The sequence below is a fragment of the Gastrolobium bilobum genome, unplaced genomic scaffold (assembly GCF_033153095.1).
Source record: "Gastrolobium bilobum isolate Gb01-03AN ecotype WA unplaced genomic scaffold, APGP_CSIRO_Gbil_v1 utg6164, whole genome shotgun sequence".
NCBI classification, from domain to species: Eukaryota; Viridiplantae; Streptophyta; class Magnoliopsida; order Fabales; family Fabaceae; genus Gastrolobium; species Gastrolobium bilobum.
The window spans coordinates 153,935-226,023 of NW_026896481.1; the positions used below are offsets into that span (position 1 = coordinate 153,935).

Genomic DNA, 72,089 nt, shown 5'->3' on the forward strand with positions numbered 1-72,089 from the left:
ACTAAAAGATCATCATTTTGAAATATCCCAAAGAAAACCTACAATCAAATCAAAAACTGAGAACTCTGATTAGAATTCAAGAAAGAAGAAAGGCCAAGCACATACATTGCTTCCATTTAGTTATCTAGTATTTAATTATTCTATATCAAACAATGTATCAATTGCAATTGAAAACATTGAGAACATGTGAGATATTCAATCAATTTTGTCTACAATATTATATAAATTTGAAACAAATAAAACTGCAAAACCATAAACAAAACAGATCTGATCAGGCTTTGCAAAATCAAAACCATAAGAAACAAAGTGAATATTAAAAAAAAACAAAATTGAAAATAGTTACTTTGGTTTGGGTGATTATAAATCAGTTTTTTATCACCCAAAATTTAGAACATTATAAATTCTCTCAACTGTCAACAGTGAAAATGCGGTCATCATCTTTTCTGGTTGACCCAGTATCACTAATTTTCTTGTAGGAAGATAATTTTCTAATTAGATATGAAGAAAGTAATTCTTGAGACTTATAACAATTTTGTCTATAATGCAAGAGATAATTGAAGAAAGTTTGAAAAAGGAAGAAAAGTAAATACAAAAAAGAAGAAGAAAAATAAGGCAATCTACAATACAAGAAATAAATATGTAGTTGATCACATAAAAGTGCATGTTTGCTCAGACTAAACAATTATCAATGAATCTGCCAGTGCTTATAGTTATAGCCTTTCATTCTGTAACAGCGAAGTCAAATTGACATTTGAAATTACTTGCCTTCTTAATATCTGATATAAGCCATACCCAAACAAGAAAACCTACAACCCCCCTTCATACTTTTACCTCTTCTAATGTTTCACTTTCTTAGAATGAATGAATGAATATGTAAAAGAAGGGTAAATCAACCTAAACATCACTAGCTGGTTTATAACACACACAAAAAAAATTAATAATAATAATAATAATAAACATTTGGAATAACACTATAAAACTTATAATAATGGAAACATTGAGAAAAAAATGCCATTACTTTCAAGTTAAACTTCCAAATGAACAAGAAACACAGTAGAAGAGGTCCTTGCTATTTCCACAAAACATAAAAGGATGCATTTTTATTTTTGCTTACTTTTGACAATGGTTAATTCACTCATTAAGAAACACCAATCCAAACAACCCACATAACTCTTTTACCTGTGAAATTTCCAGAGACAAATGCGCGAGAAGCATCCCTGAATTCATGCCCAAAAAAAAAAAAAAAAAGGTGTCAATATAAGTTGAAACAGAAACATTTCATGTGATCCCAAACACAAACAAAACATGTTGGATGAGGAAAGGATTCAAGAAACATGCCTTCCAGCAAAATGATTGTAGCCCCCTCCTGAACCATAATGAGATTTCCCCTTCGTTACATCAAACACAGATCTATCACAAAAAATAAAAGACATCTATATTAGAGTTAAGAATCTAAAGCCATTGCCTGCAAATGAAGGAACACAATTTTGCAATTAACTTTCCCGTTCTCAAAGATGCATAAAATTTGACATACAACAGAGAGAGGAAGAGAGAGGAATACCCAAGAATTCCTAGAAAAATTGGCAACCGTTCATCAGTTCCATTGAACAATGCAAGTTCTTCAGCACTGAACAATCTCTAGAAACAAACAAAATGCAGAGTCAAAATCGTTGACTTAATGATCAATATATGACTTAGTTCAATAGGTCAGATACTTCCATTAAAAGAGAGAGAAACATAGGATCTTTTATCACCTAATTGAACCAGCGCTAATAAAAATCTCAAAAACCCTAAAAAAAATAAAATAAAAAATTACTTTTATTGATATATTTGTTTATTTATTTATTTTGCGGGTTAGCACTGACCTGTGCAGTGTCGAATTTGATGGAAAATCTGAGAAGAAGAGCAACGAGAAGGACCAAAACGGTGATCCCGGAAAGAGGGGAGGTTGCTAATGTTTTCAACGACATCACTTTGTTTCTCAGTTCAGAGACACATTGATATGTTTACATTGACTGTCATCCCTCGGAGAGGTCAAGGTAAGGTTCTACTTGATTTAATTTAACCAACGGAGTATCTCTTATCACGTATAGAATAAGATATTATATCAGTCTATTTTATCTATTCTATGCAGACACAGTAATTTAAAATTCGGAACTGTTATTGATTGGGTCGAGGTATTGGGCATTTGGGCTACTGAATTATTTGTTCAATTGATATACGTACTGTTGATATATTAAAAAAATATTACTTATAATAATATGAAGAAAGTCAATGGTATTAAATGTTATAAGTGAATGGAAAATATTATTTCTATGTGTAACAGAAAATGACACTAATATATTTTTTATTTTAAGGAGGTGTTTGGTATAAGAGATATTTTTTTATACCAGGGAAAAATGTTTCTAAGAATATGGTAGGAAACTATTTTTCAGAGAAAAGTATTAAAAAGGTGTTTGGTAGACCAAAATATTGTCGGGAAAGTAGGGTTAATTTTACTGATACTATGTTTAGTTGATGGTAAAATATTGATAGGAATGTTAATTAAATTTACCAAATTACCCATCCTTTTTGAATTTTGTACGTCTATTGTTAAACGTTGTTTTAGTACTTGGTCCATCTCAGTATGTTGGAAAAGTTATTTATGAAAATTCTGGTTAGCTCTGTCCCTGTAACCGGTGTTGTGGCTGCCAGAGATCTCATCCGCACCGCAAAAACACATTAGCCAGCCGTTTCCGGTTGCCTTCCACACCGTGTGAAAAGAAGGGCATCTCGTTTGCTGACGAGACCCAGCAACTCCAAACCACTGTGCAGCTAACCATGGCAAATTTGACATCCTTCTCTTCATTTTCCCCTCCTCCGTCTGTGTCACACATTCCATCCTTTTCAGCTTCATCGTCTTCTGTAGCTTTCGACGACTCTTCTGAGGACTCCTGCAGTATATGTCTAGAGCCCTTCGGCATACATGACCCATCACTGTATGATGTGATCAACCACTATTTTTATTCTCTTTTCTGGTTTGTGAATTTGGGTTTTTGAAAAAGTTACGAACTTGAACGAGTGGTCGCATTCCCATTAGCTTGTTGGTTCAGTCATGTTGAATTTTGATAACCTTCAAGAGGGCGTTTAGTCCCAAAAAATTTCACTCACAGTCCGCAATCAACGAAAAAATAAATCCATATGTAAAGAAGGATTTTTTTTATCCGCGTTTTAGTTAAAAACTCAAATCCTCGGGATATTTTTTACCTAGGAATTACTTCCATATCTTCATACCAAACATGGTGAAAATTTAATACCAACCCCACTTGCCCATCATTCCAATCAAAAAACCCATACCAAACACCCTCTAACAGTTTGCATAATTTATGATTTTTTAATTAAATCCTCGTAAAGGTAACTAGTGCATAAAAATAAAAGAATAACATTAGCTAAATGTATAAAAATAAAGGGAATAATATTTCTACAATAACTGCACCAAATATTTCTACAATAATTGCGCCTAATGTTATCTACAACGGCGGCCAAAACGTCATTGTTCCATGCTTAAACAATTAAAATCATTTAAGTTGCTCTCTGATTGGAGTTTTCATTCTTTTTTCGCTATTAATCACCATCCCTAAATTGTTCCACAATCCAGACACCGATGAAGGCAGTGGAAACTGTAGAAATACTCTCTAATTGGGGTTTTACCAGACACCGACAAAGGCAGCGACGAACTACCCACCCCTCTCTTGGTGACAGAACTCCTTGGGTGAAAGTCCAATCTTCAACATAATCCTATTTTTGCTGGTGAGCATCTCCACTTTTTATTCAATCATTTGAGAATCGTGTCATTTGTATGTTGCGCTTGTAGTAATTTATTTGTTTGTGCTGCATCTGAGGATCATGAGCCTTAGCTTGGTTGGTATGTCGTATATGTGATAAAACTATGTGCTCAGTTAGGTACGGAGTGGTGAAGAAACAATTGTTAAGGAAATTGATTATTCCAATTTATATATATGGCCTTTATTTCTTTATGCTCTTTGTCTATTGTTAAATTTGAAAATAGGGTTACTTATTTTCGCGTAATGACAAAATCTGAGTGATCATGATTTAGAAATCTTTGTTGGTATGGTTGTGATGACATACTGCATTTGGTGTTTTCTAAATTTGGACTCATATAAATTCAATTCATCTTCCAAGATTTTGGTATATATTTTCCAGATTAAAATGCCTAAGAAAACTTGGTTATAATGTGAAGTATTTGCTTTAACAGAATGCGGTGAGCTTACTTTATTTTAAGTAACACCTCAGGTTCATAAATTTCATTCTGGTGGGTGTTTTGGAAATATTTCAATCGGTTCATTGCTTCGCAACTAATCTGATTGGTGGTGGATCCAGGATTAAGGCTTTAAACCCCTCCCAAAGGTGGTATTGGAGAGATTCGAACACATGTTCTCACCCCCACTTGCTTAGCTCCCATGCGCCAACTGAGCTACCACCATTTGGTATTCTTGTGGGTGTTTTGACTGAACTAAATTAGTGCTTGCATTGTGAAAGATGATAGCCAAGAAAAGCAACCATTAAAGCCTGGAAATACTACCTTTATTTATAAATTAACAATGTCTGGCTTAATTCCCCTGAATTCCAATTTTCTAGATTGAACTTTTTATCTGAAAATTTTGAAATCTTGTATTTATTTTTTTAATTTTGTCTTTTTTTGTCCTTCTCTTATATTATGAATATTTTGAGTGACAGTTTGGTGTCTATATAAAACAGTTTAATGTTGCTTAAGTTATGATATCTTTATCATGGACCACTCACAAATAACAACTATTGAAGACATTGACATAGGTGAAAGTTTGGTATCTTTTGATGATGATGTTGATTTTGAGAAAGACATTGATGAATTTGGAGAAGATGATTAGTGCGAAATCATGGAAGACAAAGATTGTGATTGTGGGGAAGATAATGTACATGAAATTGTGGGAGAAGATGATAGTGAATTTAGTTAAACCCCTATTTTAGGTAGAGTCTTTAAGACAACAGAAAAAGCTTATGATTTTTATAATGATTATGCAGAAGGTAAGGGATTTGGGATACGTAAGCACTACAATAACAAGAATACGAAAATAGAACAACTATATAGGTGGAGATATGTGTGCTCAAAGCAAGGTGTCCAGAGACTAAATGATAAAAGAGTTGATGTTCATAATGTCAAAAGGCGAAGGGATACAAGGACTAATTACTTAGCAATGTTCCAAATAAAGTTAGTAGATGAATCATGGATCATGGAGAATTTCAATGATACACACAATCATCCATTGATTAACACTCCTACCAAGGTGAAGAAGTTTCCTTCTCATAATGATTTACAACGCTCAGAGTTTACTAAATCTATTGTTTCTAAGCTTTATTAAGAGGGTTTAACGTCTTCAAAAATTTCAAAGGTGGTGAATGCTATGGACAAAGAAGTTAATATTACCCCTGTTCAAATTAGCACTACTATATCAGGTCAAAGAAAGAATAATGTAGGGCGAGAATGTCAAGGCATCATCAAACACACTTAAAGGAAGTCCGCTCTTGATGGAGATTTTTATTTTGATATGCATTTGACAAAAGATGGCACATTAAGAAGCGTCTATTGGGCGGATGGTAGGTCAAGAGTTGCTTATGTTCAATTTGGCGAAGTCCTTGTGTTTGATGTGACTTACAAAACAAATAAGTTCAAGATTTCTTTTGTCCCTTTTGTGGGGGTTAATCACCATGGGCAATCAACTTTATTTGTTGTCATTTTGTTAGAAGATGAAACAGAGGCAACATTTAAATGGTTATTTGAACAATTTCGAACATGTATGTTTAACAAGTCTCCAGTTGCTATTATTATTGATCAAGACAAAGCTATAGGAAAAGCAATTGCTAAGATATTTCCATAAGCACGACTGATAACGTATATTTTATTACACTTATTTATTATTATTGGTTAGTATTTTTAGGATTTATTTGAGTTAAATAAAGGTCTTTTGGGTCAAATTAGAATTCTAGATTTTAATTGGGTTAAATTGATTTTCGTCAAAATTTTCCAGATTTACACTACTTTCGTATTTTGGCCATATCTCACTTTACAGATGTTCGATTGACTCCGTTCTTATTGAGTTTTTGCAGCTAACAGAAAGGGCTACAATCGCTATTTCAGATACTGAATCCCAATTCAGACGGGAAGATGGTCAAAACCTGATCCCAAGATGGACGTGTTTTGCTGGAAATTTATGTTGACGTTTGGACTTGTAAATTAAATTAGAACCCAACGTGTTTAGGGCCCAAGGCCATGTTTTAATATTTTATTTTATTAAGTTTTTATTTTATGTATGGGCCGAAGTGGTGAAACCCTAACCCGTTCTGATTGTGGGTTATTTAAGGAAAACTTTAGGAAACCCTTCGGCAGTCAGATTTTGAATCAGACAATTATTTTAAGCTTTTCTTTGGAATTCAAAATTCTGCACTTTTCCTCTTAATCTTCTTCTTCTCCTTTTATTTTATTTTGAATGATGTTTAACCCCGCGATGCTAGGCTAAACACCTTTAATCATTCTAAGGATTAAGGGTTCGTTAGTTTATTTTAGAGGATCTGTTTTAACTTTTTAATCAATTTCATTTTTTTTTTCAATTTAGGTTGAATATCATGCGATTGTAGGTATTCAAACTGAATAATGCGATTGTATTCTATAAGGAAAATTGATCATTAGATCTAATGGTCAGATAAATTAACCCAATGAACATTAGTTGAACAGGTTTAAACTACTGCGATTGCATAGTTTAAATATTGTATTCAACCAAATGCTAGGCGATAGTCTAGAGAGGGTTTCCAATTGAATTTGAGGATTCCGAATTCAATTAGGGTTAATCACAAATCGATAATTTTGTTTTTATCCAATGGCGAAATAAATTAATGAAACCAAAGTCCTTAGATTGATTGCTTTTAATTCTGATTTGTAAATCCCAATTTCAATTCTGATCTTATTTAATTTTCAAATCAACAAATTCCCCTCTTTCCTTTTATATTCTATTTTTTCAGAGCGTTTTTGATTTCTAGCAGGTTCTTTGGGAGACGATCCGAGTTTTCCTATCACTACAAACCTAAAGCTCGGTAATTTGCGTGGGTTTGACGGTGCACGTCAACGACACCATTTTTGCGCGTGGCACATAAAAAAACATATCATGGAGCATAGTCAAGCACTGTGCACACAATTAAAGATAGTTTTCATGTTGACTTTCGTGAGTGGTATAAAAGTCGAAGCATCAATGAATTTGAAAGCAAGTGGGAAGCATTGAGGACTAAATATGATATTAAAGCAGGTAGTTGGTTGGCAAACATGTATGATTCACGTCACCATTGGGCAAAGGTATGCTTGAAAGATACTTTTCTTCCGGAATGACCAAGAGTGGACGAAGTGAGAGCATTAATGCATTTTTTTATGGATACGTCAACTCTAATACAATGTTATATGACTTTGTTACCCAATATGACAAAGTAATCAAGTCTAGGAGGGATGCAGAAGAAGATGAGGATTTCAAAACTAGAAATTCAAAAGCAAATTTGGAGACTAATCATCCAATTGAAGCAATAGCTGGAGAACGCTACACAAAAAAATTATTTAAGATCTTTAAAAGGGAGTGGAAGGCTGCCCTATTTAATTACTTTCATGAAAAGATCTCATCAAACAAAAATGTTATCAAGTACCGGATAGGGTCTTGCGAAGTTGATAAACAATGATGGGCAATCATCGACTGCCATTTGGTTATTGTTATGTATCCATTAGCTTGCATACAAACTATAATTTGTAATTGATTGTATTCTACACCTTTGAATTAGGTGTTTTCTGTAGCAAGCTATTCTGTGGACATTTCAAGTATAAGTCAAGTTTGGTAAAGTTTCTTAGGTATCAAGTAAGCCTTGGATTTGTGCTTCAAGAGGTAACCTCTTGGTTTAGGAGTTTTCTCCTATATGTTTGTTCCACCATGGTCCATTTGGATGATGGTTCTGATGTGTATATACTTAGTATAGTTGCATTCATATAGGATATAAACATGTAATTATATGATTCAGTTTGTGATCAGGCATGTATATGCAATGTGATGTGAGGAACTCTATGTGAGTGTAAGTTTGATTTGACATATGTTAAGATGATGTGATATGATTCAAATAGATAAGATTATGTTATTTGATTCAAGTAGATAGCAGATATGTTTGTGTTCTGAGAGTTAGTGTCAGGTGAGTTGTATTTTTTCAAATGTATCTAAGAGTTAGTTCCAGGTGAGTGGTTTAATCTTAGATGTGTTTTATGTATTAGGAGTCAGGTGAGTGGTTTCCTCCAGATATGTCTAAGAGTCAAGGAACCAGGTGAGTGGTCCTATCTTAGATATGCCTTGTAGGGTTAATTCTAGGTGAGTGGTCTTATCCCAAGGTTCCTGACTAGTGTGATATGTTTGTGGTCTAGGAGTTAAGTGCCAGGTGAGTTGTCTTCTCTTAGATATTCCTTGTAGGGTTAAGTTCCAGGTGAGTGATCTTACCCCAAGGATATCTGAATTATTCAGGATTATGTGATGTGTTCAGAGTTAGGTGATGTATACAAGATTATGTGAAGTGTTCAAGATTACATGATTGATGTGTCCAGGATTATCTGGTTGGTTAATGTATTTGTATCTAAGGATTAAAGTGTCAGGTGAGTGGTATTCTCTTATATGTACCTTGTAGAGCTTAGTGCCAGATGAGAGGTATTCTCTAAAGGTATTTGATTATTTATGGACTATCCTTGATGGTTTAACTCTTGGTAGTTATTTGTATTGTTTGAGCTATATAATGTATGCTATGCTTTGTTATCTGACATTTCATTCAGGAAGTGAACTCAGGGTAGAGACTACTCCGTAAACCTTGAGTTTATTGAGATATTTAAATCTCACTCCGTTTGGGGACTTATATTTCAGGTGCTCCAGCAATAGCAGGAGAGACCTCACTGGGCAATAGACCTGTACATGGTGGTTAGATGACCAGCTAGAGTAGATGATTAGCATGACTTGGGATGACTATATATGTATTTTGAGGCATGACATATGATCATGCATATGTATAGTCTGATTTTTGTATCTGGGAGATATATCTGTAACTGATGTGTATATTCTGTAGTTAATGCGTGTTAGCCTTTTATAGTTATAAGCTTTTGAGATTTGGTATGTATAAGCATGTATGTCTCTTGTGTTTAAGCATAAGATATTGGCACTAAGTCATGATCTGTATGAATCCATGGATAAATTCTAGGTCCTTTTGTATTAGACTGTATTTGAATATGTTGGACTAGACTTTTTTGGATTTCAGGATTTTACCAAATTGTGGGATTATATGCCTGGATTGTCTAGTTTTCAGTTGTTATGTTGTCTGTATAACTCTATGCGAAATGGTACATATTATCATGTTCTGATAGTAATTGACCATAAATTATGGTTTACAGATATGTAAGTAAGACTGTTGTGCAGATAAGGGATTGTACAATTAGGAATATTGTGAAAAAGGATTATGTAATCCCATACATTAGGAAAATAAAAAAAGGAAAAAGTTAATTCACATAGTTACATAGGTACATAGGTTAACAATGATTACTTTGCATAAGTCTTCTGCTTGAACATTTATTTATGCTGCATTTTTGTACCATACGTACATTAACAAATCGGTCAGGAACGAGGTGTTACAAGGGGACCTAGCCAAATACTTTGAAAATAATTTGTGTCCACGGGGTTCACCTATCATGAAAACTAGGGTTACACTAAATTCTCTCTTCCATTGTGTGTATCGCGAAGGCTTTCTCTCTCTTTTCCTTTCATTCGCTTTAAATACGCTCTATTCAAAATCATATCTTCCAACCAACATATATTATCTTTTCAAGGATATCTACACCGCTCTTCGTGCTTAATTTCATTCTTTTCTCTTTAGTTCTTACATCAACTCCATTATTTGTATTTTTTTTCACAACACAAAAAGCTAAAGACAAAAATCACCAAAAATAATCCATATCTAGAATTTCTTTTTCTGAAATATCTTATACGATTTATTTATTTTTATTTTTCCTTTCCTTCATAATCTCCCCGTTGAAGTTCTAAAAATACAGAACTGAATATATAACCCATATAAAGATGTAGTTTTTGGATGTCTTGGAGAATCTGTGTTTTGCCTGTGGATTTGTGTTAAGAGGTTTTGAGGAATTTTGTTAAAGTTCTATTACTGATAATTTCCGTTTCAAGTGTTGTTGTCGTGATTGTGCAATTGTAGACGCGTATCATCATGTTGAAACGTGCGTAGAATTGAAGCGCGTCGTAATGCACATTACCACATTGCGTATCTTTTCGTATAAGATAAGGCATTCCCATGTGTGCATTTTTGCTTGTCACTAAGTGAAATAGGGGTGTGGATTGGATCGATTTTGGAAGTAAAAATCATCTGATCCAATCCATTCGGTTTAATTTTTTTTCAAATTCGATCTGATCCGATCCAATCCAATTTTATTTGGTTTGGATTGGGTCAGTTTTCGATTTTTGAAAAATCTAAGATTTGTATGATGATTATTTGGCAAATAACATATATTTTATATGTATTCCCTTTGTAAAGTTTGTATGATGATTATTGTGCAATCTAGAAGTATTGTACAACAAAAAGTTAAATTATCATCTTTTACTTTCAACAAAAAATTTATAATATGGTTGCCTGAGATACGAACTAACCCAAATTTTCATCTTATAGAGAAGCTGTTGTACAACAATAACTTATGTAATAAAAATATATTATGTATCTTACCAAAAAAAAGTATAACATAGATCAAGCACAACCCACTTTCTCTAACATGATGGGTTAATGGGTCTTGGATTTAGAATTTTGCTATATGGTTTTTGGGCTAAGATTGGGGAAAGGCCCAAGTAGGTAGATGATAAAGTTGAGGAATAATTGGATCGGTTTGAATTAGATCGGTTTTCACCAACCCATCCAAAAACCGATCCAATCCAATTAAAGTTTGCAGTTTTTTTCAGTTTTCAATTTTTCGATTTTCGATTAATTCGGGTTTCAATTTTTCAGTTCGGTCACCGCGGTTTGGATCGATTGATGAACACTGTGTATGAAATCCATGCACATCTTAACACATACCAACAAATTACACGTCTTTCGCATTATATTGATAGCCTATTTCAGTGTCACAAACTTTTTTGTTTTCTGTTTTCAGTTTTCACACTGCAAAGCTTTTAACAAGATCTATGTTATGAAAAAAACAATCGTTTTGTTTACCAAGGCATATATTGTTTATGATTTTGCTTTCAAAAGGACATGTGTATGTTATACTTGAATTGCTGCATAAAATTAACATGGAAGAGACAAAAGCTTATTTAGAGGGTTTGGGTCATCTCGCTGGGTTTCGAATCTTGGATGCTAGGCTATGGGTCGGGCTTTAAGTTCATAACAAGTCCAAATTAATTACTATCCATATATAGAAGTGATACACAAAATGATTATAATTAAATGAAAAAAAAAGCTTTAGATATCTTCGCTTTTGATGGTAAATCATCTTATCACAATTTTATCTTTGCATGAAAAAAAAATAGCTATCTGATCCTATAAAAAAATAACTCTTGATGTTTTCTGTTGAAACTTACAAGTTATTGACGATTAAGTGAATTTACAAAATTAATGTACTGGTATTCAACCTAATTTTTTTATTTAGTTCACATTCCTTTGGAAGAAGAACAACACAACAATTTTCCAATTTTCCAACGAAATTACTTTGTCTATATGATAAAGTGAAAGCAAATTTCCAAAATGACACACCAAAGTATACTTGACTCTGTTTAATTAAACTAGAATAAATAAACTGTCCAACCTAACTGCATAATTATTTGAGTAAAATTAGCGCGTGTTGGGATAATTGAAACTAGATGTTCAAATCTCAATTACATTATCTCAGAAAAAATATCTTTATTCAAAAATTTAGGGATATTTATATCATTTAAAAATATATGAAAGTAGGTAATATTTTTTTTAATTATACTTTGATAATAGGTATAAAAAAAACCTCGTTAATATAGGAATGTTGTCTAAAAGATTCTCATAAAAAAAGTCTTTTAAAAAAAGATGAAGGAAGAGAAATAAAAAAATAATGGTTGTTTAAACTTAATTTTAGTTTTTATTTAAATTAAACTGACTGCTCGACCTTTTTTATTAAATTAAAATTGCAATAATTGGTGTTAACATTTTTGTGTATTAGAGGAATCAAATATAAGGAAAATTTAATCAAATTAAATCATTGACCACAGGATCCTAAAAAAAATAAGATGACTATTCTGTAGACGATGCTTGTCAAGAGAGAGACGAAGCCATACAAAAACTCAAGAAATATATAAACAAGCCGATGTCCTCCACCTCAAACCAGTTGGAAAACTCATTGGTTGAAATCAACAATGAATCACATGTCTTCTATTATGATGGTTTGTTAGTTGATGCTCCAGAGTTTACAAACATGAAATGTTGTTGAATCCAATGACTTGGGTTATATGAATAGGCCTTTGGTTCAAGACTTAATTGGCACTGCATCCTTTGCTTTGCCCTCTTCTGAAAGGCCTACAATTGATCCTGTAGATGCATTGGTTCTTAACCTTGCCAAATGAAAAGTCTTGTCACAAAGGGGTGTAATGGGGGCTAGTCCCTTGATTTTTGACCTCCTTTCTGCAGCTGTTTATACCATGCCAAATCCACAACCTTCGCAGGCTCTAAAAGTTCCAAATTCACAACCTTTGCAGGCCATGAATATTGCACCACTTACCATCAAAGATAATGTTACCGTTGGCCCTTGGATGCTGCTGAACTCTTTCCCAAACACGTGGAACTCTTATGAGCCTCTTCTAGCATTTTCACCTTCTATGCACAACTATGCTGCTATCACTACTCCCTCATGGAACCATGCAGTGCCGAGTTCTTCAAGTGCTACTGCCAAAAATTATGCCTCATCAAGCAGTGGACAAAGGCATCAATATTTTTAATGACATTTCCTGCAAATGCTATGGTTTTATTGAACAGTCAATCTGACAAGTAGTACTAATTACCAAATAGAGAAAGCATAAAGATGAAGATTGCACTGAAAATAGAAGCAATGATACATAGTCAGAAAAAGAGCTGAAATATACAAGGCCAGGACAAGAAACACCTTTAAAAGACAATTAAGTACTCGAGAGGGTAACTCACTCACAGCGTAAATAGCTGGAAGCCTGTTCCAAGAGGTGCTGCAAACAAAGACTTGTATCTTGGGTACCTGAACACATCACCATGGATATACTTCCATCCACTCTCCTCCATATCATCAACTACCTCCTCATCAGGAGTAAACTTGTCTTGTTTGAAATGGTGGATACAATAAGTTCCATGAATTAAAAGGTTTAAATTCATGAGAGTAGACACCAGTAAATGAGAATGATTCTTACTTAACAAAATCATTCTTGTCTTCACTGTCAAATTTTCCAAGGAAACCCCAAATGGGCAAGTCATCATAGTACATTGTGAAAAAATAGTACTTCAAGACAGCAACTCTGAATTGAGCAACCTCTTTCTCTTGTCAGCCACTTTCTGCAGATACTCTTCTTAACTTCAAAAAAAAAAAAAGTGTCAAATTGACTGTTCAATAAAAACCACAGCATTTGAAGGAAATTTCATTAAAATATTGATACCTTTGTCGACTGCTTGATGGGGCATAATTTTTGGCAATAGCATTTGAATAACTCGGCACTGCATGGTTCCATGAGGGAGTAGTGATAACAGCATAGTTGTGCATAGAAGGTGAAAACGCTAGAAGAGGCTCAAAGAGTTCCACGTGTTTGGAAAAGATTTCAGCTGCATCCAAGGGCCAGTGGTAACATTATCTTTGATGGTAAGTGGTGCAATATTCATGGCTTGCAAAGGTTATGAATTTGGAACATTCCTATAGTAACGAGGACAAGGTAAAAAGATGTGAGAAGGTGGGAACTTTCCACGAAAATGAGTGTATGTGATTTTATGAGAATCTTTTAGACATTCCTATAGTAACGAGGTTTTTCACTTTTTCTTATACCTATAAAAGTATAATTAAAAAAAAATTATTACCTACTTTCATATATTTTTTAAATGATATAAATATCCCTAAATTTTGAATAAAGAATTTTTTTATGACATAATGTAATTAAGAGATTTGAACATCTAATTTCAATCATCCCAACATGCGTTAATTTTAATCAAATAACAATACAAAAAAGGGCATGAATTAGGGACGACAATACTAAAAACGACATGAATAAGGGACGGAATTTAAATACGAAAAATATTCCATCTCTAATTGAGATGGATTTAGAAATGAAAAAGACAATTTGTACGAAATTAGCAATGAAATAATGAGATTTTGCAAGAGTCACTCACAGGAGGAAAAGGAAAGGAAGGGGAAGGTTTTATTATACCATTTCCTTGTTTGTGAATTTAAAAAATGGAAGAAAAGAATTAGGGATTTTTGTAAAATCTTCCAAAACCCTTCTCATCTTTAAAATTAGAGTTCCTCTAATTTGGGGAGTTTGAGGGAGAAAACATTAAAAATTACTTATCTACCCTTAACATTAAAATGTGAAAAATGTGACACTACTAGTCCCAGATACCGATAGAATTTAGTGATGGAATTTTTGACAAAAATTATACTCTGGCCAAAAAAGAGAAGGAATTTTTTTTCATCGAAACTAAAGACGAAATTAGAGAATGTACAAGATTTGGTCATAATCACTAACATAAATTTTCTACGAAAAAAAAATCCGTCAAAATTCTTGACAAAATCTTAATTCCTTGTAAAGTTTCGGCGGAAATATTTTTGTCAAAAATCTCAACAAAAAACATTTTCATCAAAAAATTTGACCGAACCCATTTCTATCGAAATTTTTTGACTAAAAATATTGACAAGAAAATTTTTTCAAAAATTTTGACGCAAAATTTTTTTTAACAAAACTTTTGGCAGAATCTAAATTCCGTCAAAATTTTAGACAAAAATAGTTCCATCAAATTTTTTAACACAACACATTTTCATAAAAATTTTCGATGATTTCTTTTATCAAAATTCTTGACTGAATATAAATTTAGTCAAAATTCTTGACGGATCCGTCAAAGGTTTTTACGAAAATATTTATGACAAAATTTTTGACAAAAAATATTTTTGTTGAAATTTTTGAAGAAATACATTTCCAACAAAAATATTTGACGGAAAATATTTCTGTCAAATTTTTTGACGAAAAACATTTCCATCAAAATTTTTGACCAAAAAAATTCCGTCAAAGTTTCGACGAAAATATTTAAGTCTAATTTTTTGATAAATAAAATATTTTCGTCGAAATTTTCGAAGGAATACATTTCCATCGAAAACTTTCTGCGAAAAATATTTTCGTCAAAAATTTCGAGAGAATTCTTTTTTCTGTTGAATCTTCTGTCAAAATATTTAAGAAACCATTTTTGTCAAAACTTTTTACGGAATCTAAATTTCGTCCAAAATTGCAATGGAATTTTTTGCATTGAAAATTTTCAACAAAATTTCTTTTCATTGAAAATTTAAAAAAGAATGACATCAATGCATGTGAAATTTTTTTGACGGAATTTGTTTTTCATTCAAAATTTTCCCATGGAAGTTTTTTTTTGTCGGAAATTTCAGAGAAAAACACACATGTCAATATGTCATCAATCTGCGTGAAACCTCACCCCGTATCATCAATTTGCGTGAAAATTTTCGATGGAATTAATTAAGTAACTATTATGTTTATGGTTTATTTTCAACGAAAAAGCAAGATTTTCAACAAAAAATTTTCCGTCAAAAATTGCGATGGATAAAAAATTCTTTTGCCTTTTGACAAAAAGTATTGCGACGAAAACATGATTTTTTTAGAGTGTGAAAAGTACATATATAATTTTTTTTTAGAAAATTTAAATTTAGTTTTATTTGTAAAATATAATAATTATATTAATTTTTTTAAAACAATTGATAAAATGGTAAAAATATCTCATTAACTCTCCATTGTTCTCTCTTACCATGTTTTTAACTCTCAAACGAGGGAACATAATACCCTTCCATTTCCTTCTCTTCCTTCACCTTCCTTCCCCTTCAAACTCTCAAACAACACCTTAAAGAGAAGTTTGAGAGCATGACCTCTTGGCTTTTTGACCACTATAACCTTTTTTTAATAATTAATTACCAAATTGACCCTATTTATAAACTATTTCAAAAATTTAACCTCTCCAGAAAACATAACACCAATCTACCCATGTTTGACCGTTGACCATGAAGCCTACCCTAGTACACCCTTACCTACCCGGGTATATTTTGAAATTTTTTACTTACCCGGGTACATCCCTCCCTACCCGGGTATATTTCTTGAATCTGAAAAAATGTTTGAATTATTTACCCGGGTAGAGAGAGGGGTGTACCCGGGTAAATAATCATACCTTTTTTTGCAGTTTCTACTTTCTACATGTACCGTGCCTTAGTTTGGTTTCTGAGAAATTCCAAGAAGGCTAGTAGAATGTTTTCGCTTATTTCATCTTGTTTGTGTGTATGTAGCTGTTCTCCGCGTGTACTCTTTACTTTCTCAATGATTTTGTGAGCTTGGCGAAAAAAGGTAAATTGGGATGGGACTGAAAATTTTGTGTGAAAATTATGTTCTTCCGAATTCCCGAATCAACTATGATTAAATATTTTATGGTTATACGTTTGCTTTTGATGCTTGTACTTTATCGGGAACCATACAGGGTGATCTCATACGAAATTCATATTCATATTAGATTCTGTTTCTGAGGTTGATTTATTTCCAAGATATGATTGACATGTTAAGGTCTTATTCATTGGTCACTGCTTCCTTGTATTTGATTCATATTCTGTTGTATACTCGTTCCTACTTTGGAACTTTGTGCTTTGATTGCTTCTGTTTTGTCTTCAAGAATCTTAGTTTTTTTGTTTCTTTAAAAAATGGGAAGCTTATTTGTAATTGGTTTTCCTTGGCACTACCTATTGGATTATTTACCCGGGTACACCCCTCTCTACCCGGGTAAATAATTCAAACATTTTTTCCAGATTCAAGAAATATACCCGGGTAGGGAGGGGTGTACCCGGGTAGGTAAAAAATTTCAAAATATACCCGGATAGGTAGGGGTGTACCCGGGTAGGCTTCATGGTCAACGGTCAAACATGGGCAGATTGGTGTTATGGTTTCTGAAGAGATTAAATTTTTAAAATAGTTTATAAATAGAGTCAATTTGGTAATTAATTATTAAAAAAAGGCTATAGTGATAAAAAAAAAGCCTGACCTCTTTCAAAATCTCTAACCCTACACAAAAGGCTCTCATTTCTTTATATAGAAATAAGGCTCATCACCTCCTTATAGAATCTTCCATAATTATGAGATAGGTAACATTTATTAAGGTGAGTATTCATATATTGAGCCATGCACTAATAAATGTGGTGCATATATACTCAGCCACTATGTAGCACCGATACGACACGCGACACGTGACACGACACGACACGACACTCCGACACGTCAATCCTAAAAAATTATGGATTTCAACACGTTAGGACACGTTTTAATATTAAATAATATTTTTAATTTATATAGTGTATATTTCATTTAATATTTAATAATTTAACAAAAAAATGAAACTAAATTAATAATACCCATCAACACATTATAAAGATGGAAGCTTTAATAAAAAAATAAGAACTGGGATGAGAGAGATACAATATCAGATAGAGAGATCAAATCATATTAGAGAGAGATCAGAGACAAAGAGATATAACAAGAGCGTGATAGGAATTGACAACAATGATGCTGAGATGATCTCTTATCTACTTAAGGGGAAAAAAGGCAAAAAAATAAAATTGATATGATCAGGTGGAAGATTTATTAATATATTTTAATTTTTAAAAAACTATTTTTTTAAAAAAAAATATAAAAAAATTACGAAAATGCCATTTGATCGTGTTGGACACGGTCAAATTCGCGTGTCGGAATGGTCAACGTGTAGAAAAAAGTTGACCGCGTGTCCGACACCGTGTCAGAAAAAGTTGACCGCATGTCCGACCCCGTGTCGGAGCATGTCGGAGCGTGTCGCCGTGTCGGAGCGTGTCGGACACGACTCTCCCTGATTTTTTTACAAGTGTCCCCGACTTACTTGCTCAGCCACCAAATATTAATGGAGGAATACACCCCAACACAAATATAAAAAAAAAAAACAAAAACAAATGAATATACTAAATATATGGAAAGAGGAAAAAAATGTAGAGTTGACCACGCAAAGTGAATAGGACCAAAATAATGCTTCTTCTTCTCGACTCAGTCAGTCATTGCCAATTTCCAACCTACCTTCTACGACTTTGGTACATTCGTGTGTAAGTATGCTACTCCATTATATGGCATAATTGTTTATGTAATTAACCAATAGCACCATTCATTGAAATGAAAAGGTCAACTGCGTGTTTTTATTTTCTATGAATTCATCTACTATTTGATTAATCCCATCAAGTTGGGCAATAACACAAGTACAAATTATTAGTTGAAGTTAGAACAACCCCGGTTCGGAAAAAATTTAATATGCTTCAGATTCACTACTTATTCAGTTGTTCTTTTGACATAAATGAATTTTTTTTTTCATTTCTATCTTTATCTTTTTGATTTTTTCCTCTTCAATTCCTTTTTTTCTCTATTTTGGAGAGGGACTACCATGGTACAGGCCCACAAAAAATCTTCTCGTGATTCACCTTCGTGCTTTCTAATCCTATGTTTCAAATTTTATTATATACATATGCGTTCCTATATATGGCTTTTAAGTTTGGACAAATCTAGTAAATTTAAAGATTAATTTATATTTTTATTTAGAATTTAAACTGAATTTATTGTATTTAGGTGAATCAATTTAAACTTGTATTTTATGTATTATGATATGATGAGATTTGGTTTTTATATTTTGACCAATTTATATTTTAAAATAATCATAAAAAAAAGGAGTCATTGAATCCAAACTAATTTATATTAAATTGGATTAGATCAGATTACATTTTAACAAAACCGATTAGAAATATTAGGAAGATTATCACCAATTAAGTTTATAATTTTTTACCATCAAATTTTAACTGTTGATTTCTGTCAATATGATGATTATAATTTATTGGATGATACTTATTAATTAATTATTAATTTTTAATAAATTATAACCACTTGATTGACAGAAATCAAGAGTTAAAATGTAGTGATAAGAAGTGATAAACTTTTTTTTTTTTTGGTAAGAGAAGTGATAAATTTAATTAGTGGTAAGTATAAGCTGTTTCTTAGAATATATCAATTAACTTTTATTTTCTTAAAAGAAATTGAATTCAATCCGGTTAAAAAAACCTTACCACACCATGCACCTTGGGTGATGGAGTTCATAACCATGAGTGAAGCATATTCTTATTCTCTCCATGCCACAACTAAACATGACCTAATTTCCTTTAAATACTCTATTTTGTTACAACGATTCCCTTTCCACCATTTTCTGATTATATAATCACTGATTAAATGACAATATTCTTTTATTTATTTTCCTACTATTAAGTCACACCAACTCTTTTTTCAAGTAACTCCAACTCACTTTTCATTGTATATTTCAACCAAATGCTTGACACTTTTTGCGAAGGTCACAATAATAAATTCATCCACTTAGTCACGGGCAGTTTTTAAAATCCCGCCCAACGTGATATCGATTTCGTCGGGTCACTGAACCCTAGAGGTATTTGTGGTCTGGATTGGATCGATTTTAGAAGTAAAATTTATCCTATCTAATTCTTTCAGCTTGATCATATAATCATTCATTCGGTTTGAATTTTTTTTTAAATCTAATTCGATCCAATCCAAATTTTTTTGGTTTGGGTTGGATCGATTTTCGATTTTCTGAAAATTCTAAAATTTGTTTCATGATTATTGTGCAAATAACATCATTTGTATATATTGACTTTGTAAAAAAAATTGCAATACAAAAGCATTAGTAAACGATAATATATTTTTTTTTTGTGGGGCAATGAGATATGAAGCGCTGCGTAGATAAAATTTTGTTGATGAGATGTGACTAGGCTTTTTCTTGGGTTTAGTTGATGGGTTTTGGGTTTAGAAATTTTTGGGCTATGATTGGGGAAAGGTCCAAGTAGGTAGAGGAGAATTAATATATTGGATCAGTTTTCATCAATCAATCTGAAAACCGATCCAATCCAATTAAAATTTGCAATTTTTTCTCGATTTTCGGTTTATTCAGTTATCGATTTTTCGATTCGGTCACTGCAGTTGGAATCGGTCGATGAACACCAGTGACCCCCTCTTTCTGAGGGTTGAGGTTAGCAGTTAGACCTTGCGTGCACGTTGACACTTCTGACCCCCGAAATCTCCCGGTTGAACCCGTGACTCCCGGGTAGGTTACCGCATTTAAAAAAAAAATTTACACAGGAAACGACATCGTTTGGTGTGTAAAAAAAAACAAAACAAAAACTCTCTGCTGCCTAGATTTAGAACTAGATCTGAAATCTGAATCGTTCTTTTTCTTTTATGATCTTCTCTTTCAGACCCATACCTATTTTCCCTAATCTAGTGATCTCCTCCGCCGTGGTGGTGGTTCCTCCTATCCTCTTCAATCTTCTCTCTCCTTCTCCTTCGCTGTGATGTTCTTCTCTCTTCACCGTTAATTCGTCGTGACACCGCCTCTCCTCTGTTGTTCTCTCTTGGATAAGGGATCTTCTTTTACATGTTGTAGGTACATGAGAAAAACAAAGAGGGCCTGAGTTTGATGATATAATTTTTCATTAACTCCATTAGAATATGTGTTTTATATTTTGATAGTTTGATTCTTTGATTACCTTGTGTAATATTGACTGACTTGTGGATGTAATTGGTTGAATTATATTAAGTATATTTTTAATCTTTGATGATTGGTGGTTTGACTTTTTTTGAATTTTTTATATAGGATATATAAGGGGGTGAATCAAAGTAGTGATAAAGTTGTTCTTGCATAAGGGTAAGACTGCGTACAAGGATTGCCTCCCACCCCGCACTCGCTAGTCAGGTTTAACAGGGAGTGATTTTTGTGATTTCTTTTATATAGGATATATATTTATATTTTTTAATGAATAAAACTAGATCAGCGAAGTGACCCCTAACCTCAGCCGAGTCGATGATCGGACCGAGTTTTTAAACACCGGTCAGAAGGACTCTAATACTATATGAAAATCTAATTCAACTCAAAAGATTAAGCCTTTAAAAAAAATCACATTAATAATTTTATATTATATCTCCATAAAATAAGTAGACTTGCAAACAAAGCCTCAATTAATCCTACCTTAGTTTATTTGTGTTGAAAAGTTCATAGTTTACTTAGTCCATGAAGAGATTGTGGTCCAATTCTTTGGTCAATTTTAGAGCTAGACCCTTCCCTAGTAGTTTATGCGATTGTTGGTTTGGAGATAAAGACAACCCATCAAATGGTAGTACCAGATCATGTAACAGTTTAGCCACACTGATTGTCCCACAATTAAAATCAATTCCACCTTCACCTCTATTGCTCATAACTTTTATGATTTGAGTGGAGATCTCCAAGAAGTTGAAAGCATATCAAAATTTATAGCACAAAGTGTTAATACCCCCTAAAATGAACCATAAAACCAAATCTTCCCTTTAAATGGACAACATTTAAAGCAAGGCCTCAATTTGTAACTTCTGTACAAGTTAACCATAAGCAAAAATAGTTCTTATTTTATTCTCTTATGTCATGTTCATATACACCCATAACAAGAAAAATGGGCAATCAGGCATAACAGCCTCTATACAAATAGCACTAGAACACACACATACACGCACATATATAAAGGCTGAATATCCAATCGTCCTCCACTATAATCAGTGTCTTATCTTTGTACCCTCTTTATAAAGTCCACAGTTTTCATTATCTATTTGTCTTGTAACTGCTGATCTTGTATTCTCTGTAATTTCTACCCTTTTATGCCGGTATAGCTTTGAAAATATCATTGAAACTATTCTGGTTTGCAAAAATATCCAGAAGAGATAGTGCCTGAAAGCAAAAAGACAAGAGTTTAATTCACCAGAAAAAAAAACTGAACCATATCTTAATACAAAGAAGGGTCAATGTTCCACAAGTTTACGAAGAAGTTACCTCGGCCACACTCAGCTCAAGACGGAACTTAGGGCCATCATAGTGGTGAAGAATTGGTCTGAAGGAATCCTCCTCCAGTGGCTCACAAACTTTCCTAGTAATTACTTGTACCTGTAACCATCATGTATGAAAATTTCATAATCTTTCACAAAATACCAAAATCAAGTAATATAGTTATCAACAAAGTTATCAAATGCGGATTGCGGCATAATGTCGCGGCCAACCCTAAAATAATGCTATAACCCTATAGCGGGTTGCAATTGGATACATAGCAGAATAAATCAATAGAACCTAGATATATCACACACTTATATATATGCTAAAAAATAAAAACATTCATTCGTAATAATGAATTGAAAACAGGAATGGTATAATGGACCCTCACCCCTACAAGTCAAGAAGGCTTGTGTATCGGAGTTTGCCCTTTTATGTAAAAAGATATAATTGGATTGGATATGATACCTGAGCAGGGAAACGAGATTCACCAGGGCACTTCTTGTCCTCCCAAGCCGCTGGATCAATATTGGTTCCTCCAAAACTTGCAGCCTAAACAAACCCCATCAAACATTATCACTCTTGCTAAAGGTAGAAATTATGGCCTAATCCATAACTTGATGGCAGTGTCATTAAATCAAAATGAAGCAATAAAGTGAGAAGAAGATATATATACACACACACATATATACCTCAAAGATACCATGGAGTTGGTGGGTGGAATAGTTGTACAGAAAAAGGGGCAACCCTGGAGTTATTGTTCGAACTGAATCTCTGTATCTTGGAGGCAGACCTACAAAACACACAAACATTTACCAACAAAACCAATTTAGAAAGCAAGTTACACAGACAAATTCATAGGAAGAAAGGACAAAGACTAATGAAACATTTGTTTAAAGGAAAATAAATAAATAAAAGTCTTCCTCTAACAATTAAAACTGAAGATTATTATTAATTGATAATTAACACAAAGATAAAATTGAAATCAATATTGTGGCGAAATTCCCTTATCTAGGAAGCAGAATAAAAGTTACAGACAGACAGAATCAGAAATAATATCATAGTAATAATAATGATTCAATAAAGAGAGAAAAAAAGGATAGAGGGAACACACCAAAAAGCTGTCTTTGGAGATTCTCTGCCATGGTATCATTGTTGCAAACGAAGATATAGCCTCCAATGATTTCATCCCTTGGTAGAGACTCAGATGGTGGCAGAGTTTTGAATCTCTTGTCTGCAGCAGTCTTGGTGACATCATTATTGTCACCATGCTTTTTGTTGTTGTTGATGTTGGTGTTCTTCTTAGCACTTTTGGTTGGGTAGTGAAACTCATCTTGACCCTTGAAACCTGACTTGTAGCCCTTGAGATTGATGTTGTTGAGGTTGTTGTTATTGTTAAGGTTAACATAAGAGGAAGAAGTGTTGGTATAAATTCCCTTGTTGAAGCCTCCAAGAGTGTTGTCGTTGATGTTGTTGAGAGGCATAGAGAAAAGGGGTCCATTGGAATTGGTCATCTTCCACCCATCCTTGAAATCAGAAGGCTTTGAATTGAGATCAGTGAAGGAATTAATGTCAACAACACCACTACCCTTAACATCAAAGTTCCTTCTCTGATCATGACTCTTTGAGGTGTAGTTGTTGCTCCAGATTGAATCATTTAGTGAAAGATTCGCCAAATTGGATGTATGAAGCCTAAGCTGGTCACTGAATTGCCAAAAAGATTGTTGATTGTTGTTGTTATCCATGGCCACCCCACTAAAGATTCTTCCTTTCAGATGATATCACAAACCAAAGTTGCTAGCAAATTCTGAAAAACTACAGTAATTCCAATTGATATGAATGAAAAAAATAAATAAGACTGAAGAGAAGTGAGAGAGTGGAAAGAATAGAACACAATGAGAGAAATTAAAAAAGAAAGAGAGGAACTGTTAAATAAAGATGGTTGAGAACTTGAGATTGAAGGGTATGAAATTTCTTAGAAAGTTAATGGGGACACGTCATTGCGTGTGTAAATTGTCAAAGGGTGAAATGAAAATTTGACTTTTCATTTTATGCTTTTATTGTTTAGTTAGGTGGAGTGACCAATGACTTTGAAAACCGCGTTAATAAAATATGATAGAGAGTGGATTGGAACCAGAGGGGCAATTGGGTAATTTTATTGTTTTAGATTTTGAATTATTTTCTATCTAGAAGGTGTAGTTGAGTTTGAGTTCGTGTCCTACATGTGGAAATATTCTTCTCAGTGATATCATGGTTATAATATATACGGGAAAAAATGTGTATCATTTTAAAGGATGTAAAGTTATGTCATTTTAAGAGAGAGAAAAAGTTATAGATAAAGGAGGAGTGAGAGTTGAAAAAAATAAATAAAGATGTGGGTCTCACTTCTTTGTAACAGTGAAAGGATATAAGTTGTGTCAATTAAAAGGATAAACATTTTTCCCATTATATAAAGTCTAAAAGGATGATAAAGTTTTATTTATTTTTAAAATTTGTTAAGAAATAATAATATGAAATTAATGCTGAAACAGTAATCAATTAGTTAAGCAGAAAGAAAGAACAAAATAAAAATTGCGAGAAAACACTTATCTTTTTTCTTAAGAGGAAGGTTATACTTACAATTTTTTTAATACAACCTCTTACAACCATTTCTTAACACCGTTAATTTCAGTCAATCAACGGTTATCATTTATTGTGAATTAATAATTAATTAATGAGTTTAATTTGCGAAAATCATAACCGTTGATTGGCGAAAATCAACGGTATTAAGATATGGTTGTAAGAGGTTTAAAAAAAAGGTTGTAAGTATAACCTATCTCTTTTCTTAATTTTATTTAACAAAAAATAACCTAAATAATAATAGGGTTCTCCAAGGCTTAAATAGAAAAAATAAAATAACAAAAAAAAAATAACTATAATCATGCGCAATCAAAGAAATCAACGCACACTCATGGGAATACTGTAGCAAAATGCACCAACCTTCCTACAAAAGAAAAAACACCAAAAAAAACGCTCTGCTAGGGTTTTCCTTTTCATGGAGGAAAATATAGCTACTGAAGGCCAAACTTCAAAAGAAGAAGAAGATCTACTACGTAGGAGTAATAAGAGAAATAAAGATGGAGATAGGGTGTTTACTGAATCACAATCTAGGGTTCCTAGACATGAATCTTGGATGGTTGACGATGGTAATAAAAAGATGACTTGGCGAGAGATGCTCATGCAACACAATGGTGAAACAGATGACTGTGAAGGAATGGATTGGAATTTGGAAGAAAATGTTGATCAAAGTGCACCTGCGGAGGAAGAGGATGTGAATTATGGTGGGATTAAAATGTGGACAGAGGAAGATGGTAAAACTCATTTTGGTTGTACTAGAAAAGCAAGAACAAGAATGCTAAAAGTTTGGGAAAAAGCTCTCATTGTAAAACTACTTGGAAGGAATACAGGAGTGGCTTTCATGAAAAAGAAGATTGAAATACTATGGGCTAGAGCTGGAAAGATTAACGTTACAGATGTAGGTAATGGATTCTATGTGGTGCAATTTAGCAACAAAGATGATCTTCTTTTTGCTCTAAATGGTGGTCCTTGGATTATTTTAGGCCATTATTTATCACTCCGACGTTGGGAGCCAGCTTTTAGACCAAATTCTGCAAGTGTGATGAAGATTGCAGCTTGGGTGCGATTACCGGGTATCCCACTGGAGTATTATGATGAAGCCTTTTTCCGCCGTATTGGTAACTGGCTAGGTAAAATGTTGAAGATCGATAGGACAACTAATGAGCATGTAAGAGGACAGTTTGCTCGAATTTGCGTGGAACTGGATCTTGCTCAACCTTTGAAGGGTGAATATGTGTTGGACGGAGCAACTAAACAGATAGAATATGAAGGTTTAGGCCTTATTTGTTTCCATTGTGGGCGCTATGGACATAGTAAAGATTGTTGTCCTGAGATACCAGTTGAAGGAAAGGATAATCAGCAAAATCAAGACGGGAAAAAAGATGAGGCTGAGTTTCAGAAAAAATGGATTAGGTCCTTGGATGGTGGTGCAACGTCAACGTCGATCAAGAATTCAAACTCCAATGGCGGACAACAGGAAGCAGGAACCGGTTCGAAGGGAATCAAGGCGTAATCAAGGGAGTAATCAACTGAGTAATCAAGGGAGTAATCAAAGGAATAATCAAGGGAGTAATCAAGGGAGTAATCAACCGCAATCAAATCAGCCGGTTATGATTGATAATCAATCAAATTCCCGTTACGCTGCTTTAATGGGCTCTAATGAAGATGATATTACTCATGATATCCCAGCGACTAATCCGGATGCTGTTATAAATGACGTCAATATGGTGGGCCCTCCTGTTAATATTGATATTAGTACATCTCAAGGGTCCAAACTCAGAAACCCTAGAAGTTATCCTAATGTTGAATTACAGGAACACCCCAACCGATTTACGTTAAGTGGGATTACGACATGTCATGAAAAAGAGAATCAAATAAATAGGAAGATAGTTGACAGAGGTACCTCAAACAATAATACAGCAAACTTGAGGAGGCAAATTGCGATTTATAATAGTAAGGACATTGGAGGTAAAAGCGGTGGAGATTCCATGGTGGCTAAGAGTACTGTTGCTGATTATAACAAAGATTGTTATCAAATGGAGGTGGATAAGGATGGTCAAAATATCAACGGCTTAGATCATGACTTATCCCAACCAAAAGCGCCTGATCCAAGTAGAGATAAAGGAAAGCATATCCCAATAAACCATAAGCTCAATATTGAGGTGGAGATGATTTCAGAATCTGGAACTCAGTGCAATGACAATGGGATGGCAGTGGACCCACAATCCTGCCAAATTACCATTGATTAATGTCTTTAGTTACATGGAATTGCTGCGGGGCGGCTAAAAAGTGCTTCAAATCAACGTTTCAAATGATGGTTCGAAGGCATAAGATTGAGGTGGCAACTATTCTTGAACCTCGAGTAAGTGGTTCAAAAGCAAAACAGATAATAAAAAAGCTGGGTTTTAATAATTCAATAGTGGAGGATGCTCATGGATTTACGGGAGGTCTTTGGTTACTATGGAATAATGATAGGTGTCAGGTTCAAGCATTAAAACAGACCCATCAATTTATTCATGTTCGTGTTACATTGGCAGATCATCAAACTTTTCTTTATACTATTATCTATGCAAGTCCTAGAGAAGAAATTCGAAAAAGACTTTGGGATGATTTACTTCAGTTATCAGAAGATATCTCGGTTCCTTGGTTAATTGCAGGTGATTTTAATGAAATTGTTTTTCCAAGTGAGAAACGTGGTGGTGCTCCGGTTGATACTAGCAGATGTAATAAATTTGCTTCTCTTCTAACTGATATAAAGATGATTGATCTTGAAGGAATAGGTTCTAAATTTACATGGAGAGGACCAAGATTTCTTCATTTAGATAGAGTCTTTAAACATTTAGATCGAGCTTGTAGCAATGCTGAATGGAGGTTGATGTTTCATGAAGGCCAGGTTCGAGTGCTTCCTCGTATTAACAGTGACCATAATCCTATCCTTATTACCTTAGAGCCAAGCAAAGTTGATGGGGTGGAACGCCCTTTCCGTTTTCATTCTTTTTGGTTGGATCATCAATTTTTTAACAATTTCATCAAGGAAAACTGGCGTCAGGATCAAAGAACAATTGATAGTCTTCGTGATTTCACTCCTCTTATTAAGCAGTGGAATAAAGATGTGTTTGGTAATATCCATCATAAGAAGAACAGGTTGATTGGTAGGCTTGAAGGTATCCAGAGGGCAATTTCTGAGCAGAATAAAAGCTATTTGGAAAAGATTGAAGGCAAGATAAGGGGTGAACTTGAACAAGTTTTAGAACAGGAGGAGCTTTTGTAGTTTGAAAAGTCTCGTGCTACTTGGATAGCTCAAGGAGATAGGAATACAAAGTACTATCATACAAAAACAATTGTTAGACGTAGAAGGAGCAAGATCTTGGAGTTGAAAGATGATGCTGGAAACTTGATTAGAGAAGATCACAACATTGCACGGGTAATAAATGTTTACTTCTCTAAACTATTTTCTGAAGAAAACCATGATCGTCCTTGGGTCCAGACTCTTTGGCCAAAGGTGGACGATGAGACTGCTGTTAACTTAGGTGCTCCAATTTCAAAAGATGAAGTCAGACGAGCTTTCTTTTCTATGAAAGATTCGAAAGCTCCAGGGGAGGATGGGTATACCGCGGCATTCTACAAAAAGAACTGGGAATTTATTGGTGAACAAATTTCGAGAGATATCAAGTATTATGCAGAAAACCCTTCCAGCATTGAGGAAGTCAACGGTACTCTGATCACTTTGATCCCCAAAGTTCCTAAGCCAATGTATGTTTCTCAATTTAGGCCTATTTCTTTGTGTAATGTCATTTATAAGGGTATGAGCAAGATCATTGTGGATAGGCTTAAGCTTACAATGGAGAATTTAGTTTCTCCTTACCAAGCTAGCTTCGTGCCAAATCGTCAGCTTCAGGATAATATTATAGTAGCAAAGGAGCCGGTTCATTCTATGGGGAGAGTAAAAGGAAAGAAAGGTACAATGGCAATCAAACTGGACCTTGACAAAGCTTATGATAAACTCAGTTGGAGTTTTATCTATAAAGTGCTTATTGAAGTTCAGTTTTCAGATTGGATGATTGGTGTTATAATGGCTTCTATAACTTCTAATCGTTCGAGAGTCTTGATAAATGGTGTGGCTTCGGATTGCATAGTTCCTCAGAGAGGAATTCGTCAAGGGGATCCAATCTCTCTTTATATTTTTGTGTTGTGTTGAGAAGCTTTCCCACTTGATCGCTGAAAAAGTGACTATGGGTTCGTGGAAGCCTATTAGAGTCTGCAGAAGAGGGCTGAGTGTATCCCACCTTTTATTTGCAGATGATATCATTCTCTTTGCGGAAGCAGATATAGAGCAAGCTAAGGTGATTATGGATTGTATTAATCTCTTTTGTGAGATGTCGGGGCAAAGTGTTAGTGCAAATAAATCTTTGATTTATTTTTCCCCGAATACTGATACTCAAGTTGCTGCAAGGATTGTCAACAGAATGGGCTTTAAGCGCACTTCTAGTATTGGCAGATATTTAGGCTCTATTGTTAAACAAGGGAGATATATTAAAGCAGACTATGGAGCTATCAAGGATAGGATACGTTCAAAACTGGATGGTTGGAAAAGCCATTGCCTTTCTTTTGCTGGTCGAGTTACTTTGGTGAAATCGTTCATTGCTGCAATCCCTTCTTTCCATATACAGAATGGTCTTTTACCAGTAACGTTTTGTGATGAAATTGAGCAGATACAAAGGGCTTTCATTTGGGGAGATCAGGATAGCAGAAGGCGGGCTCATTTAGTAGCTTGGGATCAAATGTATAAACCCAAAGATAGAGGTGGTTTGGGAATAATTAATCTTCGACTCCAAAATGAAGCTTATATTCATAAACTGGCGTGGAATGTGTTAACTAAGAAAGATGATTTATGGGTTAAGATTTTAGTAGCCAAGTATGGTAGAGGTCAAGACTTAAGGAGAGGTATAAAGGCAAGATCATATGACTCTAAACTTTGGCGTGATCTTGCTAAATGTTGGAGTAATTTCCTTGCTGGTCTTAAATGAGAAATAACAGATGGTTCTGAAGTAAAGCTTTGGACTGATAACTGGTTGGGATGAGAGGAAAATTTGCAGCAGTTGTCGAGAAATCAGGTGCCGTGGAAGGAGAGTCAGAAATCAATTGCAGATTACATGGTGGATGATGGTTTCCGTCTTGAAGCTGTTCATCAATTTCTGGAGTCAGATTTAGCTTATGCAGTAACAAATCATCTCAGGCTTATTCCAAGGAATGGGGAGGATAGATTAGTTTGGATCAATAATCATCACTCAACTTCTTTGGTTAAGGTCGCTTACTGTAATCTTATGAACTTCCCAGCAGATGTTCACACTAGCTTATGGAAAAAAGTTTGGTCGTGGAATGGACCAGAACGGGTGAAAGTGTTTATGTGGATGACTTTGCTTGCTAAACTTTCAGTGCACAGCAGAACCAGTAAGTGGAGCGGAGGTTCAAATGTTTGTCCCAATTGTCCAAATCATGAGAAAACTATTATTCATGTTCTTCGTGATTGTAGACATGCAAGGAAAATTTGGCAATCTTGGTTTACAGGTTCGATACCCAATTCCTTTATGAATTCGAATTTGCAGGATTGGTTGACTTTAAATATCGATAACATGTGGTCCTCTAATAAAGTGAAGGACTGGAGGGATATTTTCTTTACTACTTGTTGGTTTTTGTGGAAGTGGAGAAATTTGGAGATCCATGAAGATCATTTATGTCATGATGAGCAATCGCAGGCTTCAATTTGGATGTTTGCCCAACAGATTCTGCAAGCCCGAATTTATTAGCGCCGTGGTGATTCCAACGATAGCGTTTGGACAGCCCCCAAGCAAGGGTGGGTTACGTTGAATTGTGATGGAGCTTCTTCTAGTGGCATGAAAAAAGCTAGTTGTGGTGGTATATTAAGAGATCACAATGGATCCTTTTTGGGAAGCTTCTATTGTAATTTAGGTTCCTGCAATCCTCTTGATGCAGAATTATGGGGATTACTGAAAGATTTGGAACTGCTTTGGGGAACAGGATTAAAAGAATAGAGCTAGAATGTGATTCTAGCCAAGCCATCCAGATGTTAAAGGAGCAGCATGAAGATCCTAGGGACTCTCAAGTCACTAGCAGATTGAGATTATGGTTAAAAGCAGATTGGACTATTCATCTTGTTCATACCAAGAGAGAAAACAACAAATGTGCTCATTGGTTAGCTAAAGCTGGGCAGACTAATAATCTCCATTTCAAGATTTTTAAAGATCCTCTTCCTCAGTTGATGGAACTTATAGTTGCTGATGCTAGAAATATGTCCAGCTTTTTAGTTTCTGATTTGTAATTTCTTTCTGTTTCTGGGGCTTAGCCCCTCTTTATTTCCAAAAAAAAAAAAAATCAACGCACACTCAAAAAAAATTTAAAAATAACAAAAAGGAAATAACTGATAATTATTTAAAATCCCTAAATAAAGAAATAAATTATAAAGAAGCTCAATCCAAACGAGTCAGCTTGGGTTAGGGGTGTTCGCGGTCTGGATTGGATCGGTTTTAGAAGCAAAAATATCTGATCCAATCCCTTCAGTTTGATCAAGTAATCATCCATTCAGATTGAATTTTTTTTCAAATCTGATTCGATCCAATCCAATTTTTTTGGTTTGGATTGGATTGGTTTTTCGGTTTTTTGAAAATCTTAAAATTTGTTTCATGGTTATTGTGCAAATAACATCTTTTGTATAATAGGCTTTGTAAAAAAAAATTTGAAATACAAAAGCATCAATAAACGATAATATAGTTTTTTTTTTGCAATGAGATATAAAGTTCTACACAGATGAAATTTTATTGAGATGTGACTAGATTTGTTTCTTGGGTTTAGTTGATGGGCTAATGAGTATTGGGTTTAGAAATTTTTGGGCTATGATTGGGGAAAGATCCAAGTAGATAGATGAAAATTAATATATTGGATCGGTTTGGATTAGATTGGTTTTCTTCAACCAATTCGAAAATCGATCCAATCCAATTAAAATTTGTGATTTTTTTTTGTTCTCGATTTTTTGGTTTTCGATTTATTCGGATATTGATTTTTCGGTTCGGTCACCACAGTTTGAATCAATTTGGATTGGGTGATGAACACTCCTAGCTTGGGTGCATCAGAAATAAGTTGCCACGTAAAAATTTGAAAATGTTCCCGATTTACAAATTGCAAATTCACAATAGGAAAAAAGTTTTCGATGTTACTTTAGATAACTTTATCTAATGTTCATCGAAATGACGTCGTTTTGGGGTTGAAAAATTAAAAAATTAGAGTGATAAAGACTATTATAATCCTGAAATAAATTAAAATTACAAAAATACCATGATTTCCGTCCCAAAACGACGTCATTTTGATGAACATTAGATAAAATTATCTAAAGTAACATCAGAAAAAAGAAACTCATTCACAATCTCCGAGATTTGTTAATTTAGTTGGTGTAATTCTATCTTAATTTGGTTGATCTAATATACAGAAAAATATTTCTGCAGTTACTGCAGATAAGTTATCTGCATTTACTTTCAAAACGACGTCGTTTTGGGATTGAAATATTAAAAAATTATAATTATAAATACAATAATACTCTGAAATAAATTAAAATTACAAAAACACCATGATTTCTGCCCCAAAACGACGTCGTATTGGGCTTACTGCAGATAACTCATCTGCAGTCTATGAAGCACCGACAGTTCAAAAATTCTGACGTGTCGTGTCTGACACTTTCTGACACTCTCGGACACCCCGACACTCCAACACGCGTTATAGAAATTTAAAAAAAAGTTTAAAAGTTGTGTTACGTTGAGTTTTTAGTTCCAACAATCAGATATGTTGGATTACGATTACTATTTTATTGAGTTTAATATAAATATTTGGGATATCTTATGTTTCTTTGCAAAATTTATGAATATTATAAGTTTAGATTCATTTTTTGTTATATTATTGAATATTAAATATATATACGCTGCATAAATTAAAAATATTATTTAATATCAAAACGTGTCCTAACGTGTCGAAATCTAACATTTTTTAGAATTAACGTGTCGGAGTGTCGTGTCGTATTGTGTCACATGTCCCGTGTCGGTATCGGTGCTACATAGTCTACAGTAACTGCAGAAAAATCGAACCCTTTAATATAACTAGAAATTATTTTTCAAAATGATTCAAACATATAAAATAATTGTGAATATCAGTGATGATTTGTTACTGTTTTTAGTACCTTTTTTTTATATTTGTAGGCATCAAATTTGAGTTAGTATGTAGTAAATTATGATGTACCGATATCCATATGGGACACGAGACACGACATGATATGACATGCCGACACGTTAATTTTAAAAAATGACATCATTCAACATGTTAGGATACATTTTGATATTAAATAATATATAATATAATTTATATTTAATATATAAAATAGTCCATAATAAATCATATAACCAATCAAATATTCAAATTTCATAAGATAAATATAAAGCAAAAGTAATTTTTCATACCTTGTTAATTTTTTAGGTTAAATTTCATAACAGAAAAAAATTGACTTATAAATTAATTTTTCATTTCTAGTTAATAAAATAAAATTTAGACTAAAAAAAAAAAAATTAAACGCATCGAACGCGTGTCGGAGTGTTGATCGTGTAAAAAAAAATTGATCGCGTGTTAAAAATACGTGTCGGAGCATTAATCGCGTCTCTCAAATTATTGACCGCGTATCGGTGTCTCAAACACAAATTTATCAAAAAAAAGTGTGCACCGTGCATTGTAGGTAGTAAATTTTTTAATATTTAATTAATTAAATCATATGGGAACACGCTATCAGAGGTTAATTTATTTCTTAAATTATTGACATAAAATTGTATGTATGACAACGATTTTACGTTATTTAAAGAAATAATTAAAAATTATACTAAGAATATAGTTATTGATTTTTTTATTTTCTTAACTGTTAAGAAAATAAATCAAACGAATTAATTTTTTTTGAATAAATGGGAAAAATCAATAATCTGATTATAATTTTTAATAATAAATTTAATATTTTTAATATAAAATTTTTCAAATATTGGCGTATAAATCAGAATTGTATTTTAAAATTTATGTAAAATTAAAAATATCAAATTTATTATCAACAATAATAATAATAATAATAATAATATAATTATTAATTTTATTTTTATTTCTGTATTAAAAAATAATTTAGTAAAAAAATTTGTTGGACAAACAGAAAAAGAATCAATAGTCAAATTATTATTAATAATAACAAATTTGATATTTTTAAATTTTTTAAGAATTTTAAAAGATTGTGCCTCAGAATTATTTTTTAATTTTAAATAAATTTAATATTAATTTTTTAATTTAATATTTATTTAAGGAGTTAGTCTCATTTACTTAAATTACAGACAAAGAATAAAGTCATGCCACGTGTAAAGTACAATTTTAAGGTGGAATATTGATCATATTTGATTATCCAGAAATAAATTAATAAATAAAATAATAAATAATTTAGAAAATGAGGTATTTTGATAAGAAAAAATTAAAAAAAGGGCAATTTGACCGAACAACCCCGATTCTATCGTGTTGTTATTTCTCTCGTAAAATAAAAAGCAAATAAATTAAGTTGATTACTTAGTTGTGAAGATATAAAGTTTGAAGTTTGAACGCGTAAAAGCATGTGCAAGACTTTTTATTTTTTATTTTTCCTTTAATAATTAAACTGTGCAAGACTTGGAACATGTGGTCCGTGATCAACGGGCTTGTCGGTCGATTAAAAACGCGTGTTTAGCGGAACCTTTACTTTTCTTAAGGCTACTCTGTATTGGCCCAAAGCCCCGAAGTTACAATTATAAATTCTGATCTCGTTATCTTTCCCTTCTTTCTATGTCACTTTTTTTTTACGTAAATTACACATTACCCCTCTTTACTTGTGTCATGTTTCAAAATATCACCTTATACTTTACTTTGTTGTAATTAACCTTCTTAAATTTGTGATTTTAACAAATAAGCATATCTGTTAAAATTTCTTCACACTCCGTTAATTGATCACGTGCTTCTCACTTGCTATTAAGGGCTCGTTTGTATTTCCTTTTCAAGAAAGTTCTTTTTATTACTTTCTTATTTTAAAAGTAATTTCTACAAAAGTCATAGCTATTTAGATTTTTTTTTAAATATTTGATTTTTGAAAAAAATATTTGGCTTTTGACTTCTGCTTTTTTTAAAAGTTAAAATTTTTAGCTTCTGAAAAAAGTAGATTTTTAACTTTTTTTATGACTTCTGCTTTTTTCAGAAGCAGGCATCCAAACAGACTTTTTTTGAGAAGTGCTTTTTTTCCTTTAAAAAAGCAGCTTTTGAAGAAAAAAAGCTCATCCAAACGCGCTCTAATTCAATTACTTTCCTTTTGAAAATTACCCCGTTTTTACAAAGGTTACGGAGCCCTAACCCCTAACCCATTCTCACCTCCATCGTTTGTCTAAAGTAAAGGGTGGTCTTGCTTGGTTTCGAAAGGTTGGAACTTGGAAGTAATTCCCTGCCCATCAAAGAAGCCTCCATTGTATTTTGGTTTTGGGTAGATGATGGAAAACAAGTTTGGGATATATTTTGGTTTTTATTTTAATTTTCAAAGCTATCATGTAGTTTGATAAATTGACAATTTGTATGAAGGCCTTGTTGCTTCAATGTATGAGACGATTTTGAAGAGCTTCATATTGCGATTTGAATAGTGGTTGGTGATTTCAACCTTCAACTGAATTCTGCCAAGATTGTGGTGAATGACTTCAGCTAGTTAGCAACCACAGTTTTAATTTATTTTTTGAGTTAAGCACAAGTTGTAACTTTAACACTCTTGCAGAGATTTTTTATGGTATTAATCTTTTTAGCATATAGGTATTTTGTTTTGACTGCCTTATACCTTAAATCATGAATGAATTCTGACACGCAATGTACTCATGCATATGCATAATGCATATAAGTCTTATTTTTTTTATTAAGAAGTGATTGCACAAAATGTAACTCTAACACTCTTGCTTTAGGAGTCCGCTTCCCATGGATGAAGTTCATGAATCACTGATCTCAGTTGTGTAGCCAATACGGATGACAACAAGGTGATAGGATGGAGCAATGTAAAATCACTGCATCAATTAGTCTCAGCAAAAAATTTGCTAATTACCTAAAAGTTTGTTGCAGATGTTCAGGCTTGTGGAATAGGATTTCTATAATTAACATGATATATCTTTGCATTTAAGTTTCAAAACATTCCAAAGAATAAGCTAAAACTAGAGGCATTGTCACATTTCATAATCAACTTCATATTAATATGGAAAAAGATGAATTCTTGAAGCCTTGAAGGGGTATGTGAAGAAAATTCCCGTCAACTCAGTCATCTATACGATTTCTCAAAGATCAATTTCAAAATCAACCATAACTTCATAACTTCTCGCGCAATGATTGTATCATCAGAAGTTCCCCTATCAGGGACTAAGCTTAGAAAATTGATTTACGCATCTCAAAATTCTTTACAGAATCTAAATTTCGTTAAAAGTTTTCGACGAAAATATTTTAGTCATATTATTTAGCAGAAAAAAATTTCGTCAAAATTTTGTACGTAAATATTTTTCGTCAAAATTTTTTACGAAAATTTCCAATGAAAATATGTTTTGTTAAAAATTTAGAGGGAAATATTCTTCGTCAAAAATTTCGACGAATATGTTTTTTTGTCGAATATTTTGAGGGAAATATTTTGACGGAATTTAGATTCCATAAAGAATTTTAACACAAAAAATTTTCTATCAGAATTTTTTACAAAAATATTTTTCGTCACAAATTTTTGCTGGAAATGTGCTATATTGAAAATTTTGACGTAAATGTTTTCTGACAAAAAATTTTACGCAATTGTTTTTATTCAAAAAATTTTGATGGAAATATTTTTGCTTGAAAAGTTTGACAGAAATATTTTCGTTAAAAATTTCAACGGAATTTAGATTCTATCAAAAAATTTAACTGAATTTTTTTCCGAAAAAAATTTATGTCTGTGATTATGGCCAATTCTTCTTTCGTCTCTATTTTCGACGTAATGTGATTTTCGTCAAAAATTTCGTCGTCACTATGTTCGACGAAATATTTTTCGTTGATAAATTTTGACAGTATTTGAGATTTTTCTAATAATATCACATTTAAAAATGATTCATATGTATGCAGTTTTTAGATTTTAATGCAAATGTTAGATAAGTAATTTTTAAAATTTTCCCCCTTAAATCCATCAAATTGGGGTAATTTTAATTTTAAGGGCGAGGAGGGTTTTCGAGGGTTTTGCAAAAATTCCCAATTCTCTTCCGTCATTTTTTTAAACTTACAAACAAGGAAAAGACTTAATAAAATCCTCCCTTTCAAGTTACCAAAAAAAAAAAAAAAAATCCTCCCTTTCCCTCCAAAAACCAACTCCCAACTAAAGCGAAAACAACTTTGCCCCAACTAAACGCCTGCAAGGCGGGGATTCATTGTAAATTTGTAATGCTTTAACTTAACAGACTGAGAGGTGATGCTATTGTTATCCATCATTGATGATGGCTTGATCGTGTGTGTGGAGGTGGTAAAGGAGTTCGGCCCACCATAAGAGTGGGATAAAAATATTAATCCCTATTATTTTATAGCAGGTTGACAGGTTAATTAGTTTAAAATATTTAAAAAATAAATAATTTTTTTTTAAAAATAGTATTATTTAACTCCATTTAACGTGCCCATTAATTTTTTCTCTCTCCAATTTTAAGCTTATATATATGTTAATATTTAGTATGACAGTTTTTAGGAATTTATTTTCGCTTTTATATATAGAAAATTTTATTATGAACAGAGTCTTTTTCTTTTATCTTTTATAGAAGAATATTAAGATAAATATTTTGAATATCATAAATCTTGACATGATAAATAAAATACCATTTGATATAGGGGGCAGGTTATATTTAGAAATTTTTTTGTTTACAAACTCTTACAAACTACACTATGTAGGACCGATCCTACATTAATCACACAGTGTACGACCGGTCCTATATTAGTATAATTGCAAAAAATAATTTGTAAACAAATCTTATCCCTTTGATATATACAAAAAAAGACGTAATAGATCAACCTGCCTTATGGCTAGACGAGTTTAACCGGATTGACGGATTGAAAATTTCAACTCAACCGTCATCATTTATGGCAGGTTAAATGATCAATTGGACATATTAAACCTATTTTGTCACATCTAAACATCCATTCCAAACGAAAAAAAAAAAATAGTGGCGCAGTGGACACAAAAGTTTCGTATAGGAGTTTTCTGACACACAAAAATAAAAAAATTCGTATTGGAGTGAACCTATATTTATAAGATGGAGGAAATCATTAGCTATTTGACAGATATCGGTTGGCATTATGGCCCATATTATAGATTCAGAACAATAACTATATGCATCACGATTTCTATTAGCTACCAAGGGTGTTCCATAGCTCTCCTCCTAGCATATCGAGTGGCGCTTTGGGCCCAATAACGATATGCATCATGCCTTCTATAGCTAAGCAGCGTGTTCTGCTAGGTATCCTAAATTAGCCCACTTTGCAGATCAAATAGGTATCTATCTTGTTTAGTCGTAGCTAATTTTCTTTTCCTTGCATTGAAAAATAAAATATGTTTTAATGTTTCTAAAGTGAATGTAAATAACTTATCTATATTTATTCTCAAAACGACGTCGTTTTGAGTTGAAAAATTAAAAAATTATAATAAAAAGACTATTATAACCCTGAAATAAATTATAATTACAAAAATACCTTGATTTTCGCCTCAAAACGACGTCATTTTGGGCTCAATGTAGATAAGTTATCTACATTCATGTAGAAAAAATGAACCCATAAAATATATGTTACAAATACAATAACACTTTCTCCCAATGTTATAAAAGCAGCTGTTTGTTGACTCGGTTGAGATGGTAAGTTATTAGTTTTGTTAGGAATCCAAGTTTGAGTGAGTGAAATTTTATATTAACTAAGATTTGACTAAGTGAGTACGATATAAGTAGAAGAACTTATACACGTAACACCTTAAAGTTTTGGGTTGAGTTGTGATGTCTAAATCCATTTAATTGTACACCGCTCTAATCATTTTCATTGCATATACTAATCCAAGAAATCTTTCAATTTATAACTTATACTTGCTTACTTTTTATTTTTTGTTATGTTTATATGAGAACAACGACTCTCATATTGTTGGAAAGTACATCTCTTTCCTACATATTCATCGATTTTCGTGTAGCTTAAAATTTATTATTTTATTATTTTATAAGTGAGTGGAGGTTCATCCTTCGGACTAATTCGATTCGAGCATTGTCGAATCTAAGGCAGAGGCGACTCTCCCAAGATCATTTTTTCCATTCTCAGGGCTCGAACTCGAGACGTCTGATTAAGGGACACAAGTTTCTTACCACTTGTGCTAATGATATTTGGTTCACACAAATTATTTTACCCTGAGCAATAATTATTTTAAGTTTCACACGTTACTTTAAATTTTTAATTTGGTAGATAAATAATTAGTAAGTGAAACTTTAAATTAATTTTTTTAGAAAATATTCCAAAAAATCTCTTAATAAAAATATTGTTAAATACGAAATAAGCTAATTCATATATACATATAATCTTATTAAGCGTAATAAGTAGATCACTCATTAAGATTTAATAATTGTTCGAGTTTATTTTATTTTACTTTTTCTTATTTTATTATTCGTATGCACTTTAAATTTATGTTTATAACTTCATATATATAATTTAATACTCGCATGTAACATGTGTAAACATAATAAAATGAGAAGAAAATAATTCATTCATTCATACGATAAAATATGAGCCCACGATCATATAATTTAGTTGATGACATTGTAAAAGGCCCACTACATCTGATTTTATGAGACCCATTGTTTGGAACACAATTATGTGAGCCTAAAACGTTTAACTTGCTGAAGCTGTTATTTTGTCTCTCTCCAGAACGTTACTTAAGTGTTTGCTTTTATGACTTGTGAATTGTCCTAATGCGGTGAACGTAACTTACGTATGTAACGTATCAATAATCAAAGGTCAAAATTCAAATTATTAACACATTTATACAAGACAAATGAACCCTCAAACAAGTATGAGAACCTAGTATTCACATTCACGTCAATGCAAACTGAACAAATACTTAATTGTGATTTAATAATTTAGTAATTAACCTATTAATGCATACAAAATTATGCCTTTTTTTGGATTGACGTGCAAAATCCCCTTCAACTTTGTCTTTGCTCTGCAAAAGGCTATAAAATGTGAACATTTTTTCTATTTCTGTTGTGGGTATAATCACATTGTCAATGGCCAACATTGCAGTTTTTTTGTTTTCACTAGTCCTGCTCTGTATTACAGCCGCACAAGGGAGGAAAACCCTTTATCCAAACAATGAATTGCCAGCATCCTCTCCTGTTACCAATGATGGTATATGCAAAACAATGGTAGACACACAAGGTTACACATGTGAAGAACATAAGGTACATATTTATAGCATGTTGCATTCCACCTGCCATTGATTATATAAAGGCATTTTGCTAATATATGAAGTTAAGGGTTCGAATCCAGGAATTAGAGTCTCTATGCAAATATGCAAGGATAAGACTACGTACAAGAATTGTCCATATCCCTACTCTTGCTAATCAGGATTTAATGGGGGGTAATTTTATGATGTAATATTTTTGTGTGTCTCAGGTTACAACAGATGATGGCTACATCCTAAGCCTGCAGAGGATGCCGGTAGGGCGGTCCGGTAAGACCGCAGACAAGCCACCTGTGCTATTACAACATGGTGTCTTCATTGTAAGTTGTGTTATATGAGAAGCTAACATGCTTGTCTTTGATGATTTTAGAAATGTAAAGGCAACATTGTGAGTACTCAACTAAATATAATTTATGGGGTGTGTGGTTTCAGGATGCTATATCATGGCTGTTCAATTCCCCAAATGAATCATTGGCATTTATATTAGCAGACAATGGGTTTGATGTGTGGCTTGCCAATACTCGTGGCACAAAATATAGCCAAGGACACAAATCACTTAGCCCTAATGACATGGTTCTTTTACTTATGCATTTTAATTTTCAGACTTTTCAGTAAATTAAACCAGTTTATAGCTACTCTAATTGATTGTTATTGATTTATTCATTATGTATAGGCTTATTGGGAATGGTCATGGGATGAATTAGCTAGTTATGATCTTTCTGCTTCAGTCCAATATGTGTACAACCATACTGGTCAAAAATTGCACTATGTTGGTCATTCCTTGGTGAGTTCCTAACTTATTTCTCTGTGTTTTGAGGTTTTCTTATCTTTCTAGTGAATATATATAACAATAACCTGAAAATTTTAGGGAACTTTGATGGCTTTAGCTGCTCTCTCTCAAGGGCAGCTTTTGAATATGTTGAGATCAGCTGCATTACTTTGCCCAATTGCTCATATGGATCAGATTCCTTCTCAGCCATCAAAACTTGCTGCAGACATCTTTTTAGCTGATGTGAGAGACAGAAGTCATACTATTTATTTTTCTTTTCCTTTCAACTTTTTCTTGTTTTTTATTTTGGTTCATCAATTGCCGACCCCAATTAGTTTGAGGAAAAAGTGATGTTGACGTTGATGTTGATTAAATACCAATCAAATACAATTTGACTTGATAATTTTTTTTTCCTTTTTCTTAATGTAACAGGACATATACTGGTTAGGCCTCCATGAATTCATTCCAAACGAGTAATAGAAAAACTTATCCTTGAATTTTACTATCTCTTTGTGCAATTATGTCTTTGAGTGCAAAAGAGTTAACTTTTTGGATGAAAGAAACTGAAAGGAATTTAAACAGTAACAATTATGTTCTTCTTCTAATGTGCAGGGATGCTGCATCCAAATTTCTTGAAGGCATCTGCAATACTCTAAACCTGAACTGCTCAAACCTAATGACAATTTTCACAGGTACTTAACATGTTATTGGTGGGATGAAGAAATTTCACTTTATATATCATTCTGATTCCTGCAGTTATTGACATTATTTTGGTATTGCTTAACCTGAAATTTTAGGTCCAAATTGCTGCATAAATTCTTCTAGGATAGATGTCTTGCTTGATCATGAACCACAACCAACATCAACTAAGAACTTGATCCATCTAGCTCAAAGTAAGTATACTCATTGATCTTGAAGCATTTCTTTTATGCATTTTCAGGAAACAGCCTCTTTGCAAATATGCAAGGGTAAGGTTGCGTATAAGAATTATCCTCACCTCACCCTTGTTAGTCTGAGTTTAACGGGGAATGATTTTTTTTTTAATTTCTGATTAGGACTAATAGTTACTACATATTTCTTATTGACCTTGCTATTATTGTATGTTCTTCATGTGGATTTTGAGTAGTGATCAGAACAGGAAAAATAGCAAAGTATGATTATGGTGATCCAGGACAGAATATGCTTCACTATGGAAAACCAGTTCCTCCTCCTTATGACATGACCACAATTCCAAATCAATTCCCTCTTTTTCTAAGCTATGGAGGGAAAGATACGCTATCTGATGTAAAAGATGTGAAGGTTTTGCTCAATGACCTCAAAGATCATGATAGGGACAAGCTTGTGGTAGTGTTCAAGGAAGATTATGCTCATGCTGATTTTGTTATGGGTGTCAATGCTAAACAAGTTGTTTATGATCCTATGATAGCTTTCTTGGGGGCTAATTGATTTCACAAATATAAGAGTACTTCAAAAAAGTGTATAGAAGTTTTTCATTAAGTTAAAGTTGAATGGAATATGTTACATTTTTCTCTCTAATCAATCACAAAAAATTGTGTTATGTTCTTAGCCGTAATTTAACACCATATAGAGTGGATTCCTTGGTCGGTCAAATTGCATTCATCTATGCCAATTGTCCTTTTGAAGTCAAATTTATGCTTACTCGTCCTTTTTCCTTGCTTGATATAAAAGTGATTAATGGAAGATTGAAAGCCAACCTACGATCATGGTAAATACAAAAACGGTGATAAATATTTGATGCAATCCAAGCTCTAATAAATAACCAACATATATTTTTACCAAAAAAATAAATAAAAAATAACCAACATACATCGTGTCTGTCTGTGTGAATTAAATCATAAAATAAGTCCTACAAAATAAAAATCAAATAAGACTAAATAATAATTATTCAACAAATATCATATGTGCAGGATATACTTACTATCAATTTTCTTACTATTAAATTTTAACACTTAATTTTCAGCAAGTTATAATTTATTAAAAATTAATAATTAATTAATAAATATCATCCAATTAATTATATCCATCAGATTGATGAAAATCTAAAATTTGATGATAAGAAGTAATAAATTTAATTGGTGGTAAATGGATCCCTCCGCAATATCATATAGAATAAAGTAAAGAAATAATAATCATTATGTTCTTTGGAATCCCACATTGGACACTAATTAAGTAAAATATCTAAACATACAACGTACATAAAAAATTGAAAATAAATTAATATCTGTCAGTCTCACATTTAATAATGTGTGAAACGCTCAAACTTACAATATATCTAAAAAAAACGAAGAGAAGGCATTTCATGCTACACTTAACCGTGCGCCTTTGTAACTTGGCATCCACCTTTATTTAGCTCAAATTTTTTGTTGTTTGAATTATTAGTATTATTTTTAAAGCCGTTCAAGATCATCAATTTTATTGATTTTGGATCGATTACGTTTGTTTCACAACGGGTTTTTAAGTATTATAAATGTATTGGCATGATCACTTTAACCTTTTCATTTTTTATGCCGAAAAGTTTTAGCTTTTCACCTCTTCTGGGACCCTATTTGGACGGACATTGTTAGCTTTTCAAAATGGATTTTGCCTAGTAATTTAGTGGCAAATCTTCTTTTTCAACCTTTGTGGTAATCTTGTTTTCCTTTTATTACTATCGTATCCTAGGATTCAGTAAAAGTTATATGATATATGTCCGCTATCTTTTTCAATCAATATTATATTAACATAGACATTCGATCTACACCCATTTGAGGAAAACATACTCATTTCCATCGTACCAAAAACTCACATTTGATACCGAATACATAAAAAATTGTGGTAAGCAAGAAAAGGTCAAATTAAAAATATGCTTTAATACTTCTTATATTGTTACAGATGAAAAATTTTATAGTAACACATAGAAAGTTAAGATATGCATGTGGATTCTGTTTTTTTTTCTTCTTTTTAAATGCCAGGATCCACAAGCAAATCCTAGTATAAATATGTTTGCAAATTTTTTCATCTATTATCATTGTAGAAGTGACGAACCCTTAATAATATAGTTAGTTATAAACATCCCTTAATGATAATCGATTACAATACAATCAGCAGAAAATATTCTTAAAAAGAAATAAAAAAAATTTCTCTTTGATAAAAATAATTAATTGATTATAAACCAAATAATATTGAAAATCTTAAAAATAAAATAATAATTAAAATTAGATCAATCTAATAATTGAAAGAAATATTAAAAATTTAACAACTATTTAAGCCCAAATCACCTCCCAAGTCTCATCCTTCAAAATATATCAAAATTTAGTTCACTTGGAGTCCGGACACTTTAGAGCCCTTAGTCCATATAAATTTACTGTAGTTGCATCAAATTGTCTTTTTATTTGCCAATGTACAAATAGAAGGGCTAAATATTATTTCATAAATGGTTGGTTTTGATTTTTTAATGTGGACAACTACACAATCTTGATGTATATATAGTTGAATATTCCTCCCTTCAAATCGTTGCATTATTATAATTCAGACTAACGTATCATTCCCTTGACAAATTCACATTATTTGAGGAAGCACCAGCTTCATCTTCTGGTTGAGGTGGCAATGATAGAATTTGTAATGGAGAGTCTGAAATGATAGCACCTTGCTGGGGTGGGTCTGATATAATATTAATAGGTGGAGTTGGATTAAGGAACTTGATAGTGGGGATGATGGAACATCTGCAAAGTGGACAAGTTGAGTTTGATTGTAGCCAGTGATGTATGCAATCAATGTGGAACACATGCTTGCAATAAGGAATCTGTAGCACCTCTTCTTTCATCTCAAATTCTCCCAGACAAACACAACATCTGTTTGCAAAATTTTCAACAAGCTATTAGCTTCATTTCAATCATGCATTTTCACAGCTTTTTATGTAGCGCAACAAGGGTAGGGTTATATTTATAAATTTTTTATTTACAAATTACATTATGTATTTTCAGAAGTATACTAGGTTACACTATGTACTTCTAGGAATACATAGTATAATTTATAAAAATTTATAAACGGATCCTTCCCCGCTCAACAATAGAAATTTTAAAATAGGGAAAATTTAAAAAATGCATGTGGTTTTTTTTTTTTTTATCATTTATTCCGTTATGTTTTTTTTTTTTTGTCCTTATCACTTAATTACTTTTTTTGTGATTTTTTCATTCAAGTCTATATTTAACATTGTTAGTAATTGAATTAAACGGCTCATTTTATCCATATCTTGCTTACATCAAAATCACTAATCTATCATTTAAATTTTGGTCAAAATCACTAAATCATTGAAGGCAATTTTTGGCTCGTGACCAAGATTTTTATATTAGATTAATTAGTAACTTTTTATGCAGGTAAAATAGAGATAAAATACGCGAGTTAGTTCAATTACTAATGATTAAAGGTGGATTTGGATGAACAAAATCATAGTGAGATAAATGATAAGAAAAAAAGCATTAGGAAATACGTGATAAAAGAGTAAATCACATGTAATTTTTTTGAACATTTGTCTATAAAATATTGATGGACAGAACTCTATTAGATCAAATTAATAGAAATAAGAGGTTGAATATCGGGAAATGGAAAAAGAGGGAACTACTAATAACTATTCATTCAAGTAATAAGGAATTTGTTATCCTTAATCAAAGGTTTCAAATTCGAGTTTTGAAAGAAAAAAAAAATAGTGTTGGGAGAGATGCCCTAATCTAGATTTGACAGTACTCCAGCCAGATTAAATCGGATTTAATAAGACAAAAAAAAACCAACATATTACACATGCTGAATTTGTTTATCTATTTCTTTCATGACTTTATTCTAGTTGGGACACCTTCAAATATGCCAATTATTTTCTCTGGTGCCAAAGAAAAGAAAAATCATTTTTCATATATTCTACTTAACTCTTTTACTTTCTTTTCAGGTGGCACTTTTTATGAAAATAGTGGATGCCATTAAATATTCGAAACGTACAATCTGTGAATTGAAGATTCTGCTAACAATTTTGGAGAAGTATTCGTTTATAAACTTTTTTTACAAATTACATTAAGTATGACCGATTTATATACTCTTGATTGAAGTATGACTGATCATACTTGTTGTAGTTTGTAAGAGTTTATAAACAAAAAGTTTATAAATATAACTTTTTCGAACAATTTTCCAGCTTTCCAAAGAACAACACAATGGTTGAGAATAAGTTTAATGATCACAAAGACACGCTAGCTGGAGGTGGACTTACAATAGAAAACAATATATGAATCCAAATTACATGCTCTAGAACACGTAGTATAATAATAGAGATCAAAGCATTTTAAGTTTAAGACCAAACAGAGAGGAAAAAGAAACAAATAGCAACTAATTAAGTACAGCTGAAAACCTCTATAAAAGAAAATATATAAAAAAAAGAAAAGAAAAGACTTACAGTGAATCCCTTGCTCGCAAATCTTCATCAAATAAAACTCTTGGAAGTTTTTCCAGAAATTGCAGGGTCAGATCCAAACGGCAAGGCTGTGGAATTAGCAACAAAAAAGACTAATATTTAGATAATTTAATTGATCACATAAAATGGATGGTGCAGTGCTAACATCCAAATATTTCACTTTGGTATTACATATAGTTGAATTATATAATGCAACAATATGTAATACCATTGGAAAATATAATTGAATATCTGATAAATATCACAGACTAAATATATAGGGAAAAGAAGAGATGAAGGGAGTCTTACTTACTGAGGAATGATAGTGATAAGTAGTTGGTGGATATGAAATCCTTGGAAGTAAGTGTGGAGAAGAGGATGAGAGAGAGGAAGCCCTTCTCTTGAGGTAGAACAAGTAAAATAGGAGAAAGAGAATAATGGAAAAGAGTATGGGAATTGAGAAAATGAAGGCCTGGTAAAGCTTAAGCTGAAGTTCCTGAGGATAGAGTTGAGGAGGAGGGCTTGTTGCAGTTTGGGGAGCACCCATGATTGTAAGTCTCCTCCTAACATTCATAAACCTCTTGCAACTGCAATATATTCAATTCAAGTACAAATGTGTTAAATGAAAGCTTTTAGAGAGTTAGAGATTTAGGGGGCGTTTGGTTCATCAATTTTTTTTGAAATAGTAAGGAAATGAGATAGATAGAGAAATGATTAGAAAGATAGATAAAGTGAGATAGGTAGAAAAATGAAAAAAAAAAGTTGTTTGGTGGGAAAAACTTTACTGGGAAAATTAGGTAACTTTATGAAATCAACAGTGCATTAATAGCCAGATAACCGGTTTTCTGAAAAATCCCACCTTCAAATTGAGTTTCTAAACAGTGCAGATATCTATGTTTCTCATAAATCTAGACAAATTGAATAGATGAGTTTTTGGTAAAAAAAACGTTGAAACAAACATGGTATTTCTAAAAGCCATACTTGAGAAAGATAAATATCCGTTGAAAAGCTCACAACCAAAACCACCTTAGAGTTGTTGTGTTGCGTAAGAATAGATAGGAAGAATTGAAGATGTTAATTATTTAAAAGGGTACAATCTAATAGGTAATAGCTCTGGTTGAGCATACATATACCAATATATATTGGTGGGGTGGTGGTTTGCTATTATGAGAGAATCAATTTTCTATGGCTCTTTCTTTGTTGGCTTAAAGAGCTCGGAAGTTATATATTTTATATATCAAAATCTTTAAATTAGTTATTGTTAATAATAAACTAAGAGATAATGAGCCTTAGAGCAGCTATAAACTTACTTTTATAATTAAAAGATCACATATTCAAGTGTAAAAAATAATTTCTTTATAAAAATATAATTATAAAACTGCTTGTAATCCATCCTCATCCAAATACTTACAATTAAAATAACCTTATATATATATATATATATATATTGGGATTTTCCTTTTAAATTAGGATGGGTTGCAGCCAATTACGAAGCCAGGAAATAATCCAAAAACTCAGCCACTGGCAAGATTATACCACTTTTTAAAACTCAATCAATGCCTATACTATAATATTTTAAAAAAAATTATACTATTTTTGAAAATTAGACAATACAAAGGCCCCAGACGTTGCTCCCCCACTTGTTGTAGCAATTAGCAGTATATATATGATTATAATGATAGTGGCAATGGTACATATTCTATCTTTTTCAAATGATGGGACAAGCCTATGACCCTCCACTTAGATATAGCCTCACGCCAACCAATTTAAGCCGAGTTGTCTTGATTGTTATATGCATGGGCCCAAACATCTGAGCGCAATCTTTGTGTGTCATTACTAGTGCTAACTTTTGAGGAAAGATAAGTTCGTGTGCTTAGTTAGTAATGCTGTCTGATGAACATAATTATATTACCTATCTGAGTTCACCATCAAAAGTTTAAAGAATTAGAAAGTCTATTCTGATTATACTTGTCAAAGTCTGATTCTAATTATTTTTAACTTTTGATTCATTTCATACCATGGTTTAGCACTATGCAAATCTTTATCCAACATGTCCACAACGGTCACCAAAATGGCAGTGTTTCCCAATTTTTTTTTTATAACAATATTCCCCAAATTTTTCACCCAAATATCACACCAACAGTATTATTTTTCAATATGTCACGTGGGCAAGTTCACTATAGTGCCCAGCAAACTCAGTTTGCTGATGTGGCATGTTTCTGGTGGACACCAAGTTCGCTACGTGGATTAGCGAACTTGGTTACAATTAATGCACCTGCACCCTCCCACCTGCCACGTCACGTGGCAGACATGCAATGAAATTCGCTGCTCACTGTAGCGAACTATGTGTAACGGCTAAGATGCCACGTGGTAAACATGCACCAAGTTCGCTGGGTGGACAGCGAACTTGGTGCAAGGACTACTTTTCTCAGCCTATATAAACCCCTTCCCTCCCCCCATTCTGTAAGAACCCGCACCATTAATTAAGGAAATTAATTAATTAATTATATGAGAATTAGGAAATAATTCCACAATTGACCATAATAATTATTATGAGGCTTAAATAATTATAGTAAGTGAGTTATAATGCTGAAAGTCGTTTTTCTGACGAAAGTGCAGATACCGGTTCTGCTACTCGGTATAAATGCGTACCGATGAAGTATCCCAGAAAATTATAAAAAGTATTTATATGTCACTAGAATAATATATAGGACTTGTAAAACAAGTTTCAAGTTAATATGATGAGAACTGGTGCCAAAACTGATACTGGCTATGGAAAGGTGCGTACCGGAAAGGTGCTGCGAAAAATAAAATAAAAATATGAAAAATCTTAGAAAAATGAGTAGGTTAAGAATTCAAAGTTTGGGATTAAAATTCTAAGCGTAGCTATTAGCGCTAACACTGTGTGTTTAATTCTTAAGTGACTATATATAAGCATGTGTGGCCCAAAACCCTAGGTGCCACTCATTTCCTATGTGACTTGGAGGCTGACCATCTTCTTCTTACTCCATTCCATGGCTTCTTCACCCATTTTGTGAGCCTTGTGACCTCTTTTCTTCATTTTCTCTTCACTAAATACCTTGTGTGTGTGTGAGAAGGATCCTCCTGAGGGTGAGAGGGGGCTGTGTTCTTGTTGTTCAGCCACTGTTTGGGGTGTTGAGGGGGCTGACCTTCTTGGTTTGGGTGAGGGAGCTTGTTGTGGGCATTTTGAAGTCCAAGGGGTGACCTTTGTGAAGAAAGAACCAACCTTTGATCATCATTTTCGTGGTTGAAGAAAGTCAGACTTGAGGGGCTGTTGTTAGAGCTCCAAGAGCACCTTCTTGCTCTGTTTTGAGCTTGTGGTATGATCATCACCCTTGTGCTTGAGTTTCTTTGTTAAAAATGGAACCTTGATGCATGTAATGAACTAAAGTTGATAACTTAAGGTTGGGTAATACTAAACACACCTTAAATCGCATGTTAAAGCTTCTGTATGCATGAAATGAACCACCTTTGAGAAGGATATCTCGCGAACTGCAGAACTGCATTCTGTCGCGAAATATCCGGATATGGATATCCGGATATTGATATCCGGATATGATATCCGGATATGAGGATCTGAATATCCGGATATAGATATTCGGATATTGGAAGAAAGATATCTGGATATTGATATCCGGATATGCCCTCGACAAATATCCGGATATTCTGGGTTTTTGAAGAACAGTAGCTACATTGTTCATACAGAATGATGTTTGGGGTTTGTGGACCCTAGATTGATTTAGTTGAGCTTCTGTATTGATTAGTTAAGCCAGAATCTAAGTGATTAAGGGCTTGTGGCTTTGCGAGAAGCCTTAAGACATGAAATGTAAAGGAAAGACGCTGTCCTTGTGTCTTATACTTGTTGAGTATGATATTGATATGTTAATTGGTCCATAACAGATTGTGATTCTGCTGTGTTTGGGTTTTGAGCTTTTGTGGACCCTTGGATTGGATAGTTAGCTTAAGAGGTAAGCTTTCGTGTCCTCGGTTTAGCCATTGTTGGTTCCACCATGTCCCATGGGGGTATGGTTATATGCATGATGTGTTTTCATGCTTTGATATTGAAATGTTATTGAGCTGTTTATGCGAGTGCCTTTATGATATGCATGTGGTGTTCCACCTATACGATAAGCCTGAGTATGTGGGGACATACAAGATGGTGAGGCTGTGGGTGAGGTGCAAGAGATGTTCCTTGTACTATATATGTGGGTAATAGACGTATTCCTGCATTTCTCTGGCCAGTAGAATAGTTATAACACACATGGCATGAATATCTGTTGCACTGCATAGTTTTGGAACTTATATTGCTAAATGCTTTTGGAACTTATATTGCACATGTAAGTCAGCTTGGGGTGGAAGATCCTTGAGGACCTCTTGTCTTACTGAGATTTCTTGTTTAGAGATCTCACCCCACGTTTGGGGCGCTTATTTCAGGTTCAGGTAATTTGGGGGCTGATGCCTCTGGCGGCAGGAGGCCGGAGCTTAGTTGATTATATTTATCTTGTATGCTGACATGACTGGGTTTGGATACTGTTAATGTTTTCTGCCATTAGTATGATTATGTTGTTGCTGTTGAGACTTGTTGGCTTTGTTGCCTTATTTGGTGAGCATGGGGATTGTTCATGTCGCATTGATTTGACTAGGTCTTGTTTTAGATTCGAGTTGTAATAATGTATCAGGATTATGTCCGGACTACGTGTAGTAGTTTCGTGATTTTAGATACTCACTGTTTTAATATATTGAGGTATTTCAATTAGCTGTCTTTTGCAATTTACATACAGGCGATGTTTTTATGAAATTGATTAAGTAATCAACTTGGCTAAGTTAATGATGTCATAATTAAAAAGAAAAAGATATTCCACATTTTAATTAAGCGCCGCTTAATACGATGATATGATAACAAACCGGATATATACAGGGTGTTACACATTCCCCCACCCCAACTCCTTTCCCTCTCACTCTAACTTTTTCTCTTACCCTTTTCCCTCTCATTTTCTATCACTTTTTTCTATGACAGTTGTGTGATGATTCGCTATACAGTATTGTTTTATTGATATCTGTACATTCTGCTTGCTTTCAAACACCTGTTCCTTATACAACTCTTGACCCATCTGCCAATTTGGTATTTATGCCCCTTGTATTTCATCACACTTCTGATCTGGGTGTGCCCAGTTAATATTTGTGTAATGGCTTATTTGCGACCAAAATGGTACAATATCCTCCCATGTATAATTCCAACGCATGTCATTACTAATACCATTTCAAATAAAATAAAAACCACCATAAATAAACTAACTTGCCAGTGGTGGCGGGTCATACGTTCCGCCAATGCCCGATGATGGAATCGGTTCACACAATGCACTAGACCACTCCCTTTCGAAATCACCATCAACGTCTGTATCCGATGAATCACTATCAGGAACAAGACCTTCGTCAACCTCTTCATCGAAACTATCAGTACGCCACGAGGGATCATACATGTCATTGGCAGGAATCACATCTGAAGGCATTGTTAGTGGGGGTGTTGGTGGTGGGGGTGACACATGCATATCTTCCGGATTGACTAGCGGCTCCCTGTTAATGTCTATGGAGTAACTGCAAAGGACAGAATGTTGAGTGCTTGCCTCTCCACCAGTGTTTAGTTCTGCATACAATTCGATGTATGAGGATTGTCCATGCTGTCGAAATGCGTCAACTACTAACGAGATATCTTCATCATCCACAGCAACCCACTACACCGGGTTACCGGAGGCTCATCTAGCAATCAATCGAGAGAGGGATTGACCTCGTTGTAATCTCAACTTCTTGTATATTATTTTCTTTAGGTCATTATATTTGCAATGGGGGCTCATGCGGAACATCTTTGTATCTCCTTCAAACACTTGACCGTTCGGTCCAAAATATCTTCTCCCATTGTAATATTAAATGGCGATTAAATCATTGGTACTCTAACTCATTATGTCGTAAAATTACAAAGAACAAGCATTAATAACTGAGGTTTTATGAAAAAAAACACCAGAATAGCAAATTGCATGTGGGAGGGGGATGAGGGGTATAAATAACGTTGAGTTCGCTATAATGGCCAGCGAACTGTAACTGTCGGCAGGTAGTTCGCTGTCTCATGCAGCGAACTAGTAGGGAGCTGCCAATGGCACCAAGTTCGCTGCAGGGTAAAGCGAACTTGGTCAGATGCTGCCACTTGGCACCTAGTTCGTTGTTCCATGCAGCGAACTAGAGGGGTGGTGCCACGTGGCACCTAGTTCTCTTGGACCCTCAGCGAACTAGGTGCTTGTCAGACACGTGGCACACCTAGTTCGCTGCATGTGACAGCGAACTTCTCCAATGTGTCAGCATTAATTGCAATCAAGTTCGCTACTCCACGGAGCGAATTTGGTGTCCACCAGAAACATGCCACATCAGCAAACCGAGTTCGCTGGGCACTGTAACAAACTTGCCGATGTGGCATATTAAGAAATAACGTTATTGGCGTGGCATTTGGATAAAATACTTGGGGAACAATGACATTTTGGTCACTGTTTCCATATATATCTATGGCAGGGATGATGACTTTTAAACAAACGTTTCAGACTTAATTTGGAGAGTGGATTTTTACTCACCAGCAACTAATCATTCACTTTATTCTAGTAAAGCTACATGCGATTTGTTTTGCGTTCCTATTCGTTTACCCTTTTTATTTTTATAATAAAAATATATGTGATATGATGCTTCTAATAACTTTCGTGAGTGATTATTTATTTAATGACCTATGAAGCAAAAATAGATCCCTTTTTGTTTTTATTCTTCGTTGAAGGTGAGGAAAAAATATATGTTACTAGAATTTTCCTCTAAACCTAGGTTCGAGATTGAGGTTTCCCCATTCCCTTGTTTTTTTCCATGGGTTGTAAAAGTGGGGTAGCCTAGCTAGTGTTTGAAAAAATGTTGTTACGAAAAACCCATATGTGTATTGAATTTAAGGGTTGTAGTTAAATGCAGATAAATTCTGGATAACAATAATAAGCATTAATGATAACCACACCTATTAATGAAAATAGGTTCATCCAAATAAAGTGTATTTTCTCTACATAATAAGAAGTTGTAGGAACTAGGAGGCAACATTTTACTGATTTTAGTCTATTTCAAGCCCAGCATGCAACCTTTCTCACTTTCTGCGTTATGACACAATTTCAAGGTTGCTTTTGTCATCTTTCCGATGACGTAGCTACCTAGCTACCTTTGTGCAACTTTAGTTTCTGTCTCATCTTGTGCAGAAATAGAATGCATTTTGATATGAGGGAAGAGTTAGGATGGAATCTCTTTGTTACTGTTGTTGGTGGAACGTGAAGTACATTAATCTATTTTCTATCTTAAGTGGGTTTGGGGTAAGATCTCAAACTGTACTATCACGTCTCTCTCTCACGTTACAAAGAAGCGGAACAGTAACTAAAGTGTTACGTTTGGACAAAAAAATTACCAGACTGTCACGCCAACAGTAAATTTTGTCAAAATGCCACGCGGCAGTGTAGCGAATTATGTATGCAAGTAATTCACTACACAGTGTAACGAAATACGCCACGTCAGAACGCATAGAACCAAAAATGCCACGTGTCAAATTTTGCAAAATTCGCTACATAGGGTAGCGAATTTCTCAAAATTTGACATGTGGCATTTTTGGTTCTGACGTGGTATATTTCGCTACACTGTGTAGCGAATTACTTGCATGCATAATTCGCTACACTGTGTAGCGAATTATGCTGCGTGGCATTTTGGTAAAATTTACTGTTGGCGTGGCAGTCTGGTAATTTTTTTGTCCAAACATGACAAAATGGTCACTCTCCCCGAAGAAGCTGCTCCTATATATCTTGTTTTACTCATATGCCATAACTATCAAAACAAAGTCATTCCACCTCCGTTGCTCTTGTAATCCCCACAAATAGCAGCTTGGAGATTTGTACGCTTGTCAAACATTCCTGATAAAGCAGAGAGTTGGTCCTAATTATGTTAAACTTGTACCACAATCTAAGTACTTTATGATTTGGTGGTGCTCTCCCATGGAGGAGGATCAGTTTATAAATGCCATAGAAGATGATATTCGTGACCTATTTGATAGAACTTGTAACTTGAGATTTTGTCTTCCAAGTTTACCAGTACCTTGTAATGGCAACTACCAAAAAATAATAATAATAATAATAATAATAATCATACAATAATGACTTAAATATGTTTTTGTCCCTGTAAATATACTATAAGTTTGATTTTGGTTCCTATTTAAAAAATTTCTTTTCCATATGTATTTAAATAAATAATACTCAAGATAACTTCAGCAACCACACACTCCAGGTACAGAGGAGTGACAGGCTATCGAACAATAGATAAAATTGCAGTGAAGGAAAGATAACACCAGGGAAAAGGAAAACTTATCACAAAGAACACAACCCACATTTTCCCTACATTCTCTGTTTACCTCACCATTTGTATCACCTATCATGTTTCCTGTGGCTGCCACTGATTTATCCACCTAAGCTTTTATGTATTGGGCTATGTCCTTTATATTCACAACACACCTAGTAAACTGTTTGCTTGCACAGTTGCACCTAATTCAATCTAACCAAGAGTTTTAGAACCCGAAATTACAAAATAATAAAAAGTAGAAAGATTATTATTATCAGATTCACAGGCCTATAGGTAACTCTTCATATTGTAAATGATAGCACCTCTCTTTCAATTACTTCATGCTACAAAAATACAAGAATCAAAATGAAACGGGAAAAATATCAGATTAACAAAAGATATTACATAGTCAATACAGTTTTTTTCTCCCCAACCATCTTTTTCTCATAACTAGTCAAGAGCTCAAAACAACTAATATTTCCTTTTCCTAATTTTGGAAGTCATTGAACGGACAATATTATCATCAGCTTGCAGTGTCTCCTCAAGAATGTCTATGGACTCGGGCTTCGTGAAGTAGGTGAAGAGGAGGTAGATACCATCCAAATAAGTGTTAGTCTCTCCTGCCTTGTTTTTCTTCTTGATGCTATATGCTAGTGGAATAACTCCTCTGTTAAAAACCTCTACATACATGCCACCTCCAGCTACAAGCAGCTACAAAAAGATAAATTATATTCGTAAACAATTTCCAACATAGTGTAAAAAAATTATTTCACACAATTCATCATCTTTATGGAAAAAAAAAAAAAAAAAAGTACTTCTTCAATTTCATCAACATGTATTGCAGCAATTTGAGTTATGTTGTAAGTTAATTATAACCTGAAATGTGATTAGATTGCCACCTTTCATACCACACATAAATACAACCTACTTTGTTATCAAGCTTCAACTTCATCAGAGAATGATCAATTTATTATTTAAAAACCCCACTGCCATATTAAGAGGGTCTTCATATTGAAGGGAAAATTATCAACATAAATTAAACGCAAATGACTACTGCTTACAACCACACCCACTTTAAAGGAGCTTCTCTTTTAAATTATTATTAATTTTATAACACTTAAATTTAAAATATTTACACTCAAATAAAAAAGATACTGTCATGCCAGATTTTCTCGAGACAATTTAAATGCCAAATGTGAATACCATTTTTAGTGCTCACAAAACAGCAAAAATGGATGAAATAACTGACAATCAGGGATTAATGATAGCATAATGAATCTTAACATATAACCAGAGCCTGCCCTTAAGGCACATTTGACTGATCAAGTACTCGACCCTGGGTAGTGCTCTACTAGGTCTTTACTACATATTATTTTGCGCATTGTTTCACTAAAAAATAATGGCAAATAACCAGCAGCCTACAGTGATATAGCAGATTTTCTTCCCATGAAAGGATAAACACTCAGCACAATCATATTCAGTAATGGCTCAAATGTTCCTTTCTATAATAACAGGCAATGGAGTCTTAATTAAGTGAGTTCAGCTTCCAAAATATGTCCAGAAACATAAAGGTTGTTGCATGGGAATAAAAAAAAAGTTTAGACTTAGACAAAGCATGTATTCAGTTTTCATTTTCCTCTTTTTACAGTTAGTGAAATATCATGCATCCACAATCTTTGCTGAATTCATCATTATCCGTACTCGACTAGAACATCTAGAACCATAAATGCAAAAATGAGTGTACTTCCCCATGCCCTCCTCCCGGGGCTATACATTTCAATCTGCAATTATTTCAGCTTTGTTTTCACTTGCAGAGTCAGTTCAGTTTGTACTCAAACATTTCTCATCCATCAAAATAAAATGAGAGAAAAAATGCGCTTTCTTCAATCCATGATAAGCAAATACTCGAGAGCAATTCTTGCCTATAACATTCTATCCCTCCTCCCTCCTACCCACATACATGTCAGTAACAAGGTCTAGAATCCTAGATATTGTATACATGGCTTAATTTGAAGATAATTATTCAGCTCTTCATAAAAAAACACATTGATAATAATAGGTCACCGCTAACCATTTTGTAGAAAAGATGATACAATAATGACACAGTAAGTTTCTATATCAGAATGTTCTGTAGCTTCAAAAGGAAATTTAGAAGTTAAATTTTTTTCAATTTAAATTTTGAACAAAGAGCTAATTTAAGAATGAGAGATTTCTTTATGTACATGGCGCAGTGTATGGTAGCACATTAAGCAGGAGTTCCAAGATTTGGGCCAAAGAGATAACCAAAATATTAAGAATGACAGAGCAACCAACACAAGGTGACAAACCTACATGGGGAAGTAAGTTGGAGTTTATGTGGAGATTCTGAAAGATAGTCACAAACCTTATGCATTTTGGAAGGTGAGAGGATAAAACCATGTTAGATTGGAATTCTCCAATCTATGATATCTACCCCTATTGACATTTAATAACAAAATTTTCTTCTATCTCCCCGGTTGGCACAGAGGAGACAAGCCCCAGTTTTGTCTGGGTTTTAGATATCTTTTACATATCCTTAACCCTCCAAGCATCTCCTTAATGCTACAGCATAATCCTAAGTTTTTTTTTTTTTTCCCTACATGCTATATGAATTTGGAGGATTCAATTAGAATTATATTTTGATTTTTGATTCTTTGGGAAGGAATTATTTTTAAGGATACTAAGGAGTTATTTTAGATAATTATCATAAAATAAAAGTCCTACTAGAGTACTGTATGCAATAATCAAGTTTTATAATGCTAATAAAATAACTTGCTAAGTGTAAAACAAGATACAACTCATATTTTTATTATTAATGAAGAAACCAAATCCATTGCTAGCATTTGTACATTGTGACAGGAACAATGATTACATACATATATATATAAAAATGTAAAATGAAAAAAGAAGCAAAGAAAACAAGTTCAATTTGATTATCCTAATTCATCATATGTTTTAAGTTGAAAACTTTAAAAGGGAAAGAGAGAAAGAAAAGGTACCTCCTCGTACTTTTGGGTGAGTGAGAGTCGCTCATCCTCAGTCATGTCGGGTCTCAAAACCGCCATTGTTTCGTAGGGTCTGAGACCGGGCGGGCACTGGGGCTCCTCCACAGCTGGTAATTCGGGTACGGGAGAAATCGGGTCGTTCTCCGACCCGAATCCGGAGAAGTCGAGGGTGTCGACGTTGACAGAGACGCTTCTCTTCTTTTGGTGAGTAAATGAAGGAGAAGAAAATGGGAAGGAACAGGTTGGCTTTGGAATGTTGAAGTTGGGGCCAAAATAACATGAGAGAAGAGGAAACCCTGTCATTGAAGAAGATGCCATTGCCATTGGAGAGGAATGTTGCAGCTGTTACTCTCTCTCTCTCTCTCTCTCTCAACAATGAATCAGTGTATACACCAAATTGTGATTTGATACAGATAAGGCAATCTGCAGAGTATGCAACCGATATTGGTTTGTTGGAGAACAAATAAAAATAGGGGAGAACGAAATAAAAAAAAACTTAATTATTGTAATTTATATTATTTCAAAGAAGCAGATTATATTTACAAATTTTTTTGTTTAAAAAACTCTTACAAATTATACTAAGTACGACAGGTCATACTTTAATCATCTAGTGTACACCGGTCGTACTTAGTGTAATTTGCAAAAAAAAGTTTGTAAACCGATCTTATCCTTGTTTTAAATAATGGGTTTGTTTTTTTCTTTTTTAAAGTATCGTAATTTTTATATAAAAGTTAAATATTTTTTATTGGTCATAATTTATTTATTTTTATTATATTTTCCGTCAATTCATTAATTATAATTTAATATAGTTTAAGTACGATCAAATTCATACAAAAGTTGCTCTTAAATTTTATTTTATTTTTGGTTAAAGTTGCTCTTAAATTTTTTATTAAGAAAATAAAATTACTTAATACTTGAACTAGTAATTATCAACAATATGTAACTTTTCTCCTTGAATATCTAATTTAAAAACTTAATAGGATACTATTTTTTTATGGGAATATCACTAGAGATTTCTACAGAGTAATAGCAATAACAAGTAAATAGAAAAGATAGAGAAATGAGGGATCAAAGATCCCTTTATATAAGGTGTTGGAGATTCTTTTAAACTGTGTAAAGTGTGATATCATAATCATCTTTAACTTTGTGGCCCTGCTAAGTGTGATGCTGCGTGACCTTGACATGTAAAATGTCATGTGTGCGTGAAAGGCGTGTAGGACACGTATACAAGGGAGCTATGTACTCCATATGCAAAGAGAGGGAGGCTTTATCGGATGGCCAGAGGGGTCAACTTGGCAAGGCTATTCGGCCGATCTAGAACAGGTATATACCTCGTTGTCCAAATCCACCATCTCATTCAATATATCCATTGCATCTTTAACCGAGTACAGGTCCTTATTCATTATAGTAGTGTCAGAATGAGCAATATTATAGCGGCATTGGTGTTGTTTAGACTTCACTAGATCTAGAATGGCCTGACATGCCACTTATAAGAGTTCTATAACTTACCTCTTGAAGCTTTGATCTTGTTAAATCTTCGACTCTTAACAATTGAAGGTCCCTCCTTACAAGTTGTTCCTTACTTCAGCCACAAATCCCTACCTTTAAGTTCCTCACTTGCATGCCAAAAGTTCCACTACCTTAAGCTGTAACTACTTCAAGTTCAAGTTGAGATTGAGCTCAATCGAAGAGAAGAAAAAAGAAGATGAAAGGGGGGAAATGGGTTTGTGGTTGTAGAGAGAAGAAGTAATGGATTTGCTCAAGGAGAAAAATGTTTATGGTTTGGTGAGACAGGGTTATTTTTCGGCAAAGAGAAAATAAAGAAAGTGAAGGTCTAGTTTTTTTTATTTATTAATATTCTTTCTTTTTTAAGAAAAAAAAAGAAAATAAATGGGTCTTACATTACCCCTCCCCCTGCCCTAAAAGAATTTTGTCCCTAGAATTAGGGCAATTGCTATTTTAAAACATCGGAATTTGGCCAATCTAACTCTAATCTTTTGGTGCTTGCCTCACTCAACCTAAAATCTCGATTTACCAACTAAGGAGTCTTCTAATACGATAATTGTTTCTTTATTCGAGGGAGTGTACATCCTAAACCAAACAATGGTTCACAATATTTCTTCTTACCTTCATTATTAGTAAACCAGTGTTTTATACAAGCACTAGCCAATAGCAACAAAAAGGAAAAATAACATAAAAGCAAAAGGAATAACAAATACAAAATAACAGAATAACAAACTCCCTAATTTCCCTCACTTGTCTAACAACATACTAATTACCCATACGTATCATTCCATACCTCTTAACAAGCACCTTGTCCTCAAGGTAGACTTGCCAAAAAAAATTGCAAGTAAACACACCAAGCAAACACTCTTATAAGGAAGTGGATGGCGGGAGCCGAAAAATTCAGTAAGGCCATAATAGAGGAGAAGGATTCCAGTAAAACATAGCCACTTATCACTATCACCAGAGCAGCCACAAGCTAGGAAATAATCTTTGGACAGGACCAAACAAAGAAAGGGAATGAGTGCAAGGGGGATTTGAACTGATTGAAGAACATTAAGCCATTGATTCAAAACATATAATGAGTCCTCAAAGGTATTAATATGAGAGCAACTATCATGGTTGGGATGATTGCACAACTTCGATAATTAATGTCCTCATCCGTTTTTTTAGCCTTAAATTCAGAAAACCTCCCATGATAAATTGTCCAGCATATGTATGATTTTGTTTGAGCATTTACACACATTTTAATCATATTGTGCCTTAATAACCCGGTTTCATGTCTTTGATTTGCAGTTCCAGGTATGAATGGCCAGCAAAATGAACAGCCTAGCTTCATGGCTGCCCTTAGCCGGGGTAAGAAGGATGCGGTCATCGACTTGACAACCAAAAAAAAAAAGGCTCCTAACCCGAAGGCCAAGAAGCCTTCTGCTGCTGATATGGGCACCCCCATCCCTATCGGCGATAGGGTCAAGGGAACCCCTGTTGATAGGGGCGCCCCCACCTCTACTCAAGCTTTGATCAAGACCCATGCTCCTCCCTCCGCCGCTGGTCTTACCAAGCATGCCTTATGGCAATCCGGGATCAGTGGTGATCTCTGTGATCCGTTTGCCCACCAGAGCATTTCTTTAATTCTACTCCCTTCACTACCTCTCAGGTGAGAGAGTTAGAAAATATGGAACTTAATTGTATGAAGATGGCTACGATAGAAAGGCCTTTACTTTCTTTGAAAAACAAGTATCTTCGTACCCTCAATGAGATGAATGCATCCCGGGAGGAAAGGGCCAAGACGGTTGCCGAGTTGGTGAAGGTGAAAGAGGATTTCACAACCCTTCGAGATGACAATACTAAGACCGTTGCAGAGCTGGCGAAGATGAAACAGGACTTGACATCCCTTCAAAAGGATCATAATGACCTTCAGTATTTGCATGCATGCAACTGTCAATCTTTGAAGGATTTTAAAATTGTTCATGAAGGGGTTGAAGCCAAGTTGAAAGAAGCCGAGACTGATGCCCAGTTTTACCGGGGAGAGCTTGAAAAGTCGGTTGTCGGTTCTTTCAACAACGCACTGAACCAAATTAAGGTTTTCAATCCTGGATTGCAGTTTAATACTACCGGCTTGCATCTGAAGGCCTACATCAGCAATGGTCAGATCATTTCTCCTCCAGAGTCCCCTGCTGGTGATTCATTGAAGGTGATCAAGTTAAGGGAGGTGAGGAGGTCACCAATCAAGCTCCTGTCAAGGTGGGTGATGTTTAGATGGAACAAGTGGAGACCCCTGCTGAATGAAGGACCGGGATGCCGGTTTATTTTGTAATTTTCTTTTTCTGGGGCTTTTGAGCCCCTTTTGGTTTTGTCGTGAATATTCCCGGTTTTCTTCCGGTTTCCTTTCTTAATCTCTAACGATTCTCCATTTATTTCATGCGTTTGGATAATTTTGCTTTTATACTGTCGTTTTGTATTTCATACACCCTTGATAACTTAAACGTATTTTTCTAAGTATTTGAGGTTTATCAGCTTGCTGAATTGCTTGAAGTTCTGGTGCTTCCCAATACTTGTAAGAACTTAGCATTTTCTTGATTTTGATAAACAAATTTTGCATATTTGTTATCTAGGTTTGTAACTTAGTCAATTTTCTAAGTATCTCAAACCCTATTCAAGTTTTTTTCCATCCGAGATGGATTATTTTTGCAACTTAGATATACGTTTCTCGAGTTCTTATTTATTGACCTGGCCGAGGTCAAGGCATATCATACAGATTCTGTTTTTTGTCATTCTTCATGACGCATGTTTCTTTTAACTCAACGTTTTGTTAAGTCAGCATTGATGAAGGTGATCATTGTCATCTTCAATCATTACTTGGGTTTTGTAACCCGGTTCTATCCAATGCAAAGACAGTATTGTCACATGTCCTATTTGGGTCTTTCAACCTTAGTAAGGAGCATTTCTACTTGATCAGAGTCACATGACAAAATGCACTTGTATCTCAAATTTTATGTTGATGCATCGTAAGTTTGTAAGGATAAGTTTCAAAAAAAACTCCTTATTTATTGATATCAAATGCGTTGATTACATGAATTTTCCGATATAGTCGGGTTTAGCCAATCCCTAAACAAGCAAAATAAATCGCCTAGAAATTGAGAATACTTCAAATATTCAGACTGTGGATCCCGGATTTAACTGTAATACATTTTCAGTTTATCCGCATTCCATGTTCTCTTGATAGCTTTGCCTTCTGTCGTTTCCAGAACATAGGCTCTTTTTCCAAGCTTTTCTTTAACCCGGTAAGGGCTTTCCCAGTTTGCAGCCAACTTTCCTTCTCTGGCATTCTTGTTGCCAATATTTGTCCTTCTGAGTACCAGGTCATTTTTCTCAAATGCCGTTGGTCTCACTTTTCTGTTGTATTTGGCTGCTATCAGTCGCTTGGTTGTCATTTTCTGGCAATGTGTCGTAACTCGGACTTCATCAATAAGGTCTAGCTCGGCTGCAAGTAACTTGCTATTCTATTCTTCTTTTTGTTTGATAGTGTTTATCCTTCTCTACGAAGGTTCCCCTATCTCAACCGGGATCATAGCCTCACATCCATAGGTAAGCCTGGAGATTGTCCTGTCATTGTTTGGGCGCTTGTTCTGTATCCCTTAGAACAAAGTATAACTGATTAACCCAGCTTTATTTAGCATATTTCATTCGTTTTCTGAGCCCATCAATAATTACTTTGTTCGCAGCTTCATCTTGCCCATTTGATTGAGGATGTTCCACAGATGCGAAACAGTGTTTGAATTTTAAGTCTTTCATCAATTCTTGGAACCTTCTATCGGTAAAATGGGTTTTATTATCTGTTACCACCTCAGCTGGTATTTTAAATCTGGAGACAATGTTTCTTTCAAAGAATCTTTGCACACGAGATGAGGTTATCATGGTGACGGGTTCTGCTTCTATCCATTTTGTGAAGTAATCAACGGCTACAATTAGCCACTTCAGTTGTCCTTCAGCCGCTTTGAAAGGTCCCAGCAAGTCCATCCCCCATTTGTAAAAGGGCCATGGAGCCGAGATGTACTTCAATTCTTCTGGAGGTGAAAGAATTAACCTGGCGTGTTTCTGGCAGCTGTCGCATTTTCTAACATGCTTTGGAATCAGTTTCCATGGTTGGCCAATAATATCCTGCTCGAAGGGCCTTTCTAGTCAAAGTTTTAGCCCCCATGTGCTGGCCGTTGATTCCTTTATGTATCTCAGCTAGGACATATTCTGCTTCCTTCGAGTTCAAGTATTTCAGCATCGGGGTGTGAAACCCCTTTCTATATAATTGATCCTCCACTATTGCATACTGTGTTACATCCCGGATCAGTTTTCTTGACTCCGCTGGGTCTTCTGGCAATGTCCCTTTTTCGAGATATGCCACTATTGGCTGTCTCCAATCATTTGCCAAAGTGATTATCATCACACAACTCGGTTCGGCTATACTTTGTTGGACCTCGGTTCTGTGGTTTCCTAGATTTTTAGTACTTGCTAGTTTGGACAGGATATCAGCTCTGCTATTCTCCTCTCGAGAGATATGAGTGATTTTTACTTCTTCAAACTCGGCCATGACTTCTTTGACCTTGGTGAGATACTTCATCAGCAGAGGTCCTTTGACCTGATACTTCCCCTCAATCTGAGAAGTTACCAATTGGGAGTCACTAAAGATTTTAACCTTCTTAGCCCCATGCTCTTTAGCTTGCATCAATCCGGCTATTAAGACTTCATACTCTGCCTAATTGTTTAAAGTCGGGAAGCTCAGGTACAAGGAGTGTTCTATTGACACCCCATCTAGACTTTCAAGTAGGATTTCGGCTCCACTCCCTTTATCGTTAGATGATCCATCAACGTAGACCTTCCAAACATTTTTTTCTTGTTCAGTTCCCGTGTCAACCAAGGAGAGCTCCATTACGAAGTCGGCCAAAGCTTGTGACTTGATGGCCTGCCGGCTTTCATATGTTATACCGTATTCAGAGAGTTCTATTGCCCAGTTGGTCATCCTTCCATCTAGATCTGGCTTGTGCAAGATCTGTCGTATGGGTTGATTAGTTCTGACTATTATCTGATGTCCTTGAAAGTATGGTCATAGTCTTCTTGCCGTAATAAGCAAGGCAAATGCCATTTTTTTCCAGCTTCTGGTACCTTAATTCGGGTCCTTGTAGGGCCCTGCTGACGAAGTAAATCGGCTCTTGGCCTTTGCTCGTTTCTTTAACTAGCACAACACTTATTGCCTCTTCTCTAATAGCCAAGTACAAAATCAGGGTATCTCCTAGTTCTGGCTTGGTCAGTATTGGTGGGGCTGCCAAGCATTTCTTTATTTTGTCGAACACAATTTTGCATTCAAGGTTCCACTCCTGCACAGCTTCTTTTTTTAGCAATTTGAAGAATGAGAGGGCATTCTTGGCCGACTTAGGTAGGAACCGGGTTAAAGCAGCCAGTTTACCCGTCAGTTGCTGAACCTCCTTCTTGCTCTGAGGAGCTTTCATATCATGTACCACTTTGCATTTGTCGGGATTTGCCTCAATTCCTCTATGGGTTAACATAAAACCCAGGAATTTTCCTACTGGGACTCCAAATGCGCATTTTACTAGGTTCAGACGAATACGGTAGTCTCTGAGTTTCTGAAATGTTTGTTCCAGATCCTGGACATGATTCGCTATATCAAACGACTTAACAATCATGTCGTTTATGTACACCTCAATGTTTTTGCCGAGTTGATCCTCGAACACCTTATTCGTCATCCTCTGGTATGTAGCCCCAGAGTTTTTGAGCCTAAAAGATATCACATTGTAGTAGCAATTTTCCCTTTCAGTAATAAATGTTATTTTTCTTGGTCTTTCGAGTACATTGGGATTTGATTGTAACCGAAATAAGCATCCATGAATGATAGCAATTGGAATCCAACCGAGTTGTCGACTAGCTGATCTATGTTGGGCATAGGGTAAGAGTCCTTTGGACACACCTTGTTTAGGTCTGTATAGTCTGTGCAGACCCTCCATTTTCCATTAGGCTTTTTTACCATAACGACGTTGGCGAGCCAAGTCGTGTATTGGACTTCACGTATCAACCCGGCATCAAGTAACTCGTTGACATATTCTTCTAAGAATTGTTCCCTTTCTGGCCCCAGTTTTCTTTTCTTTTGTGCTAGTAGCGCTGATCTGGGATAAATTGCCAACTTATGACAAATTTTGGATCAATGCCAGGAATCTCAGATGACTTCCACGTGAAGACATCCGTGTTGCTTTTAAGGAATTGAATTAATTCTTCCTTGACACTGGGATCAATGGTCTTACCAATTTTTGGAAATTTATCGGGTTCTTCTCCCAACATAAGGTCTTCCAATTCTCCATCAGGTTCTGGTTTGGGGATTGCTTCTTCCCTCATATCCAATTCAATCATATTAACTGGTTTACTTGAATGATGAGGGATTACCTTTTTCTGGCTTTGTCTCCTGGACGAATTCGAGGTGGACTCAGGTGTTTGCCTTCGTTTCCTTTAACGGATACAAAGTAACACTCTCTTGATTCTCTTTGATCCCCATGAATAGTGATGACTTCATTCTTGTTGGTTATCATCTTTATCTTTTGATGCTTTATGGAAACCAACTTATCCCATTTATGTAGGGTTGGTCTCCCAAGGATGATATTATAAGGAGAGGGAAAATTGGTTACGATGAACCTCACACGCTCTGATTTGAACGCTTCTTTGGTCCCTAGGGTTAACCTGAGATCTATATAGCCTTTAGGAGGTGTGTTTTCTCAGTTAAAAGCTATTAGAGTTGTCTTACAAGGCTTGAGATCCTCCGCATCCAAGTTCATCTTTTTGAAAGCCTCCCATAGTATGAAAATCTTTTTAATCTGACAATTAACCAGGGTTTCAGTGATGACTAGACAATCAACATGCCCTGGCAAGACCCCATGCATATCCTCCATTGTGAAGTAGAGTAAAGGGGGATCTGGCTTATTGGGGTCCTCTTTAAACTTTGGACAATCTCGGATCGAGAGTATCTCTCTGAGATATTTTCGTCTGGCACTTACTGTATATTCCCCCTTCTGAGGGCTCCACTAATCACATTGCAGTCGAACTCGGCTTCTGGGAATTCGTCATTGTTGGAATCACCTTTTTGATTTTTATCCTCTTTCTTTTTCTTCTCAGGTGTTGGACTGTTGCTTCTATTTCGGCTGCCAGGTTTCCTCTTATTGTTTTTGGATCCCTGCGTCTTAATGACATATTGACGCAAATTTCTTTCTCTGACAAATTTTTCCACAGCATCTCTGAGATCCCAACAATGATCAGTTGTATGCCCCGGTCCATTGTGGAAGGCACAAAATTTGGACTTATCCAAGCCTCCTCTGTCAAATATGGGTCGGGGTCTATCCACTTTTTTCATGTCCGTCATTGTCACTTCCCTCCATATTTGAGAGCGAGACGCATTCAACGGTGTGTATTTTTCATATCTTCCAACCTAGTCTCTATCATCTGGGATTCTCATGCGGGAATCCTTCTTTTTATTGCCAGTTCGTTCTTTTTCTCTCGGGGCTGGGCTTCTCCTTCTTGGACTTATCCTTTTGTTCTCTTCCCCTTGCGCATTTGCTATCTCCATTTATTCGAGTTCTAAATACTTCTTTGACCGGGTTCTTAACTCCTCTAACGTCCTAACGAGATCTTTATAGACTGATTTCGCTGGTCTAGATGATCCATTCAACCCGGCTACAATGAGATAGACGTGGACATTTTCCTGCAAACCCGGTACTTGCAAGGCCGCATCTTTAAACTGGTTCAGGTACCTCTGGAGTGTTTCTCCGGGTTGCTTTCGTATTTTTCCAAGTGCGAACTCAGACTTTGGATGTTTTTTGCTTGTCGCAACATTCAGCAGGAACTTTTCTCTGAATTCTTCAAAAGATCAAATGGAGTTTGCAAGTAGGGTTGAAAACCATGCTTGAGTAGCCCCAGTTAAGGTCATAGAAAATATTCGGGATATGATTGGTTCATCAATTCCTCGGATATACATGTCTGTGTCGAATGCATCTATATGGACTTGAGGGTCATGGCTCCCATCGTACTTCGACAAGTATGCCGAGTCAAATTCCTCTGGGAATGGAGCATTTAATATTTCGCCAGTAAAGGGGCTGTTATTGTATTTCCCCATGCTGTACTTCCTCCTGTAAGCACCGAGTTCAACGTGTCCTCTGACGGGTTGCGCATCTTTGTTAAGATGTGCCCCATCCCTGTTTCTCGGCATATTCCCTCCTGTTGAAGCGTTCTGGACCAGAGGTTTCCTGTTCGCATTCTGGTTGTTCATCCCATGGCTTCCCAAATTTGGGCCCACAGTAGTTCCAGTATTTTGCCTTCCCTGGATCCCAACCTCCGTAACCCGAATTTGATCGTCCAGGTTATGATCCCTGTTCTGGCCATTGCCATCTCGGTCCTTGAGCCCCTATGCTCCCAGTCCCCTAAGCTCCAACAAGCGTTGCTCCATATCTTGCATTCTCCTCACATTTTCCTCCTGAATTCTTCTGAAGTCTTCTTGCTGTTGGAGGTTGTTGTTATTTTCCATATCTTCCATCCGTCGCATAATTGCGGCGAACACATTTTGAGAAAGACGGGAGTCAGGACCTGCATCCTTCACAACGCGGGAAGCAATGTCCACCAGAAAGAAGGGGAGGCGGAGCTGGGTCTGCAATTCGGTTGCGGGGGGGCTGGCGTGGAGGCTGTATCTGAAACATCCTCACTAACATGGACCGCATCATAGTCCACATCATAGTTATGCCTGATTTATATCTTAGATTGTCCCTTGCTGGGCCTGTTAATCAATGGGCCCCTTATATAAGTCCATAACACATCCCAATGGAAATCATAAGAAGAATCATGGAATTGGCTGACCACATAACTGCAAAAGAAATATCTAGTCTTATTATAATAAAATAATTCAACTTTTCGACCAGTCTTCGATAACAATCAGGACTAATAAGAGGTTCCCAAGATAAAAGCTTGCCATTAGGATCCATTTGTCTCTGACCTCTAACCTCTAACTTTGTTTTTTTTTTTCTTTTTTAAAGAACTTTTACATATTTTTTTCTTATTTTCTTATGACATATTAAAGGTGGACACATGTTAGCTATTAAATTGCATACAGCCCAAACCGAAGTCCTATCCAAGCCCATTTGGTCTCATCTCACACGGCGTTTGGTAGAGGAAAAAAAAAAATTTTATCCGAAAATCTCGATTTTTAAAAATATAATTTTTACATTTAGTTTAATATCCAAAAATTAAAAATTTAGAAAAATTCAATTTCACGAAAATCTTATAAAAAACCTTGTACCAAACGGCCCCTCAAAAAAACATTATATTACCTTGCAATTACCCGTCCCATATACAACAGAAACTCTCCGACAATCAGACACTACCATTCTTCCACCACACATCAATACCTATAGTGAGCATTCTTATAAGGACACTCAATGGGCACACTGATATAATCAGCCTGTGTTTGTGTAAGCTTAGTGAGCTTACCACCAAGCTTCCCAAGATGAAGTGCAACCACCTCCTCATCAAGTTCCTTAGCCAAAACATAAACTTTATTCTCATACTTACCATTACCCTTCTCCTTCCACAACTCAACCTGAGCAATAACCTGGTTCGTAAATGAACACGACATCACAAAACTTGGGTGCCCTGTGGCGCAACCCAAGTTCATTAAACGACCCTCAGCCAACTCAATAACCCCCGAATTAGTCTCAGGAAAAACCCATCTATCAGTTTGAGGCTTCACCGTCACGCGCTTCACGCTAGGGTAATTCTCAAGCCCCTGCATGTCAATTTCATTGTCGAATTGACCAATGTTGCAAACAATAGCATTGTTCTTCATTTTCCTCATGTGTTCAACCATTATAATATCCTTGTTACCCGTAGTTGTAACAAAGATATCACCCACTGTAACAACATCTTCCAAAGTCAGAACATGAAAACCTTCCATTAATGCCTGAATGGCACAAATAGGATCAATCTCTGTCACAATCACGCATGCACCAGCTTGTTTTAATGCATCAGCACAACCCTTGCCAACATCACCGTAACCACGCACAACAGCAACTTTCCCTGCGATCATAACATCAGTGGCTCTCGTGAGTCAATCTGGGAGAGAGTGACGACAATCGTACTGTTAGTATTTGGGTGTCCTAGAGACAATCTTATGATTAAATAAGGACATAAATGTAGATCTTTTTAATATTGTCGCAAATAAATAAAAGCACTTTTTATCTTGTTTCATAATTCTGTCTCGATATTAATATTAATATATTATGAATAACTTGATAAACCCCGAGGAATAAAATAGGTATCTCTTGAGTATCTGTGATGAGATCACAATCATGAGGATTCAAGAATACCAGATGTTTATTCCTAATTTTATGTTCCTAGTCTAGAGATACTAAGAATGGGGTCAATAATCTCGGGTAAGACTAGCACGACTTATCTATTTGTATATGGATACAAGGTATAGACCTCATGTGCTACAGATATGGAGATGTCTTAGCTAAAGTCATGGGTGGACCTATAAGGGTATAGCTCGCACTGAACGGACCCACAAAGAGACTTTATGAGGAACTCTCACAGAGAGTATCATCAGAGTAGTCCCTTTATATTTGGGTATGTCTTTCCTAAGACCAGAAGTTATTACCTAGACTGTGTTCTAGAAGGCATGCTTTGATTGTGCACCTCGTCTGCCTGAAACATGGAGACTCATAGGTATACTGTTGGGCTTGTCCTGAAAGAACACAGGGCTAGGGTGATAAGCTGAAGGAATTCGTAAAATCTCTGTGAGAGATTAGGTTATCTGTAAACCGGAGAAATCGGGATGACATTTACAGGGACTCGGGAATCTATGCATAGTAAAAGAGATCATGAGATGATCTGCCTTTAGAGTCTGTAAATTGAAGATTCCCTAATTTCGAATAAAGCTTACCCTAAACCGCAGGGGTTGATACGCTTCCTTACCCTAGGTTTTATGGGAAGGTAACCGAGACGAAAGGAAATACGTACGGCAACCAAATATGTTTAATAGGATGGTCAAATCATTAGTCTAACTAGTTCTGGGGCAACAAAGCATTGCTAGTGCTTTGTGTTGTCATTAGATGGGTTGTGGGCTTATTGGGCCTAAGCCCATTTATGTCAGTGGCTAAGTTAGACCTAATGGGTCACACACAAACACCTAATTGTCTAGATGCTCTAGCATTAAAGGTATTGAGCCTAATAATAGTTATTAGCCCAAGAAGTTGTTTGGAACTCCACCTAAAGGGGTAGAGGGCGCATGGTTCATTTTAATGGGCTTGGATAGTCCAAGACATTACTAATTAATTTAATTAGTTAAATTAATTATCAAACATTTAAATTTTGAATTTTGGAATTCGAAATTTGAATTTTGAAATTTTGAATTTTGAATTTGAATTTCGAAATTCGAATTTTGAATTTGAAATTTGAAATTTGAAATTTGAAATTTGGATTTTGAATTCGAATTTTGAAATTTGAATTTTGAAATTTGAAAATTTGAATTTTGAATTTGAATGTTTGAACATTTGAATTTGAATATTTGAATGTTTGAATTCAAATATTTGAATTTGAATTGCCTATGAAAGGTTGTTTCATAACAAAAGGATAAGATGAGATCTTGTTGGAACAAATCACTAGTATCATGAGAGAATCTTTTGGACAAGATCCAAGGCCATATATGGCGCTGATTTGGGTTATTGGTGAGCAAGATTTGCTCATCAAAATCAGCTCCAGAAGATTCAGTCAGTTGGGAGAAAATCTGAGTGAGTTGATTCAAATTTGAATGCAACTACTCAGATGTATCTGGTCACCTTTTTGGGCTATATGGGGCGCACCATATAGCTGATCTTATGAAGATTTCTGATCAGAATTTTGAATAGGTTTTGAACCAATTCTCAAGAGAATATTCTAGGAGCCTGTTAGCAATTTTTGAAATAAAACAGCTCCACTTCTCTCTCTCTCCTATCTGGCGCCTAATGATCAGATTTTTAGGAGAAAAATCTGATTGGTATTTTATTTTAAATACTCTCCTCTTATGTGCCTAAGTAATCAGTTGTTCCTCCAAGGGTTTTTCTGAAAACCTAACCTATTCTCTCCTCTCTCCTGCGCCACTTGTGAAGCTTTCACATTGAGAGCTTCACTTTTTCAAACACTTTCACCTAGCCTCCATCTTCACACATAGAGCACCTAGCAAGCCTCTTTGTGATTATCATCCGGTGGCTTCACAAGAAGGAGTTCTTGCACCTAGACGAGTGGGTGGTGTGGATCAACGTTAGAGGGTCTGAACCCTTCAGACCTGCCTTGATCATCTGGTGATTTCACAAACAAGGTAACATCATGCTTTCCTAAAGCATGATCTTGATGTGCATGTATATTCCGCAAAGAAAAATTTTGTTTTTCCCTCTTGCATGCATCGGCCTTCAAGGCCATTTCGAACTTTCAAGTGGTATCAGAGCCCGGTTGCTTTACCATCGACGGGTG

At 34.6% G+C, this 72,089-nt stretch overlaps 5 protein-coding genes and 1 pseudogene across 6 annotated transcripts in view; 1 reads left to right on the forward strand and 5 right to left on the reverse strand.

Moving 5' to 3' along the window:
• The window catches only part of LOC133299936 (membrane-associated progesterone-binding protein 4), a 7,380-nt gene extending 5,305 nt beyond the window's left edge, over nucleotides 1-2,075 (reverse strand). The window contains exons 1-4 of the mRNA XM_061499428.1: nucleotides 1,866-2,075; nucleotides 1,562-1,638; nucleotides 1,339-1,410; nucleotides 1,180-1,217 (exon numbers count right to left, since the gene is read on the reverse strand). Coding sequence (XP_061355412.1) covers nucleotides 1,180-1,217; nucleotides 1,339-1,410; nucleotides 1,562-1,638; nucleotides 1,866-1,970 — 292 coding nt within the window. The 5' untranslated portion in view covers nucleotides 1,971-2,075. The remainder of the gene's footprint in view (nucleotides 1-1,179; nucleotides 1,218-1,338; nucleotides 1,411-1,561; nucleotides 1,639-1,865) is intronic.
• A 19,710-nt stretch (nucleotides 2,076-21,785) lies between these two features.
• On the reverse strand, nucleotides 21,786-24,137 carry LOC133299930 (DCD domain-containing protein NRP-A-like). Its single transcript, XM_061499422.1, has 5 exons — nucleotides 23,351-24,137; nucleotides 22,929-23,029; nucleotides 22,705-22,788; nucleotides 22,243-22,353; nucleotides 21,786-22,140 (listed from the first exon to the last, which is right to left on the reverse strand). Exons 1-5 carry the CDS (start codon nucleotides 23,979-23,981, stop codon nucleotides 22,069-22,071), a joined length of 999 nt encoding a protein of 332 aa, XP_061355406.1. The 5' UTR covers nucleotides 23,982-24,137; the 3' UTR covers nucleotides 21,786-22,068.
• Nucleotides 24,138-40,232: 16,095 nt separating this feature from the next.
• Nucleotides 40,233-42,623, forward strand: LOC133299933 (triacylglycerol lipase 2-like). Its single transcript, XM_061499426.1, has 9 exons — nucleotides 40,233-40,406; nucleotides 40,621-40,694; nucleotides 40,789-40,981; nucleotides 41,082-41,192; nucleotides 41,277-41,420; nucleotides 41,610-41,650; nucleotides 41,790-41,869; nucleotides 41,975-42,070; nucleotides 42,304-42,623. Exons 1-9 carry the CDS (start codon nucleotides 40,233-40,235, stop codon nucleotides 42,621-42,623), a joined length of 1,233 nt encoding a protein of 410 aa, XP_061355410.1.
• Nucleotides 42,624-44,596: 1,973 nt separating this feature from the next.
• On the reverse strand, nucleotides 44,597-47,695 carry LOC133299938 (probable E3 ubiquitin-protein ligase RHA4A). 2 transcript variants are annotated; one of them, XM_061499431.1, is made up of 5 exons: nucleotides 47,593-47,695; nucleotides 46,925-47,198; nucleotides 46,615-46,700; nucleotides 44,989-45,028; nucleotides 44,777-44,899 (listed from the first exon to the last, which is right to left on the reverse strand). In XM_061499431.1, exons 2-5 carry the CDS (start codon nucleotides 47,183-47,185, stop codon nucleotides 44,867-44,869), a joined length of 420 nt encoding a protein of 139 aa, XP_061355415.1. In that variant the 5' UTR covers nucleotides 47,186-47,198; nucleotides 47,593-47,695; the 3' UTR covers nucleotides 44,777-44,866. The 2 variants fall into 2 exon arrangements, with proteins under 2 accessions (XP_061355414.1, XP_061355415.1); XM_061499430.1 differs by having other exon boundaries at nucleotides 44,597-45,028.
• A 7,612-nt stretch (nucleotides 47,696-55,307) lies between these two features.
• LOC133299935 (small ribosomal subunit protein bS6c) lies at nucleotides 55,308-58,480 on the reverse strand. Its single transcript, XM_061499427.1, has 2 exons — nucleotides 58,038-58,480; nucleotides 55,308-55,731 (listed from the first exon to the last, which is right to left on the reverse strand). The coding sequence occupies exons 1-2, from the start codon at nucleotides 58,365-58,367 to the stop codon at nucleotides 55,492-55,494; spliced, it is 570 nt and encodes a 189-aa protein (XP_061355411.1). The 5' UTR covers nucleotides 58,368-58,480; the 3' UTR covers nucleotides 55,308-55,491.
• Nucleotides 58,481-68,985: 10,505 nt separating this feature from the next.
• On the reverse strand, nucleotides 68,986-69,720 carry LOC133299934 (adenosylhomocysteinase-like; annotated as a pseudogene).
• Nucleotides 69,721-72,089: the final 2,369 nt, after the last annotated feature.

Excerpts from the sequence above, each read along its gene's own strand:
- LOC133299935 (XM_061499427.1), bottom strand. The coding sequence starts at position 58,367 with ATGGCAATGGCATCTTCTTCAATGACAGGGTTTCCTCTTCTCTCATGT. Across the intron at positions 55,732-58,037 it reads TCACCCAAAAGTACGAGGAG|CTGCTTGTAGCTGGAGGTGG; the intron begins GTACCTTTTCTT and ends ATCTTTTTGTAG.
- LOC133299930 (XM_061499422.1), bottom strand. The coding sequence starts at position 23,981 with ATGGATAACAACAACAATCAACAATCTTTTTGGCAATTCAGTGACCAG. Across the intron at positions 23,030-23,350 it reads TCTCCAAAGACAGCTTTTTG|GTCTGCCTCCAAGATACAGA; the intron begins GTGTGTTCCCTC and ends TGTGTTTTGTAG. Across the intron at positions 22,354-22,704 it reads AATCTCGTTTCCCTGCTCAG|GTACAAGTAATTACTAGGAA; the intron begins GTATCATATCCA and ends TGATGGTTACAG.
- LOC133299938 (XM_061499430.1), bottom strand. The coding sequence starts at position 47,185 with ATGAATGTTAGGAGGAGACTTACAATCATGGGTGCTCCCCAAACTGCA. Across the intron at positions 46,701-46,924 it reads CTTATCACTATCATTCCTCA|CCTTGCCGTTTGGATCTGAC; the intron begins GTAAGTAAGACT and ends CTAATTCCACAG. Across the intron at positions 45,029-46,614 it reads TTGCGAGCAAGGGATTCACT|ATGTTGTGTTTGTCTGGGAG; the intron begins GTAAGTCTTTTC and ends TTTTGCAAACAG.
- LOC133299933 (XM_061499426.1), top strand. The coding sequence starts at position 40,233 with ATGGCCAACATTGCAGTTTTTTTGTTTTCACTAGTCCTGCTCTGTATT. Across the intron at positions 40,407-40,620 it reads ACACATGTGAAGAACATAAG|GTTACAACAGATGATGGCTA; the intron begins GTACATATTTAT and ends TGTGTGTCTCAG. Across the intron at positions 41,421-41,609 it reads CAGACATCTTTTTAGCTGAT|GACATATACTGGTTAGGCCT; the intron begins GTGAGAGACAGA and ends TTAATGTAACAG.